This window comes from Rhodamnia argentea, chromosome 8 (assembly GCF_020921035.1).
Source record: "Rhodamnia argentea isolate NSW1041297 chromosome 8, ASM2092103v1, whole genome shotgun sequence".
Lineage (NCBI taxonomy): Eukaryota > Viridiplantae > Streptophyta > Magnoliopsida > Myrtales > Myrtaceae > Rhodamnia > Rhodamnia argentea.
The window spans coordinates 11,617,737-11,688,246 of NC_063157.1; the positions used below are offsets into that span (position 1 = coordinate 11,617,737).

The 70,510-nt window shown below is 39.9% G+C and overlaps 7 protein-coding genes and 1 long non-coding RNA gene across 12 annotated transcripts; 3 read left to right on the plus strand and 5 right to left on the minus strand.

Moving 5' to 3' along the window:
• Positions 1 to 3,555: 3,555 nt before the first annotated feature.
• Positions 3,556 to 5,028, minus strand: LOC115745420 (putative nuclease HARBI1). Its single transcript, XM_030680952.2, has 3 exons — positions 4,413 to 5,028; positions 4,098 to 4,329; positions 3,556 to 4,010 (listed from the first exon to the last, which is right to left on the minus strand). The coding sequence occupies exons 1-3, from the start codon at positions 4,674 to 4,676 to the stop codon at positions 3,733 to 3,735; spliced, it is 774 nt and encodes a 257-aa protein (XP_030536812.2). The 5' UTR covers positions 4,677 to 5,028; the 3' UTR covers positions 3,556 to 3,732.
• Positions 5,029 to 5,136: 108 nt separating this feature from the next.
• Positions 5,137 to 7,666, minus strand: LOC115745419. Its single transcript, XM_030680951.2, has 3 exons — positions 7,620 to 7,666; positions 5,849 to 6,173; positions 5,137 to 5,750 (listed from the first exon to the last, which is right to left on the minus strand). Exons 2-3 carry the CDS (start codon positions 6,170 to 6,172, stop codon positions 5,202 to 5,204), a joined length of 873 nt encoding a protein of 290 aa, XP_030536811.2. The 5' UTR covers position 6,173; positions 7,620 to 7,666; the 3' UTR covers positions 5,137 to 5,201.
• A 9,206-nt stretch (positions 7,667 to 16,872) lies between these two features.
• LOC115745387 (keratin, type II cytoskeletal 5) lies at positions 16,873 to 17,277 on the plus strand. The gene has a single exon (XM_030680909.1). It carries the CDS (start codon positions 16,873 to 16,875, stop codon positions 17,275 to 17,277), a length of 405 nt encoding a protein of 134 aa, XP_030536769.1.
• Positions 17,278 to 17,756: 479 nt separating this feature from the next.
• Positions 17,757 to 18,200, minus strand: LOC115745388 (protein AGENET DOMAIN (AGD)-CONTAINING P1-like). Its single transcript, XM_030680910.1, has one exon. It carries the CDS (start codon positions 18,198 to 18,200, stop codon positions 17,757 to 17,759), a length of 444 nt encoding a protein of 147 aa, XP_030536770.1.
• A 507-nt stretch (positions 18,201 to 18,707) lies between these two features.
• LOC115745412 (lipid phosphate phosphatase 2-like) lies at positions 18,708 to 26,579 on the minus strand. Of its 3 annotated transcripts, none has more exons than XM_030680940.2 (10): positions 26,314 to 26,579; positions 24,988 to 25,080; positions 24,506 to 24,724; positions 24,317 to 24,404; positions 24,102 to 24,211; positions 23,926 to 24,016; positions 23,603 to 23,791; positions 23,454 to 23,513; positions 22,900 to 22,979; positions 18,708 to 18,944 (listed from the first exon to the last, which is right to left on the minus strand). In XM_030680940.2, the coding sequence occupies exons 1-10, from the start codon at positions 26,377 to 26,379 to the stop codon at positions 18,723 to 18,725; spliced, it is 1,218 nt and encodes a 405-aa protein (XP_030536800.1). In that variant the 5' UTR covers positions 26,380 to 26,579; the 3' UTR covers positions 18,708 to 18,722. The 3 variants fall into 3 exon arrangements, with proteins under 3 accessions (XP_030536800.1, XP_048140467.1, XP_048140468.1); XM_048284510.1 differs by having other exon boundaries at positions 18,708 to 18,894; positions 22,850 to 22,979; XM_048284511.1 differs by lacking the exon at positions 18,708 to 18,944 and adding an exon at positions 22,069 to 22,715 and having other exon boundaries at positions 22,820 to 22,979.
• A 2,504-nt stretch (positions 26,580 to 29,083) lies between these two features.
• Positions 29,084 to 31,810, minus strand: LOC115745442 (receptor protein kinase-like protein ZAR1). Of its 2 annotated transcripts, XM_030680985.1 has the most exons (3): positions 30,332 to 31,810; positions 29,508 to 30,179; positions 29,084 to 29,477 (listed from the first exon to the last, which is right to left on the minus strand). In XM_030680985.1, exons 1-2 carry the CDS (start codon positions 31,788 to 31,790, stop codon positions 29,518 to 29,520), a joined length of 2,121 nt encoding a protein of 706 aa, XP_030536845.1. In that variant the 5' UTR covers positions 31,791 to 31,810; the 3' UTR covers positions 29,084 to 29,477; positions 29,508 to 29,517. The 2 variants fall into 2 exon arrangements, with proteins under 2 accessions (XP_030536845.1, XP_030536843.1); XM_030680983.1 differs by having other exon boundaries at positions 29,084 to 30,179.
• Positions 31,811 to 32,995: 1,185 nt separating this feature from the next.
• Positions 32,996 to 43,310, plus strand: LOC125316361. Of its 2 annotated transcripts, XR_007199600.1 has the most exons (4): positions 32,996 to 33,008; positions 35,345 to 35,346; positions 42,431 to 42,600; positions 42,632 to 43,310. It is a non-coding gene; the product is annotated as an uncharacterized LOC125316361 (long non-coding RNA). The 2 variants fall into 2 exon arrangements; XR_007199599.1 differs by having other exon boundaries at positions 42,431 to 43,310.
• A 17,444-nt stretch (positions 43,311 to 60,754) lies between these two features.
• LOC115745395 (LEAF RUST 10 DISEASE-RESISTANCE LOCUS RECEPTOR-LIKE PROTEIN KINASE-like 1.4) lies at positions 60,755 to 65,251 on the plus strand. Its single transcript, XM_030680919.2, has 4 exons — positions 60,755 to 61,687; positions 63,250 to 63,279; positions 63,359 to 63,679; positions 63,767 to 65,251. The coding sequence occupies exons 1-4, from the start codon at positions 60,874 to 60,876 to the stop codon at positions 64,762 to 64,764; spliced, it is 2,163 nt and encodes a 720-aa protein (XP_030536779.1). The 5' UTR covers positions 60,755 to 60,873; the 3' UTR covers positions 64,765 to 65,251.
• Positions 65,252 to 70,510: the final 5,259 nt, after the last annotated feature.

The window sequence follows — 70,510 nt, forward strand, 5'->3', positions numbered from 1 at the left end:
AGTCCAGCTAGTTGTCGAAGAAGGCATAAGAAGATGAACAGTAAAACAAAAAGAAAGAAAACGTAAGAAGGAAGTAGATGAACAATAAATTGCAAAATTAAAAAATTAAAAAAATTAAAAATGTTATAATATTATTAAAATTTGCCCCATCGGCGTCGGTCGAGTCCACGTCGGCACTGGTGTTGACACCTAAATTTTAATTTCCAAAAATTCATAAAATGAGAATTGATTATAGTTCTCACAAAAAAAAAAAAAAAAAGTTTCTCATACATTGCATATTTATTTTCTATTAGTCATTGCATTTAAGCTAGAGGTGAGTCGGTTGCGCTTAATTTGACAAGCGGCTGGACCAGGTTCAATATGGATTTTTTGACTTGAGAATAAGGGGTGTGCTGAATTCTAATGAGCTAACTGACTTACTTTTTTAGCACAATTCTATTCGTTCAAGCTTGTTTTAATCATTAAGGCTTTCAATTAAATGTTCATTATTTAGAAAAGCCTTAGAATTCAAGACAGGTCTATGATTGTAAAAATTGGATGGGTGATGAATGTGAAAGTGCCGAATTTTATATGGGCTTTGGACTTAAAATCAGATTTAAATGAGCCCAATTTTTGTTGTTTAAATTATACAGGGGCTTCAGCTAATTGTCAGTTAAATAATGTAGGCCCAAGGTTAATGTCTCAAACTCACGAGCAAGGCCATGTTCGGCCATCTTCACCAGCCCCATGGCCGAAAAACTGGATGGTGTCCTCGTAAAAATGGACTCTTGAATTTTCTGATTTGATTAAGGAGTTTTAAAGGTCTAATCTTGATAAATGTTTCGAGAAAATAAAACTCTATCATTTTGCAGCAAATAACGGAGAGTTTCGATAAATGTGGACTCTATTAATCTGATGGCTGCAAATTAATCCTACTTTACCTAGGATTAACAATCTGACGGTTTCCGACAACTCCTACTCCTACTAAGACTCTGGCTCGGGACTCTATATAAACAAGAGCTCGTTCATGTTCAGGGCATCCGACCATTACTAAATTTTTGGCACACATTGTGCGGAGAGAGTTGAGAGTTGTTCAAGAAGTACGAAGGGGTCCGATTGTTACCCCCACGGTCGAGACAATCCCCCTCAAAGTTTCGTCAACTCTTCGCCGAATCCTCTTTCGTCGCTCATCCACGGTCGCGCACCACCGCCGCTCCAGCAGTTCACCCAAGGTCAGATGTCCCTGCCATCACAGCTTCACGAAGTCCGCATCAGCCCGTCTTTGCTGTTCACTGCCGAAAACCATCCAAAGAAAGCTGCTAACCAGTCCAATTCGCATTGCTGTTCAGCTTTGGATTAAGGTGCCTTGGTTTTTATTTTGCTATTATTTAAGGATTTAATCCTTGTGCCACGTGTGATAGAGTAACCAGAGGCAATCTCTGGAGATTTGTACTTCAAAAAGTACAAATTTTGGGTGGATACCGTCAAGTGTGCGTTGTGGAAAATTCGTTTTGGAAAAGGTAAAAATCCTTGGTTCTTGATTACTAATCTTTCGATCTTGATTGTTAATCTATACTTGTTAGTTTAGTAACAACATGCACGTGTGTTCGTGAACATACTTCGATTTGCAATTAAAGTCGGAAAATTAAAACTCTTTTTTATCAAAGAGCGGATGAATTTTTGCCGATTGTCAAAAAAGGTACTCTTGAAATCTGGTTTTGCGGAATAAAAATTCTGACCATGGTAGGGACCGAAAATCAGATTTTGGTGGAGTGAAAATTTTGATATCATTCTCAGCAAGCATGATGGGAAAAGGTAAGTTTTCACTAATCAAAGGGAGGCATTCGGCACTTAGATTTTCATGGCTGAATTGCACTCTACGATTAATCCTAAAGCGTGGTTTTATCTTGTGATGACTTGGTCCTATCTCTCCATGTCATGAATGATCAGAGTTGTCTCTATAAAAAAAAAAAAATCAGATTTTCTTGGACAAGAGATTTTCGGTACACATGTTTACACTTGGTCGAATTTGATGTGCTTATGGATGATTTTTTTTCATAGTCAGCTGGATTGTTCTATCTTGTGATTAACTAATATTGGATAGAGATTTGTGTTTAACTAGATGACGTTTGATTTTGCTCTGGATCTTTATGTCTAAAATGCAAGTTGGTTGGATTAATTGTTTGGTTGTTATCTTATCTTATTCCTCATTTTTTCTTTCCCAAGCTTATTCATTTAGGGTGCGCATGGTAACCATTCTGATTCCGAGAACCGATTCTGATTAAAATGACTTTTTTCGATTCTGTTCCTGAATGAGTTTTAGAGAATCGGAATGTGTTTGATAAGCGCTAAAAATTTCTGTTCCTGGAATAGAAACGCGTTTGATAACCGCACAAAATTTCTGTTTCAAAAAACTGTTTCTCTTCCTAATTTTGTTCATTTAAGTCAAATGAAAAAAAAATTACTATACATTATTTTTTTTAGCATGTCATAAATGAAATACAAATTTGAATAGATGACGTTTGAAGTCGATTGAAAAGAATAATTTAATTTTTTCACTTAGATTTAATTTTTCACTAAAACTAATGAAATCAACATTATGTAAGCCAAGTCATTTGCTCAACCGTTTCAATTGTGCATACGAATGAAGAATTTGACAAGTATAATGGAAGGTGGATCCATTCTTGCACTAAGTAATATGGAGGAGGCATTTAAACCCAAACAAAAGTCAAACATGTCAAAAACTTGAAGCAAAATCATTAAATGCGGGTTCTTTGTTTAGCTTATTCGGCTTTTGGCGTCGTGTAACTACGGTATTAGCTACGCGACACACATATTGTCAATGCCCTGTATAATCAATTTGTGATCTTATAATTATTATGAACTATGTAACTAAATTTTCCACTACACGGTAAATTAACTATTTTCCGTAGCCTATGTATTTCAACTTAGAGCAGTGGAAAAAGTAATTAAAAAAAAAGTTGGACAAAGACAAACTCCATGAAAGTATCCTAAATTGACTTCATCGACTTTTTATCTCCTTCTACATTTAGGCACTCTACTCTATAACTTGATGAAACCATAATTAGTGATTTCGACATGTCTTTAGAGATTGGTTGAAGTAAATGTTTGAATACCTTATCAAGTCAAAAACCAAAGAAAAGAAAACAACCCAAATACCAACTTCACACAAAACTGTTTGGTGAGTCTTCTTAGTATCTCTATCATAATTGTTTAGTCTCTGCCACTAGTATTGTTCAGAGTGTTGCTGCCTGGCCTTACATGCACAAGGTCTCTCAAGCCAACGAGATGAGGGCAGAGAGTGTCATGATCAGAAATGGCAATGGTCCACAAGTTTATAGTGAGAATTTCTAGTAGCCCAATGAAGGCATCAAATAACAAAACTCTTGGCTCACATTAGCCAAAGAAAAATGAAACATGAGTGAATATACTTTCACTAGCAGATTGTACCTTAAATGCATCATAATAAATGTTTTGCTTGCTACAATAAACATAAATCTTGCAAAGTTCTAAAAAAATAAGATTACAAAAATCAAAAACACTAAGTCATGGAATTTCATCCATATCGTTGTCTCTTGCCATTTGATTTGCAATACTTTTCCTAAGCATGTTTATCTCGGAGGCCTTCTCATGAAAAATATCATCTGCATCCTCTTCTTGTATAGGTCCACATGGGTACTCCGGATCACCATATCGAGAAAAGTTTTTGTCCATCTTGTCTTGGTCACGAATCTAATTATGAAGAGCACAACATATAATGACAATACGTGCTTGCTTACGAACCGTAAATGGAGGCATATGTCTCAAAATGGAAAAACGATTTTTCAATGCCCCAAATGACCTCTCAATGACATTCCTTAGTGAAGAGTGCCTATGGTTAAACAGTTCTCTTGCTATTCTGGGTCGTCTCCCTCTACCCCTATAATCGTTCGGATGATACTGTTCACCTTTAAACGGAGTTAAAAATCCCGGAAGTGCAGCATAACCAGAATCTAGCACGTAGTATTTATCTATAACAAGGTATATGAACATTTGTTATGATATGCATTTGCAATATAAATGTAAAGAACATTACTCGTTATGGACAAAGCAAATACCTGTTGGTGGATGAGGAAATTGTAGCCGAGGAGTCTCTAGTGCTGCCAAGAGGACTCGACAATCGTTCGCAGATCCTTCCCACCCAGCATACACGAAAGTAAATTTCATATCAAATGAACAAACACACAGCACATTACGGGTGGTAGTCCCTTTCCCGCCTCTATACGGGATTTGCTTCGACACGGGGACACAAGCATTAATGTGAGTGCCATCAATAGCACCTATGCAGCCCTACGATTTCATGAAAGTCTACTATTATACAAGATTATCAACTATATGTATTTGATGGTGTAACAAAGTTATGAAAATCATACCTTGAAGTAGCGTCTATGGTTACGATCCATAAGAATCTCCTCCGGAATATCATCAAATGAAGGTGGTTTGATAATCTCTTTTGACAGTTTCAAAAATACTTTCAGCACATTAGTGAAATACGTGCTGATTGTTTGTCCCGAATGTTGGAATCTCTCACATAAATCTCTATTAGAGTTACCATGACCAATTAAAGATAAGAAAATCGCAGCTTGTTCATCTACCTTAATATAATGACTATCTTTCAACCAACCTCTTACCCTCATCAAATCACATAAGTTCAAAAAACATGTCTCTCCAATCTAAAGGCTTCATATACTTTATCAAAATGTCCACAAAGAATCTCTCTTACCCATTCGGCTCCCGACAATTGATTGTCTCTAATAGGTTCTTTCGTATGCATGGACATGTCCATTACAACAATACCCAACCATGCTAATATTATGTCAATATCAGTCACATCCAAGTAATGATCACCTGGTGTTACTTGGCCATTGGACTCACTATTTTGTCCCCCTTCCATAGTACCTATGCCATCACACAAATACAAGAACATTAATATAGATATCTAGGGAAAAAAACTAATAACAACCAATAACATAAATCGGAAAGTGAAAGCAAATCAAATATAACAATCACAAAAGGAAAATATCATACCCATACCACCATACAAGTAAAAGAGTCTCAACATGAATATTTTTAAAAACCAAATAACATAGTAACATAAGTCATAAAGTAAATTAAAACCAAACATAGAAATCCCATGCAATCCCTAATACATTTTCTAACATCTATCGAAGACGTTGGAGAAGTCCATTTCTCAATTCAATTGGAGTTTGGATGAAAGCCTCCCTCCATGTGGCACTATCCATTGCTCGTTCAAGTGCCTTGTGGTAAAGATCCGCATCCAACTCGGGTATGCTAAGTAGGACATTAATCACAGCAGATATGGAGAAGGGGTCTACAGGTGGTAATGTGACTTGTGAGGTGGCAGCAGATTCACTTTGTTGACTTGCCCTGGATTTAATCATTTCTTGTAAGGCTTTGCATGTGTTGGAAATTTCACATGCTTTACTCTTTCTTCTCCTCTTGGTATTTGTAGTTCTATCCAAGTTGTGTTGTCCACTTGTAAAGACTTCCTCATCGGTGGGGTGTTCACCAAAGTCGTTTGGATCATCATCTGCATGACCACCATGATCGCCACCTTCCTCTGACTTCACCAAATCTTCGGCATTTCCTAGTGCTTGCTCGCCAGTAGCATATGTATCACCAAATACAATGAACAGCGCGGAATACCGAGGAAATCCATCCTTCTTGAACTTTGCCCGATCAGCATTATCCCGCAATTTTCACAATAATGATATACTTCAGCAACACAAACAAACCTCTTAAAATACACATATATACTAGAACAACATAAACAAAAGTTAAATGATACCTTGATGTGAAGTTCCCATATACTTGGATCATCCACAACAACTGTTTTATTCACATTATCCCAGCCAAATCCGGATTGTGTCAGAAGCTTCTTAAAACTGTCAAATAATCTTCTCAATTTGTTCATCTTGTTCTTCAGTTGTGATAGCTTATATTGGCATCTTGCCCGACTATTAAATTCAGCAAGTATAGTTTTCCACCCTGCTTTGTTGAAAGTACAAGAGGTACAATTTCCCTTTTTTACCTCTTCTACCATCAAACTTATAAAAATGTTGGTCACATGGTCGGTCCACTTTGCATTATATGTATCTTTCTCGGATGCCATGACTACCACACGCAACCATAACATAGTCATAACATTGTAACATAAATACTAGAATAATTCTTTTAAGAAAAAGGAATAGAGATTCAGACTTTGGGTTTGTATCCACCCACACATGTATTCAACATTTACAAATTAAAGAAAAAAACACATTATACTTGCTGCAAAAAGGATGTCACGTAGCAAAACTAACTTTTGTAACAAATTCTTGAAAAGGGATACGAGCACAACCCACAGCAAAAAGAGACGAACACAAAATATGAGCATCATCAAGTGTTTCTTCTCTCTCTCTAACATGATTCATATCTCCTGCTAAGGTAAATATCCTCACCTGTATTCCCCTATATCGATAGGTTGTTTGGTTCAGCAAGTAAGAAGTCAAGGTACTTCCTCGCTTCTTCCACAATCAAAAAGTCATGAAAAAGTTATACACGAATTTAAACATCAAGATGTAGATTTCATAACAGATTTGATAAATTTATGTGTCAAATAAATGTCAACTTCCAGTCCTCAAGAACAGAAGTGTAATCGAAATAGAGCAAAATCCATTCTAGAATTCCAGAGGGAGAATGATGGGAGGTTTAGTGGAGGTAAAAGTCCATGAGAGTCGGGCCACTAGAAGCCCCCGTTAATAGCAGAACAAAAGCACTCCGAAAATTTCCAGACACTTATCCCAAAATTTATTCAATCGGTTCGGGTACACCCATATCTCTAATTAGCTCCATGTATAAGGATTCTGGTGTGACTTAGCTAATGCGCTTGAGATATGTAGAAGTAGACCTCATCTAGTCTATTTTCTTTTCATTTACCACAAAACTTAGCAACTAATTGGTCGCAATATAAGCACATTGCCTACTCTCCGGAATAAATCCCAGCAAAGATTCCCGCCCATATTGCAATATCTTGGAACCGACGCGATCTCATCGCTCCGATCAACATGCCACTATAACCTCACGACGAAGACTTCTTCCGTCGTCCGTGTACGCAACAAACCAACAGTTTATTTTTAAAGCCAATCTCACGCAGTAGCCACTGAAAAAAAATCAACCAGTCTATTCATCTTAACATCTAGTTGACCTCCAAAAGAAAACCTTTCGCAAAATTCCAGCTCAAGACCATCAAAGCTGGCGAGATCGAGTAAAATTGCGGAATCAAACTCCCAACAAGGAAAAAAAAGAATGAATAGATGTGGACAAGCACGAGGAAAGCGCACGAACGAAGACAAATACGACCACGCAAACAAAAATAAAAACAACACGGAATGAGGGCAACACTCGGCCGAGCTCGATTAGGGCTACCCTCGCCCGGATCGGCGAGGGCTACGCTCGGCCGAGCCCGATTAAGGCCTAATCAGGCTTGGCCGAGCGTAGCCCTCGCCGATCTGGGGGAGGGATGCCCTTATCGGGCTTGGCAAGGAGACGAAGAGAAAATAGGGTCGTGCGGAACTCACCGGAATCGTGCTACGAAGAGGTGGATAGCGGCGGTCGAGCTAAGGGGCGGCGGTCGAGCCGAGGAGCGGCGGATGCGGGAGTGAGTTGAGAGCCGCGACGGACAAGAAAGAGGGAAGTGTTGTTTTAGGTTAGAGAAGTGACGAAGAGAAAGGGGTTATGTTGTGTTTTATCCCATTTTCCTTATCGTTTTGTAAAAGTGGTTCTTTTTGAAGAACCAACTTTTTTTTGCTTCTTTTTTTGGCTTTAAAATTGATTCCGGGATCGGAACCGGAATCAATTTTTTTTGCGTTACCAAATGCGATTCTCATCCTTTTTTGTTTCCAAAATCGGAATCGGAGAATGAGAATGGTTACCATGCAAGCCCTTAGAGATAAAGTTTGAGTCGGATTGGAGGTCTATCCAATTTTTTAGAATTATTCAAAACAATTTTTCCAATCTTAAAGATAATTCTTTCAAATTAAAATTGGATCAAACTTTTAGATGAGGAAAGGTGGATCCCCAATCTCATAATTTTGGCCACCCCTCTAAATTTTCAAAAGTTCAAACTCAATTGATTCATTTTATCTTATTTTTTGTCGTGCTTGCTTGTTTTGATTTGTTATAAAATTTGTACCTAAATAAACAAGCATGCTCATAATATATGCTCCCATGTGCCTAGACCCTTCAGAAAAATTAAATCACACGCCTTAGTCATGATCTCATGGAATGGGATAGTGATTTAGTATAAAACTTCGTTTTCTTTCCCTTTAGCAAAAAGGACGTTGTTGTTTTATACCCTTATCCGCATATTGGCTCGAATCTTCGACGATGTAGAGGATAAAAATTCTTCTCTAACCCAGATATTTGGGGATGAATGAATTTTCATAAAAATCAAAAATTAAAAGGTATATTATGGGCATTTTTGTTTATTTTTGTTCAAGTTTTTTATTGCTTTTTGAGTGCTTTTATTTTCGCCGAAAATACCAAAAAAATCAAACCATTTTCGCATAATACATGGTCATGTCACATTTTCCTAAATCTTTCAAATCACATCGATCAATCAAAAAAGGATTTTTCATGAAAATTGGTACCGAAAGGGCATTAATTTTCAAATTAATGTAACCAATTTCCCGAGCTCATTTTCTCTGATTCGTAGGAATAAAATAGTTCTCCCGCTATTTTATATAGGTTTCTAATCAACCTACCGTAAATGATTAGTGGCAGCTCCAATTAAATAATTTTTCACGAATTGAACTTAAGTTGCGATTTGATAGGACTTGGGAGAGTCCGAGTTAGGTTAGTTAATTTAATTAATCTGATAATCCATTAGCCTAAATTTTAAGTCGCGACAGCCAGCTGACCAAAATTGGCCGGATAAGCTAAATTGGTATAAATACAAAAGATTTAGGAATGAATTGACACAAAAAAGGTTTATGACTGAATTAGCACAAATGCAAAAGATTTATGACTGAATTGGCAAAATTAAATGGTTTAGGACTAAATTGGTAAAAGTGCAATAGATTTAAAACTTTTTTGACAATTTTTTCCATCTTACTATGAAGGTGTTGCAACCGTGAAGTAACATTCACAATCTCAATCCAAACATTAGGAGCTCTATATGAGAGAGAGAGAGAGAGAGAGAGAGAGAGAGAGGTGAGGTTAGGGAATTGGTCGAGGCGATGGTGAGGGCCAATGTGTTAGTCGATAGCGGCCGCAATAGGTGATAGGGCTTGAGTGAGCTTATCTTATAGTATAAGCTTAGTGTCTTCTTGGATTCCTATGGAGGATAGGTAAATGGGTCCTTTTCGTTGCATGTTTCGTTTGCGACTCAAATTGTAGAAAGAACAGAGCAAATAAAGTAGTAGGGATTATTTTCTATTCTAGTAGTATTAGATTAGTTCATGTCGTCAAAGAGTTGGACAATGAAAATAGATAGCAAATGCCTAATCGAATTGATCGGGTATGTAGAAACAAGGTTCAAGTCTACAAGTCTGTTAAGATTTTTCTAGAATGACTAAAAAGAGATTCTTTAACCGGAAAGAATTCAATTCGGATGTAAGGTACTCTTTCAAATTGAAAGTGTATGTTCCCACGTTAGAAGTTGAGGATGCAAATTATCCAAAAAGGCACAAAAATTTCCCCATTTAGTAATTAATCCGAGGACACTCCTCCACCCTTTGTGTACTATGTGTTGCATCTATCCTTGGTCGAAGGGAGCTTCCACTTTGCTTTTTGATTGGTGAGTTACAAAGTTAGACACTGTTGTAATATAATGTGGAAACTAACTAGGATTTTACAACTAAGTCAATGCTAAAAGCACAGAAAAATTAACGATGAACGATAAAGGACACAAGAGATTACGTGATTCGGTCAGAATATTAGTACCTACATCCACGGAAGAGCCAGTAAGAATAATCCACTATAATCAAAGAACCAAATTTACAATTGCTCAATATGCTCATGTTTCCCGCACCTATATTATATCCAAAACCCAAAGTGTTCACAATAAACAATTGAATTGGATATAATAAAATGCACCCACAAAATTCTCGTGTTCAAACCTAAGCATCGTATGAATGTCCCGTACGTTCGTGGCTTTTTTTTTTTTAAGGTTCTAGTTGCTTCTTGGCTTCTTGGGTGGGTCTCAAAAAAAGGAAAACCCTCTCTGCTATGGCTTCTAATATCAAGGCGTAAGACGTCTTCATAGAGAAGTCCATCACTTGGTTAATCGGTCAAATTGTATGATATCTCCAAATCCAATCTTGTGATTTTTATCAAGAAAATTAAATAAAGCAAGATATTATCATCTCACCACAATATACATATAAGATCACTTGTGTATATCCATTAGGACTTTCCTTGAATGCCTTATCTATATTCTCCAATTCGGATTGGGTTCCTCAAACAACTCGAACTCGAGACATTAATTTAACAATTCTCCACCTTAGCTCGACGTTTGTAACTATGTATAGTGTTCATCATCCATGCTGCTCTCCCAATGCCCCAATGGCCGATCACTCTCTACAGCGCCAATAGTGCTCAAGTAGAGCTTGAGCTTCGTCAAAGGAATAGGCTTAGTCATCATATCCGCCGGGTTCTCCACTGTCGCTATCTTTTTTCACAACAACCTTACCCTTAGCTAAGATATCTAGGATGAAGTGGTACCTAATGTCGGTATGCTTAGTCCGCTTGTGATAAACTGGATTATATATCGGATAAATCTCACATTAGTTGTCATAGTGTATATCAACACTTTTCTATTCTAACCCAAAGTCCAAGAGCAAACCTTTTAATCATATCGCCTCCTTCGCTATAAAGGTCAGTGCAATATACTCTTCCTCAATCGATGACAAGGCAACGTGGTCCTGTAAGGACGCCTTCCAACTAATTGCACCACCTGCAAGTGTAAGTATGTACCCTACCAAAGACATGCATTCATCCAAGTCACCTGCATGATCGGAATCCACAAAACAAGTGGTTTATCTGTCATTTTTGTCCCTTCGGTATACTATACCAATGTCATTTGTCCCATTTAAATATTCGAGGATCCATTTCACAGCTTTCAAATGAGTTTTACCGGGACGCTTCATATAACGACCGATTAAACTCATTGCATGTGAAATATTGGGTCTAGTACATATCACATCATACATAATATTACTCACGGCACTAGAATAAGGAACATAAGACATATGTTCCTCCTCCTTCTCAGCCTGTGGTGATAACTTAACTAAAAGTTTAAAATGCTTTGCTAATGGAGTATTTGTAGATTTCATTGATCGCATATTAAAACATGCTACAATCTTCTCAATATATTTCTTTTGAGACAGACGTAAAACTCCCTTTGTCCTACCGGGCAAAATTTCCATACCCAAAATTTCCTTTGCAGCACCTAAATCTTTTCATTCTCAAACTCAGCACTTAATTGCCTCTTCAACACATCAATATCGGACATATTTTTCGCTGCTATTCAACATATCATCAACGTATAACAACATATATATCAAAGACCCATTCTCCAATCTCCTAAAGTAAACACAGCTATCCATCTGACTTTTCGAATAGTCCTAACTAGCCACGAAAGCATCAAAACGCTTATGCCACCGCCTAAGAGACTATTTCAACTCATACAAAGATTTTTTTAACAAGCAAACATGGGTTTCCTTACTCGGAATAGCAAATCCCTCTGGCTGCCTCATGTAAATCTATTCCTCCAACGCATAGTGAAGAAACGTCGTTTTCACATCAAGTCGCTCCAACTCGAGATCCCGTGCAGCAACTAAGACAAGTAAAATACAAATAGAAGTATGTCTTACCACGGGAGAGAACACCTCATTATAGTCAATGCCCTCTCATTGTGTATACCCCTTTGCAACAAGTCTCACCTTATACATCGTTGCCTCAATACCGGGAATGCCCTTTTTCGGTTTATAGACCCATTTACCTCCGAAAATCTTCCAGCTCTTAGGTACTTTAACTAGCTTCTATGTCTGATTTCGATGAAGTGATTATATCTCTTTACTCATAGTTCTTAACCACTGCGATGACTCGGAACCAGCCATCACTTCAGAGTGTAAGGAAGGCTCGTTTGTCTCCACCTCGTCACCCTCAATCAAAGTATTAGCAATATATGTATAAGCATAACGTATCGATGGTTTAATTTGCTTCTCTGTCTATCTGCGGCTATACTATGTTGCGGCTTTGTTGGTTGTTCAGTATCACCAACTTCGGGAATTGCGGCCTCATTTGTAGTCTCAACCTTTGTTACCTCCAAGGTCTTCGGAGTCTCCGCTTGAAGCTCCACCTCACTACCGACACCATGATCTATCTGTTCTGCTGGTTGTGTCTCAAGACTCCTTTGTTGAAGCATTACGGTCTCGTCGAAGATCACGTCTCTGCTAATTAGAAAATCGGGTGATCCGGGAGGTGCACTATAGCCGATAGCCTTTCACCCCATGTGCATAACCCAGAAATATGCACTTCTTTAACCTTGACTCAAGCTTACCATCACTCACATGAGCATACGCGGGACATCCGACTACTCGTAATCTAGAGTAATCAATAAGTTCCCCGACTATACTTCCTCTGGAGTCTTCTACTCAATAGTAGAAGATGAAGATCGATTAATCTGGTAACAAGCCATGTTCACTGCTTGAGCTCCAAATTCCTTACCTATTTCAGCATGCAAAAGCATACTCCAAGCTCACTTAAGTAAAATTCTGTTCTTACGTTTCGCCACGCCATTCTACTATGGTGTCCTAGGTACTGTGCGGTGTCTCACAATTCCTTCTCTCTCGCAGAACTCGGTAAATTTTTTACCATGGAACTCCATGTAATTATCGGTTCTTCGGCACTTGATCGGTTTATCTGACTACTTCTCAATCAATGCCTTAAATTTCTTGAACCGATCAAACACATCAGATTTGTGCTTCGGAAAATATACCCATACCTTTTTGGAATAGTCTTCGATAAAAGTTAGCAAATATCGGGCAACTCCTTTTGAAGGAACCGAAGATGGGCCCTAGACATCCGAATGAATATATTCAATGGTTACTTAGTTCGGTATTGCTTTCCAAAAATACAATGCTCACATAAGTCTAACTTACTTGTTTTTTTTACCCTTTAACAACCCCATATTACTCAGCATCGTCATACATATCTCACTTATATGCCCCAAACGTATCCGCCATAACCGAGTTAAATCGAAATCTGACTCACCCGATGAAACTGCAGCAACTCCTATCACACTCTCTTCCAGTAGATGATAAAGAGAACTTATTTTCTTTTCTTTCATTACTGCCATGGCACCTCGAGAGATTTTCGGTGCTCCATCTTCAGCGGTGTACTTACATCCGATATCATCGAGTGTCCCCGGAGAAACAAGGTTTTTCTTGAGCTTCGGTACATGCCTTACATTTTTTAATGTGCGAATTACACCATCATGCGTTTGAATCCGTACCATCCCCATCCCCATAATTTTGTAAGTCGTGTTATTCTCCAACGGAACTTTACCATCATTTACAGTCCGGTAAGTAGTAAACTAGTTCTTATGAAACGTCATATGATAAGAACACCCCGAATCTAGCACTCATTCATCTCCCGACGAACCCGATGTTACATACAAGACAACATTTGCATCACTAGTGTTCTCCTCAACAATATTTGCCACACCGCTTGTGGCTTTCTACTTATTACATCTGTTTCTCAACTTAGGACAATTTCTTCTGTTGTGCCCCTCCTCGTGACACTCAAAGTACTTCATGTGTCCCTTGGACTTTCTATGGCGTGATTTAGACATGCTTTTACCTCTATTGCTACTAGACCCCCGATGTTGCTCTCTATCTTGAGTCACTAGTCCCTGCGCTACATCCTGTGCTGGATTGTCATCTCACTACTTTCTCTGCCACTACTTAGAAAATAATACGAACTTTATCTCTTCCGAGATAATCGTAGTACGCTCTTGTAACAGTGAATCAGTAAAGTGCTCCCATGACTTTGGTAAAGAAGCCAACAACATCATGCCCCGCTCTTCATCATCAAGTGTCTTATCGACGTTCTTCAAATCCATCATGAGTTTATTAAATTCATCTAAGTGGGTTTTGATAGACGTACCTTCGATATATCCGAATTGAAACATCATCTTCAACATATATAAGCGATTGTTCAAACCCTTCGTTATATAGAGCGCCTGAAGTTTTGCCCACAACGCTACGGTATCCTTCTCATTGCCTACCTCTATTAACAGTTCATCCGATAAATTCAACATGATTAAAATTCATAGATTTCCTCATTAACACATCCTTTTCAGCATCTATCATTGTTTCGGGCAACTTAGCCATGCCCACCAATGCTTCTGATAAGCCTTGAATTGCCAATAATGCCTTCTTCTTGAGACTCAATAACCCAAAGTTATTCTTCTCATTAAACTTTTCAATTTCAGCTTTCACTCCGGACATAATTACAATCACAAGATATTCGGATAATAATCGGACAATCAAAAGCCCCAAATCACAATCTAGAAATATCTTATCCAAGCTCTAATACCAATTCTTGCAATATAACGAGGAAACTAACCAGGATCTTGCAAATAAGTCAATGCGAGAAGCACATAAAAATTAACAAGGAATAATAAAGGACACCGGAGATTATGTGGTTCGATTCGAATATCGATACTTACATCCATGGGAGAGCCAGCAAGAATAATCCTCTATAATTGAAGAATCGAATTTACAATGACTCAATATGCTCGTGTTTCCCGCACCTAGATTACATCTAAAACCCAAAATATTCACAATAAACAACTGAATTGGATATAATAAAACTCACGCACAAAATTTTCATGTTCAATCCTAAGCCTCGTATGAACGTCCTATACGTTTGTGTCTTTTTTTTTTTTTTCGGCTTCTTGTGGGGGTCTCGGAAAAAAAAAACGAAAACCCTCTCTGTTATGGCTTTTAATATCAAGATAGAAGACATCTTCATAGAGAGGTCCATCACTTGGTCAACCGGTCAGATTGCATGATATCTCCAAATCCAATCTTGCAATTTTTATCAAGAAAATTAAATAAAGCAAGCTATTATCATCTCACCGCAATATACATACAAGATCCCTTATGTCTATCCATTAGGACTTTCCTTGAACGCTTTATCTATATGCTCCAATTCGGATTGGATTCCGTAAATGATCCAAACTTGAAACATTAATTTAACGGATACCACTCACAATTTATATTTATTTAAGCTCGATCGTAATTAATGTTTACAATGTATAATCGTTTGACGGGAGGTAGGGGTGTGCAATCGGACCGGGTTTACTTGGAACCCGAATCGGCCCACCCGAAAAACAAGATCGGAGAATCGGTTCCTGCTCAAATTGGTCCGGGAATCGGTTCCAATTTTTGGGAACCAGTTGAAACCGGTCCGGTTTTCGATTCTAGGTAAAGACCCACCTGGACCGATTTTAGAACCGGTTTTTAATTACTTTTTTTAATAAAAAAAACCCTAGTGTCCAATTCAGCTTCGCTTCCCCTTTAGTTGCCCACGGCCCTCACCTCCTCTCAGGCCTCTATTTTTCGCATCTCGTTGTATTATTTATTATTATATTTTGGACTATTGCTTTTGGTGGATTGTAATTTTTATTGCTCATTTCATCGATACTCATATTATTTTGATTAAAAAAAATAAAAATAGGTTCCCGGGTAGATCTTGGAACCGGACCGAAAAACACAGTCGGCTTCAAAACAGGTTCTAAGACAAACATGGTCGATTCTCGGTTCTAAAAACCGGGAACTTGTTATAACAGGGTCGGTTTCACGGTCTAGGTCCGGACCTAGCCCACCCGGCCCATGCTCACCCCTAATGGGAGGCACGCAAAGTTACGTCTCTTCGAACAGTAGTGTTTTCGTGAAGGAAGAGGAATGGTTACATGAACTAGATTATGAAGATGTACCTCTTAAATTATGGAACAAGATGAAGGTGTTAAAGCATAATCCTAGCTCATGTTGCGGCCCGACCACGACACGATCCCAACCGGGGTTGAAACCGTTGTCCTCAACGACAGCAGCTACGCAGAGCGACAAGTGTCTCTTGAATGAATGAATTTCAATTGATGCGTCGGGAAAACTAAGATCGGACCCTCGACTTTTCCCTTTTCCTTTTTCACTTTTCGTCAAAGGAAAAATTTATTAGTTGCTTAGCAGTCTTAAACATAAGAACCCACGAAAAGGACTTGAGACCAAAGCGGACTCCAGAGGGTTTGAGGTGGATGGGCTAACCCAATTCATTAAAAGGGCAGTGGCTGCCCTGACTGCTATTCCATTGGCCTTTCTCCGCTCTAATGGATCAACCTATCGCGGCCTTTCGTGATAAGCGTTCTCTCATAACACATTATGAGAACTAAACTATCCGATTCTAATCCCAAGCATTCGTGCTTTAGGGTTTTTCATTTCAGCGTCGATTCGAAGGTCACCAATCAATTACAATATGTCGTTTTCATAACGACACTAACTATTCTCGTAACTGTTCATGCATAATTTGGAAAATGTTTACTCCTTCGAAAGAGAGTTGAAAGACTATCCATAAAGTTGGCATCTTATAATCTTAAAGCCCAAACTGTTCTTTTAGTTTCTCTATTCTCTCTCGGTCTTGTATTGTAGACTCTCTCTCTCTATCTGCCCTTGAAGAAGAGCCCAACAGTATTTCCCCTCTTTGTTTTTGGTTCTTCAGCTCTTATCCTTCGCTTCCCTTCCCTCGCTCGACTCACATCGACGCGCCATGAGCTCAAGACCCAAGAGCGGCAACATCACCCCCGAGTCTCTCTGGACATGGACGGCCACCCCGAACGGCAAGCCCAAGAGGAAGAGGAGAGGCGATAAGCGTTTCCCCGTCGCCGAGTTCCTCCAAGACAAGCACCAACAGCTCCAGGAGCTGGTCTCGGGTCCTGGGGCCGGCTTCGGAGTCGGGTGCGGAGCCGGACTGGGCCTCGGCCTGGTCGGCGGTCTCGGCTTCGACGGCTCGCCGTGGAGCCACCTCAAGCTGGTGTTCGGGGTCGGCGTGGGCTGTGGCGTCGGGGCCGGCTTCGGGTACGGGCAAGGGTTCGGATACGGGGCTAGCTTGGATTCCTTGTCCAGAGACTCCAAACGGAGCTCAAAGTCCGAGAGGAGGATTATCAATTTGTAGTCTGAGATTGAACCCTTTTATGGCGATTTTCTTTTTTGCTGGCATTCCGAATTTTGTAAGCTTGTTGAGTGTCCTGATTGGCGCATTTCATCTTTCACTCTTAACTGGGTGGTTTCTCAAGAACATCTGCAGTCACTTTGGTTGTTTCATTGTCAAAATTGCATGAGACATTTGACTTTGTTAGAAGATTAAAGTTGTTGGCAACAGAGACATGAAAAAGGTGTTGCTTTTCCTGGTAATAACGAGTGTGTGATGTTAGGGAGGCTAAGCTAGACAAAGAAGCATGTAAAAGAGAGGCCAAGAACATTTGAATTCTGGGTTGAATGCAGGTGTTAGATCTTCTATAAACCGCGATCCGATTAGCGGTCCTTCGATGCACGAGCTTCTTTGTTTTTTGTTTTTTTCCGAAAGGCAAAGTTTTTGTGGATTGATATCGAAAAGTTAAAGTGAGACGGGAGAGAAAGAGATCCATGGAACTTCTAAGAGTCTTTTTGAGGGAGAAGGATCCTTCTCCTGGTGGTGGCAATCCAATTGCGATTGATCCACTCCAGGTGCATCCTCATTTCAGAATCTGAGAAAGCAAGCTCCTCTCCGCTGTCCTCGAAATGCACGACGAACCTCGACCCTTCTTTGCCGGTTATCATCCCTGTCCACCACCCGTCGTTGTAAAGCGCATCGACCCTGTCGAGCACCGTGAATCCGGCAGCCATCGGGAACGACTTCGCAGGCGGGGTGGGGCGGATATCCACGCCTTGGACGACCTCTCTCAGAGGACCCGACTCGTCTTCCTTCAACAGCTCCTTGTACTGAACTAGGTAGAACTCGTTCTCAATGTAAGTCACTATAATCGCCGCGTAGTAAGAGCCCAAGAACCCCTCTTCTTTGCTGGCGATCTCGACTTCCTGCCCCGGAAGAAACCTCATTCTCGCTCCAGGTAGCAAATTGCAGAGAGAGGGGATACAGAATCCACATACGTTGATCGTTTGTGGTGCATTTTGGGCCCTGGTAAGAAGTAAGAGGAGAGGTTCTGCAGAAAAAGATACCTTCTTTTTGCCCGGAAAGGGCATGCAAGGTACGTGTTGATTCTAGTACAATTTGTAACAGAGGGACCTTCCTTCCTTCCTTTGACCGGACAAGATTTTACCACATAAATGTTTGGTTGCAAGAATTATGCTTTAGAGATGCTCCCACCTGGAGCAATAGATGAAGGACATTGTCCGTGATTATCAAACAGAAGACCATCGGATGGAGCAACTTGGAGATATCAGTATTGCGAATCCTCACTCTTTTCGCTTTTGCACTCTCTTTAGCCTCGCCAAAATGACTGTAGAAGCTACAAGAACTGGATCCGACAGGGGATCAGTAAAAGTGAAAAAGAATTAATGACATCCTGATCGTGAGATCAAGGGTGGAAAAAGGACCAAATGCGCTAATTTGATGTTCATTCAGAGCACGCTGCATTCACCCACGAACATAAAAAAATAGCAGCATATACCAAAAATCTGCTCTGTACAATAGGCTCCACAGATTAGGGAGCTCAGTAGCCCAACAGAATCACCTTCCCCTGGTTCCATGTCTTGCCGTGATCGACCGGCAGTAGGCGATATGCATCCAATGCCGCTCCTCTCATGCAGACGGCTCTCGTTTTGAGTCTCCGCGGCCTGCATCTCGCAAACATCCTCTGCGATCCCGGCCTGTGCATTCGTACCCGACTCCAATTCTTCAAACGAAACGTAAGGCCCCCAACCTGCAAACATACAGATTCGTGAAACTTCCTTCGAGGGAATGGTTATTCCTTGCCCATGTTCTCATACACCGGGTCTAAAGAAACATTACGTAATTAACTTTCAATGATCTTGCTCTCTCTTATCTTGTTCCTTTAGGAGGCACGACTATAGCCCTGCAAGTAATCTTATTATCGGAATAAGACAACTGCAAGATAAGGTCGACGAATTTTTATGATCACTGGGAGGTCATAACGAATTGCCTTGAAACATACCTTGAGCGGGATATGGAGGTGGAAAGAACTGCGACCTGCAAAATTTTTCGGCACGTTAAAGCCAAAGAATCAAACTCGCCACCGCTATGACTTCCGCAACTTGCAGAAACAACGGCACAAACCTAGGAGGCCTCCAGCAAAGACATCCCGCTGGTGATGTCTGTGGTCGTCTAAGTCTTGAAATGCCGACAAGAGATGCGACCAGAAGCGGGAGAAAGATGATGCACAATTTTGCAACATGAGCTTTGTGATCAAATGCATATATCAAATGATAAGAAACCAAGACCTGCAAAGGACCCTGCACAACAAAATCCAAGCCATTCACATACTCACAAGACTTGCCCATATAATAGTCTGATACAGAAGATCATTCATTTTCTCTTTCGCCATGAGCACTTGGATAATACTTTCTAAGATAACAGAGGGCAATGCTTATATGAAGTATGCCCGCTAGGAAAAACTCTCGTGCCCTTCATCTATGACACTTCTTTTACCGTGATAAAAGACATTTCCCAATCAATCATACCCCTGTGAGTCAGTCCAAGAATTAGGTGCTGCAATCAGACTTGTCTGAGGATAGTCCGTACATTCTGCTCGATTTACATTCACCTACAGCTTTCCCTTCTTGAAAACAAATCCAAAAGAAGTCTGGCCAAGGCCGGCCAACTGCAAGTTTTATGCCATCTGGTGTCACTGCAGTGAATGTAGCAGAACACGAGCAGAAGAGCCCTGCCTAAACAGCTTCCATTTAGCATATTCTCAAGAAAGAAAGAAAAAACTACCACCATTGAACAATGAACGCTGGATACATGATAATGGCACAAGAAGATACTTTCACCGAGTAGAGTAAAGCTTAATAAAGTCATAGACATCTTTCCTCCGAAGATACCCGACCACGAATATCACCATTGGCAACAGAAGGTCATACGTCTAATTTTTGTTGGGAGGAAACAAAAGAAAAATGAAAACCACCACCAGTCAAAATTCTTAAGACTTACAGACTGACTATTAACGGGATAAAAGTAGTGCAAAGAATGCCTACCGGAACAGCCCAGAAAGGCACTGTGTTGCTCTTCAGTGGACACTTGAGATTAGTCATCATACCCTTCCCGACTAAGCAATGAAATGGATGTACGAGATGGAGGAGGGATCCAATGACCACAAGAAGCCTAAGGATCAGCCTAATCACATATGTATGTCCTTGCCGACCGTCATTTCATTAGACCTCGTCATATTTGAAGGAATCTGGCTCAGCGTACAATGACTGCACATGCCTGATATCAAAATTTATTATTATAATCTCATCAAAATTGATATGTTCTAAAAAATGAAACACGAAAACGAAAATATCAATGCCATCACATAAGCGCTTTGGTTGATGAACTCATTTCAGTTCCCTCTGCCAGAAAGAATAGTACTGTCATTGAAGATTTCCCCAGTATGCAGGAACGTGTACCAGAAGCTTGTGTCCTCTGTCAGATATAAATAAAATCAAACAGAAAAAGTACTATCGAAGAAACCAATATACCTGCTGGCTTTTCTGTTCTACCAAAGGAATCTTGATTATTGGAAAAGAACTGCTGCTTATTCCAAAAGAGTCCAATCTTGAGCTTTGCAACTCCTCCTAGAAAACCACACAAAAAATTACTTCCAAATCCAATAAAATTAGCCAAGTAACTTCTATTGTTTGTGATGATAAAAGAGTCATCCAACCAGAACTTCCATCTCCTACTTATAAGCCATGATGGTGCTTATGCACCATCATTCACTTTGTGATATACGAGGAGGAAATTGGATCTGCCAACCATTTAATGCAAACCATGCTATCGAATATCTATGCAGACTGCAGTTACTGCAAGCTCCAAGGACACAAGACCTTAGACAAGCACAAAAAGAGCGGTTTTCCAGGATCTTGATGAAAGAGAAGGCTTGCAAATTTACAAGGTGTATTAATGGACTTCGATACGTGTATACTACTCTCGGAGTTCCTCTACAAGTGTGAAAAATAACAGGCAGGACGCTTATTGTAATTGCACAATGATCAAAGTGAATTCCTCTTGTTGCTCTTTCAGTATGATAATGAATGCAAAACGCTATTTAAGTTGGAACAGAGTTTGAACATCTTTCGATGTAATAGCCAACAGCCAGAAGCTTTCCAGGGAAGGGGGGAATATTAACGTTTGTTCCACTTATTTCAACTGATACATTTGGTTGAAGGGAATGGGCAAGGACATGGCTATTCCCTTTCTGTTGTTTGGTTCAGCAGAGCAAAGCAATGCCCCTTCATTTCTCATGCAGATGCAATTTCTCTCCTGATACAATTCAGGATGAATTTTCCACATTTATTCCTACGTCCTTTACCTTTCAACTCAGCATGAAGCCACCAGAATTTGATGATGAAACAATCCATTTATTCTCTTCTCAATGAAAAGTTTCTCTCTGTTTCCTAATGTATGCCAAAACCGATTCGCGAATTGTCTACACCAAATCGCTGAAGCTAAATACATCAAGGACACCAATGACTCGAGGCCATATAATGCCCGTCTTCTCACCATTGCAACGACCTCGCAAGCAACTTCAATAGCAAGAGAATCTTAAATCAAGAGAAGACCCACCAACCTGAGAAACCCGCAAAAAAGAAGATGCCCCTTCAGAAAAGAGAGACCCAAAATTCCTCCAATGCATGGTTTCGATTCAATGTGAGGCAACCACACAACCAAGGGTCAACCGCTAATGGTGTTTCAATTGCCCATCAAGCATTTATGCGAGCAAGAGAATGATGCGTCCATTTCCTTAATGCTACTCTCTTTCAGTGGCATCCCACAGATGATGGAGTAGGATTCTGACAGGAAGCTTCCCATTTTGTTGGGATATACATAGAGAATTGGAGAGAGCGACTAAATGGAATCTACATGTGTTGGTTGTTTCTGGTGTCCTTTTGACGTGTTAAGAAACAAGAGGAGTTCTGCAGAAAAAAAAAATATACTTTCTTTATGATCAGAAAGGGCATGCAAAGTACGTGTTGATTCTAGTACGATTTGGGACAGAGGACCTTCCTTCCTCGACTGGGTTTACCACATAAATACTTGGTTGCAAGACTAACGCTTTAGAGATGTTCACATCTGGAGTAATAGATGAAGAACATTGTCTGTGATTATCAAACAGATAATCAGAAGCAGCTATTCAGAGATATCAGTTTTGCAACTGGCAATGATATTTGTATAGCGTTTGCATTCTCTTCAGTCCAACCAAAATGACTGTAGAAGCTACATAAACACAGGATTAGTATAGAAAAAGAGTTAATGACATCCTGATTTTGAGATCAAGGGTGGGAACGGACCAAATCTGCTATTTGATGTTCCATCCAGAGCACGCTACATTCACTCAAACCCGAAAAAGAAAAAAAAAATTTCCTGGATAATACTTGTCAGGGGCTTGCCCGAAAAAAAAAACCAAAACAAAAAAAAAAAAATGGAGGTACTAAAACTCTACTCTGTACAATAGGCTTTACAGGCTAAAGGGCCAGTAGACAAACAGAATCACCTTCCCCCTGATTCCATGTCTTGCGGTGATCCGCTACGCTCATCCAGACAGCTCTCGTTTTGAGTCTCCGCGGCCTGTGCATCAGGCATATCGGCTGCATTCGCAGCCTGTGCATTCCTGCGCAACTCCAGTTCTTCAAAATAAGCATAAGGCCCCCAACCTGCAAACAAATAGATTGTGAAACTTCTTCTGAGAAAATGGTTATTGCTATGCCCATATTCTCATCCGTCAATGTCTAAGGAAAGATTACATAATCAACTTTCAACAATCTCGCTCTCTTTAATTATCTCGCTACATTATGGCAGCACTACTATAGCCATGCCAAAGTAGGGAGTCGCAGCACAAGTAATCTTACAATCATGATAGGACAACTACAAGACAATGTAGAGAAAATGGTTATTGCTATCCCAATGTTCTCTCATCCATCAATGTCCAGAGAAAGATTACGTATTTAACTTTCAATTATCATGCGCTCTTCCATCATCTTCTTACAGAACGAGGCAGCGTGACTATAGCCCTGCCAATTTAGGAGCTTTAGGGCAAGCACTCTTATGATGACAATAAGATAACTACAAGATAGTGTCGAGGGATTTTATGACTTCTGGAGGCCATAACAAATTGCTTTGAAACATACCTTGAGCATGATATGGAGGTGGAAAGAACTGCAGATAGCAAAACCCTGCTACTGTAAGCCCTGCAAAAAAAAAAAAAACTGCACGTTAAGCCAAAGAATCAAGCTCACCACTGCTCTGACTCTTCACAAATTGCAGAAAACAGACAAACCTAGGAGGCCTCCAGTGAAGACATCCTGCCAGTGATGCCAGTAGTCATCTACTCTTGAAATGCCAACAAGAGATGCGACAAGAAGCGGGAGACAGATGATGCATAATTTTGCGACATGACCTTTGCGATCAAATGCTTTAATCTTCCCAGCTAAGTAAAGCGATAAGAAACCAAGACCCGCAAAGGACCCTGAACAATAAAATCCAATCTATTCACCTAACAAGGCTTGCCTGTGTAATAGTCTAATACATTATATAATTCTTTTTTCTTTCGCATTGACCATTTGGATAATTCTTTTTAAGATGACAAAGAGAAATGCTTACAGGAAGTATGCCCGCTAGGAAAACTCTTGTGCCCTTCATCTATGACACTTCTTTTACCGTGACAAATGACATTTCCCAATCGATCATACACCTAGGAATCAATTCAAGTATTAAGTGCTGCAAGAGGACTTGTGTGCGAATAGTTAGTTTATTCTGCACAATTTATATGCACCTACATCTTTCCCATCTGGAAAACAACGCCAAAAGAAGTCTGGCCTAGGGCGGCCAACTGCAAGTTTTAGGGCATTTGTTATAACTGCAGTGGCTGAAGCAGAATACAAGAGCCCTGCCTACACAGTTTCCATTTAGTATATTCTCGGGAAAAATAAAACAACCACCATTGAATGATGAGCAAATAATACATGAGAATAGGACAAAAAGATACTTTCACCTAGTACAGCGTGGTGAAGATCATAGATATCTCTTCTCCGAAGATACAAAACCACAAATATCACCATTGGCAACAGAAGGGCATACGTCTAATTTTTGTTGGGAAGAAACAAAAGAAAAAACAAGTCAAAATACTTAACCTTACAGACTGACTATTAAGTGGAAAAGAGTAGTGCAAAGAATGCATTACTGGAACAGTCCAGAAAGGCACTGTGTTGCCCTTCAGTGGATACTTGAGACTAGTCATCATATCCTTCCCGACGAAGCGATGAAATGGATGTATGAGAAGGAGAAGAGACCCAATAACCACAAGAGCCATAAGGATCAGCCAATCATATATGTATGTCCTTGCGACCATCACTCCACTGGACCTCATCATATTTGAAGCAATCTGGCTCCTTATTCTATGCTGTAGAATGAATGCACATGCCGGATGACAAACTGTTAATATTAGCTCCGTCAAAATTGACGTTCCCTAAAAATACCAAAAAACGAAAACATCAATGGCATTGTGGTTGACGAGAACTCATTTCAGTTTCCCACTTCCAGAAACAAAAGTAACAACTATTGAAGGTTTACCCAGTATGCAGGCACATTAACTAGAAACATGTGTCCTCTGTCAGATATGAATAAAATCAAACAGAAAAGGTACTATCAAAGAAAGGAATCAACCTGTTGGTTTTTCTGTTCTATTAAAGGAATGTTGATTAGCGGAAAAGAACTGCTGCTTATTGCAGAAGAGTCCAATCTTGAGCTTTGCACCTCCTAGAAAACCAAAAAAAAAAATTATTTCCAAATCTGATAAAAGAAGTCAAACAACTTTTATTTCTGAATACAAGGGTCATCCAACCAAAACTTCCATTTCCTACGGAAAATTCAAGATGGCGCATAAATTAAGTAACCCATAGAACATCCCATATCGTTCATCTGTGATAAACTAGCAAGAAGTTGAATCTGCAAACCATCTAATGCAAACCATGCTGTCTTAGCACACTGCAAATATTGCAAGCTCCAAGGACCCAAATCCTTAGACAAGCACAAAAGGGCAGTTTTCCAGGATCCTGATGAAAAAAAAGGCTTGCGATTCTACAAGGTGTATTAGTGCACTTAGATATGTGTGCATTCAACTTTTGGAGTTCCTCAACAAGTGTGAAAGATGACAGGCAGGACTCTGATAGTAATTGCATAATGATCAAAGTGAATTTCTCTTATTGCTCTATGAGTATGATAATAAATGCAAAAAATTAACTACGTAGGAACAGAGTTTGAGGATCTCTTGGAAATAATCCTATTGCAATATCTCAAAGTAACAGCCAATAGCAAGCAGCTTTCCAAGGAAAGAGGAAAGATTCACACTTCTGCCACTATTTCAACTAATGCAGTTGATTGAAGGGAATGGGCATTGACATGGCTATCCCGTTTCTGTTGTTTGGCTCAGCAAAGGAAAGGAATACCCCTTCGTTTCTTATGCAGGTATGATTTCTCTCATGATACACGTGAGGAAGTACTTTCAATATTTTATTCCTACTTCCTTTACCTTTCCATGTTGTTTCTTCATCACCACTGCTAAAAAAAATCGAGAATCCAACCCCATTCCTTTGCATTTTATTCCCTCTTCAATCCCATACTCGCACTGATTCCCCTTATTGCAAAGCAAGGAATTTCAAATCACCATCAGTAGTACATCTCACTCTTACTTCCAGTTTCCAACTTCAACCAATTCCACTTTCCCTTCCATTAAATTCAGCATGAAGCCACAAAACTCTGATGCTGAAACCCTCCATTTTATTATTTTTCTCCTTTTCTCGATGAAAAGCTTCTCTCTGCTTGCTAATGTAAGCTAAAACAGATTCGCGAATTGTCTACACCGAATCACTGATGCTAACAAGAACATCAATGACCCAAGGACGTATAATTCCCCTCTTTTGCACCATTACAACGACCTCACAAGCAACTTCAATGGCAAGAGAATCAAAAGCGAAGAGAAAAGCCACCAACCTGAGAAACCCCCAAGAAGAAGATGCCCTTAAGAAAAGAAAGGAACCCAAAATTCCTCCGACGCATGGTTACAATTCAATGTGAAGCAACCACCCAACGAAGGGCGCAAGCGCGAATGGGGGTCAATTGCTCATCAAGCATTCCTGCGAATGACAGATTGATGCTTCCATTTTCGCAATTCTACTCTCTCACTGGTGTCCCACAAATTAATTGAGTAGGAGTCGGACAGGAAGCTTCCCATTTTCTTGTCGTGATCAGCACATAGATAGAGACTTTTCCCTCAGTTGAACCCTGTGGGTCCCCATGTCTGCATTGTCTGCTTGTTGATTATATTAGAGCAGTATTTGCTGTGCCTAGATAGTCACAGAAAGAGGATAGAAGAAATCTGTTGGTGTCACGGTGCAACCATATCTGGTGGTGTCCCGGTGCGACAAGGTCGCACCACGGTCTTTCCCCAACAAAGTGGTACCAGAGCACTGGTTGCACTGCGAGCTGGTAGATGTCTTGAGTGAAAATGGAGAGCATGAACACAATGATTTGTTTGAGTGGGCACAGACTATCACATAAGGAAGAGTAAAATGAAAGATCTAACGTTTGTGAAATCCTTGTATCTTCCGGTGTTTGCTACTGAGAAACCGGGATCTAAGTCATAAGGACTGGGCGTGCGAGCATGAGAAGGGTCGTGGATTTATTCGGCAATTTGTAGAGGATAGTGTATGTAATCTCATCTGCCGTGAGACACATGCACGGACGGACGTTGTGATCAAAACTGGAGCAGTTGTTCGCCGAAAATATAGAGAGGGAACCACTGTCGCCGATTACTTGATTATTGAGAGTTTTAAGTTCTTGGGGTTGTGGTTGCTTGCTGCTCTCCCAGTCTTAGGGAGCTTTTAGAGTCACCACTTGCAAATCCTGCTCCCGGCAGGCTTGTTTCCATAAAACTTGCTAAGACTGGTGTCTTGAATGAGGAGATCGGAAGGAATATCTCGGGGCTCGTCATCCCAAAGAGAGGCGCTGGTTACAGAACGGCAACGGAGGAACAGATTTTGAAACCCCCGATATAATAGTGGCCGTAGTAAATCGAAGGGGAGATCCAACTAGAGAAAAGGAGTTAAAACTTTTACCATTGTGGCAAGAGCCAGGTCACATGAAAAGAGATTTGCAGATCGCTGGGAGAAAAAGTAGGTTGGAGAGGAGAAGACAGAAGCAAAAGATACTTCAGCAGTTGCATCTGGTGGTGAAGAAACCGTTATATGTGGTGATGGTTATGTTAATCTCACAAGCTATGATGCTACAAGGACAGTTGATTCGACTACCTCATTCCACCTTTCGTCTCGACGAGATTTCTTGACATCCTACACTCAGGGATTAAGGTAATATTAGGATGAGCAAGGACAGGGGAGTCAAGATCGTTGGCATTGGCGACATCTTTATGGGTTACCATACCAAATGCAAGCTGGTACTTAGAAATGTCAGACATGTTGCACACACTGGTCTTCAGTTGATCTTCACTAGTTTACTTGACGATGAAGGCTATCTCGTAGGCAATTCAATGGGGGTAAATGGAAGCTCACCAAAGGTTCTCTGGTGTTAGTGAGAGGTGTCAAGTCAAGCTCTTGTACATGACAGAAGCTCAACTATGCCCTGGACAGGTGAAAGCAGTTGAGGATATGCCTCAGCATAGCTGTCGCACAGGCAGCGGTTTTGTCACAAGAGTGAGAAGGGACTGGAAATTCTCACTAGAAAGATATTCCTGGCTTCTAAAGGAACCCCTTTCGAAACTTGTGCTCATTGTCTCGCTGGCAAACAACTTAGAGCTGCATTTCGTAGTCATCATCCCTCTAGAAGACCCCATCTTTAGAGTTTGTTCATGCTGATGCATGTATGATGGATGCTAGAACTTTTGGCGGGGCAATGTATTTTGTTACATCTATGATCATTGCTCTTGAAAAGTCTGGGCATTTGCTTTGAAATTCAATGATGCAGAGAAGATTCAAATATTCAAAGGAGAGTTTAGAAAGTCCTTTGCTACGAAGGACTTGGGACCAACGAAGCAGATGCTTGGCATGAGAATCACTCCACTTGTAGGCCACTCATGACAGGAAGAACGGAAAACTGTGATTATCGGGGGAGAGATATGTCAAGAAGGTGCTAGAAAGATTCAACATGAGCAAGTCAAAGCCAGTTAGCACTCCACTTGCAGGCCACTTTCAGCTGAGTTCAGACAGAGTCCTCCTAGTGAGGAGGACAGAGAACTGAAGAAAGTGCCATAGCATCAGTGGTTGGTAGCTTGATGTACTCCGAGCAATGTATCGCTCATACATTGCTCGTGCAGTTGGTGTCGTTCCTCTCCAATCCCAGTGGCGAACATTGGGCAGTTGTAACATGGATTCTCTGATATCTCACAGGCAGCTCTAAGTCATGTCTGTGCTTTGACAATGGCAAACCAACGTTGGAAGGATGCACGAAGGCAAAATGGGTAGGTGACATTAACTACAGAAAATCAATGTCGGGATACACCATGGTCTTTCACCAACAGCCTTCTTATCAATCTAAGCTAGATTATTAAGAGTTCTATTGTTAGCTCCATCTTATTCTCTGAATGGAGATTTGGAGGATACGCGTTCCGTACATCAATGTTTATGCAAACATGTAGTTGGGACTAGGATTGATGAAAAGATAAAAGAGTGCCATAAATATCCTAGTTAAGGTCCTGTTAATTCTTGTTGCCATTAATATCCTAGTTAAGGTCCTGTTAATTCTTGTTGCGTGTCCACTACTGCCATTAGGATCGTTGCATTGCTTAATAGGTTGAAAAAAGAACATTGTCATCGATTCCACTTGGAACAATGGCCTTTACAGAAACTATAAGGAGGTACAGCAGTATCATGATATAAATGTCGAATCCAATGAACGGTGTTTATCATAGAACTGTATAAGCAAGGATGGGAGGTGTGAGAAAATTGCCATCAGGCAACCTGAAGAGTGAAGAAAATTTTGCCATGGGAGATAAAGAGAGCAAGACGATCCTCGGTTGATTGTCTGAGCCTTATTTGATTGTATCAGCCCAGGCCTTTCTACCCCTAGACCTGTTTCTGCAGTAGTAAACTCTGAAGAGGCACAACTTGTGTAACAACCGACTTCCAATTAAAGGATGATGAATGCTTGTCGCCGCTGTATTGACAACTGTAATGTCTGTCTCAATTAAGGATTGGTGAAGATGTCCAATTTGTCCATATTGTTCAAGACATGCCTCATGGAAGGTCTCCTTTCAGGGCTCTTGTTAACACAAGCAAGAGCCATCTGAAGCACCGTGGCCATCTCTTCTTTCTTGTCGAGATCAGGAAGCAAGATGGGATCTATAATGTTGGAAATCGGATTTCTCTCATCGACGCTCATCTGCACCCATCGGACTAGATCGAATCTAAGAGGCCCCACTTCAACTATGGGCATCTTCCCTGTGATCATCTCGAGTAAAATCATCCCGAACGAGTAGACATCCCACTTCTGTGATGGCTTCGTAGGTTTGGATGCTTCAGGCGCTTGATAATAGGATCTCAAATTCTCGGTGGAGTTTATTGCCGTGAACTCATAGGGAGAGCTCTGCTCCGGCGTCCCCACCACTACTTGTTCAAGGTGAAACTTTGAAGATTCTCCGGTGAAATTAGCGAGTCGACTGATGCCAAAATCAGAGATGAAGGGCTCCATATTCTTCCCGAGCAGTACATTGCTCGGCTTCAAGTCTCCATGGACGTACCTTTTTGGACTGAACTCATGAAGATAGGCTATGCCTTTTGCTACTCCTTTCATGATCCTGAGGCGCGCGCTCCATGAAAGCGGCATTAGATTTGTCGTCCCAGCCTTCCCTGCCAAACAAAAGAAATTTGTCGTGCGCAGATAAGATCGACTTGCATAATCACTGTTCAACATTTTGGTGAATTCCGTTCCAAGGACTAGAGAACACACCACCTGATTCCAAAATTCTTTCATTCATAATGAAAGGGAAATGCAAATTTACCGTGTACCGCAGCAGAAAGGTCACCATTGGGTATGAAGTCGTATATGAGTAGCTTCTCATCGCCAGACCAGCAATAAGCTCGGAGAGGCACAATATTCGAGTGCTTGATCTTCGCTATTGCTTCGACCTCGGTTTGGAATTCCTTCAGCCTCTGAGAATCTCCACCCAGTCTCCTGACTGCTAAGGTCGACCCGTCCTCAAGAACAACTTTGTAAACTATTCCAGTCCCTGTCTTGCCCAAAAGGAAAGCAGATGCCTTCAGGAGTTTGTCGAGATCGAAATTTATCCGCGAATCCAGCACCACGAAGTTGTACTGCTCCATCTTTTGCGAGACAGTGTCGACGGCCTCCTTTCCAAAGCAGAAGAGCTCCTTCCTACAAATCACTTTCTCTTCATTAACGCTGTTACTACTAGCGTTACATACCTTGCAATCATGGTACTTTCGACATATGTGGGACAATAACCACCCCAGAAAGCAGCTTCCGACCATGAAGCTCGCAATTATCGAGATCAAGACCCCTTTACTCATGGCACTTCCTCTTTTAGGCCCATCAGGCGAAGCCTGGGATGGAAAATGAGGAGTTGTAGAGGAATTTGGTTCGGGAATGTCGGGAGGACACGGCAATTTGAGTGGTGCTCCGCAGAGCAGAGGATTATTGATGAAAGCGGTCGGCCCTGCATCGAGTAGAGCGCCATTTTGCGGTATTGGTCCGCTGAGATTGTTGTGGCTAAGATCAATGTAGACAGCCTCAGGGAGGTTTCCTAGGTTTGCCGGGATAGGGCCACTGAACAAGTTATTTGACAAATCTAGCGTTCCTCGCAAGCTCGATAAATTTCCCATATCACAGGGGATGGAACCAGTGAACTTGTTAAATGAAAGATTGAGAAGTTCGAGCCAAGTTAAGCTAGTCCCGAACCCATCAGGCAGGGATCCTGAGAATCCATTCCGACTCAAATCGACCACTTTAAGTCGCCCACACCGAAGTAACGACAATGGGATTGAACTGTTGAATGAATTCCTGGAAAAATCCAAGGTCTGAAGTGAACCGAGCTTTCCAAGTTCCTCAGGAACCACCCCGGAGAACGAGTTCCCCGAGAGCATCAGGCTTTGTAACCCATTCGCATCGAAGAGCGTGACAGGCAAGCTTCCAGAGAGGTGGTTGTTCCTGAGATTGATATGCCGGAGTGCCGATAGGTTTCCAAAGATAGGAGGAAGGAAGCCAGTGAGATTCTTATTTGAAAGGCTGAGAGAAACGACTCGGTCTCCTACGCATTTGACTCCACTCCACACGCACGGAGTTCCATCGGACGAGCTCCAGTTATCGAGGAACCTGCTGGGGTCTTCACGGATGGACTGTTTCAAGGACAGGAGGGCGACGCCTTCGTCATTCAGAGATTGCACAGGCATGTGAAAGAGGTTGGCCATGAGAAGAATGACCAGGTTACAGAGGAGCACCATCTTGTGCAGGAGGACTCTGAGAGATGGATGTTTCGTTACCAAGAAGCTGGAAAAGACGATGAAACTTATGAATCGGGACTTTTGCCGAACTTTAAAGTCTTCGAACTTGTCCAAAGACTGGAGAACTAAGAAACTCGCAAACTGGTGGGGACAGATTGACCTTTATGAAAGTTAACTACATGAATCCATGAAACACCCTTTCAATGGACGCAAACTCGAGTGCTCAAGCTCAATCACAACTTGAGAACTGACAAGTAGAGGCATCCTATGCTTCCACTTTTAGGTCCTGAAGGTCAATCTGTCCCCACCAGTTAATCCTTAGATTCCTCTCTAACAAAGGAACTGAACTCTCTAGCCATGACTTTGCCATTCACACTCATCTTCATTGGGTTTCCAATCGTACACAGTCAATGTAAAGACAAAGAAGATCATATAGGTAAGTCTATTGAGAACTTTACCTTCTAAGTCTTAAAACTTATCGCGAAAGTCTAATTGAGTCCAAAAACTTGTGAGAAAGTGCAATTGAGTCTTAAAACTGATTAAAAAGTAGGTTTTTATCATACGCTGGGTCATACCATCACTCGAGAGGCTTAAGTATACTACAAGTGCTAAAACTTATGTACGGCGCTCACTTTAGTGCCAAAACTTTCAAAACGATCACTTAATTACCAATTTTTTTTTTAAAAAACGATCACTTAAGTGCTAACTTTTTTCAAAAACGATCATTTAAGTGCCAAACTTTTTTAAAAACACTCACTTTAGTGCCAACTCCGGCAAACCACGCCAGCTCAAATATTAATAAAAAAATAGGCCATGTCGGATTTCCGGCGAGCCACGTCGACTCAAATCGGAGTTGGCACTAAAGTGATTGTATTTAAAAAAAATTAACACTTAAGTGATTGTTTTGAAAGTTTTGGCACTAAAGTGTGCGCCGTACATAAGTTTTGGCACTTGTAATGTACTTTAATATAGAAGAATCTGTAATTCAAAACTTTAGGGACAGTGGTCAAGATTCCATATGATGGTCTGTCTTCAATCTGTTAGGCGTGATTGGAGGCGTGATTTGTGGCCAAGTAGGTGAAGTGGGGCTATTCAAAAAGAGGTTGGCAAGGGCTATTTGACTATCCTTTGGCCGCCGCTTGCAATCGGACAAGTTTGCCCTTTATGATTCTTGCATGAAAGTCCGAAATGAAATTGACACGTGGATCATTTTGCAAAGTCATCTTTCATGCGACGACTTTGAGTCAGCGAAAGTCTTGAGACTGGGCAAACGATAGGGTTTTCTCACTCGGACTAACTAGAGGTAGCAACAAGTCATTTGGCCAAAAAAAGGAAAATTCGACCTTTGTCTTGAGAGAAATGCACGTAAATTATAGAGATACCACATAAATGGTTCCTGAACTTTAGTCCAATATACAATACGGTCCCTAAACTTTAAATTTGTTTAATATGGTTCATGAATTTTAACCCAATATGTAATATTGTTTCTAAGGTTTTAGTTTGCACAATTTTTGGTACATGTTCAATTTAGTCTCTAGACTGTATGAAAATATTTAATGCAGTCCTTCCATTAACTCAAGTTTAGGGACAACATTGAAAAAAAATCAGAAAGTTCAAAACAATGCAAAAAGTGTTTATGTAAACACTGGTCGTGCTACATAGAATGGTCGATATCCATGTCAGAAATCTTCAACACCAAAATTGGCTAGAAGAACTATTTGAAAATTTGTCAAAAGATTTAAGACTAAAATGGCCAAATGAAAAGTTTAGGCCTGAAGTGGTCGTCGCATAAATAGTTTATGACTTTTTGGATGCTTGTCCCACTTTTTGGAAGACGTAACATACCACATAAATGACAGTTGATCAAATATGCTTCATAGAAAACATAATTATGGGGAGAAGAAGTATACTATATGTGTCATAAGTTGTGTATAGTACTCACTTTAGTACCAAAACTTTCAAAATGATCATTTAAATGCCAATTTTTCTAAGAAAATGATTACTTAAGTGCTAACTCGGATTTTCTTGCCGCAAATTCTCGAGAAAATCTGGCAAATTGTTACCTGATAACATCAACACTTGCAGAGAAGCCATGCTTCCAAGAAAACCTAGCAACCGGCCGACCAAATTGCACTCATTACAGGTGAGATTCATTAGCTGCACCGAGTTCTGCAACTCCTTCGGGAACATCCATCCTGTGCTGGCGTTCGTATCGTTGCCGTCCAATGCCAAAACCTGTTCCAAATCAAAGAAACCGAGCAACCATCAACTAAAATCAAGTGACATGTTCTGCAAAATCCTACTTATATCACGTCGGTGAAGTGATGCGAAAACGCTCAAGCAACCTACAAGTTGTTTTTGACTCAATACGTAAGAATCCAAAGAAAAGGCAAATCCCTTATGATACATCAGATCCGGCTCGCTTATTGAGGCCGACACAGAAATCCGAAGGAATGGAATCGAACTTGTTGAAATCCAAATACACATACTGCAGATTCGAAAGCCCGCTTAGCGACGAAATCGCTCTGCTGAAGTTGTTGTTCTGGAGGCCCAAGTGAGTGAGCGAGGTGAGCTAGTTGAGGTTCAGATTGAGAGGGCCATTAAAGTCCACTCGACCTTGGCCAAATCGGCAAGGGCGAGGCCTCGTTGTGGCTAGCCTTGCCTAGATCTGTGAGGTCGAGCCTCACCGAGGCTAGGTGAGACTCCGCTTGCTACCGGCGGGGGTTGTCGGCCACGGGCCGGAGCTCGATGAGACCTGTCAGCCAGCCCACACCCTTGCTAGCCTTTGTCGGCAATGATGGGGCGGTGGCAGTGAGGGCTACACAACCCTCGCTGCCTAAACGAAACCCACCGTTTTTTTTTTTTTTTTCAAGTTATTTTTATTCTATTTAATTTAATTTTTTCAAATCTTTTATCTTAGAAATCTACGTGGAAGTCTACGTGGCTAGAATTTTGTCAAAATTATGCCACATCAGATAAGAAATCTAAACATAAAAGTCACGTATTTTATTTGGATGGAATTTCTCTAATTTGGCACTTAAGTGATCATTTTTTTCGAGTTTGGCACTTAAATGATCGTTTTGAAAACTTTGGCAATAAATTGAGCGCTACACAACTTATGGCACTTATAGTGTACTTCTCAGTTCTCCCCATAATTATATACTATTTGAGTAACCTTATGGTTGCCATAATAAAGATCTATCCCACGATGTTGAAAAACTCTCATGTCTTGTAGTAACCATCACAACCACAACAATTCAAAGTCATTGGCTAAGTCCGACCAACAAAACAAAAAAATATCATTTGGCTAAGGGCATGAGTCTCCACATCTGTACTAATCAAGCACCGCGGTTTGCTTCTTCCTCCGTTGAGAGATAAGTGAGTTGACTAAAAAGAAATAATATAGCCTGTAGTGGGGCGACAATTAAGATCACGAGCACACTCATCAAAATAAGCTTGGAGCTCCCCGGTAGATTGAGAAAAAAAAAAGTGAGGATCATGAAACAAGGTACCCTTAATGTAGCGAAGAATATGGAGGCTTGCCACAAAGCGAGTCGTGCGTGGCGTGGACATGAACTGGCTAAAAGTGTGAACAGCATAGGCAATATCCGAACACGAATGACAGTATTATATATGAGGCTCCCGACTAGTTGTCAATGCAGTCCAAGTTTCTCAATATGAGCCTCATTCATATCATTAAATTGGGCACCTGTCTCAGTTGAAGTGGTAGCAATCTTGCTATTAATAACTCTTACTCGTGAAAGAACATCAGTGTCGTACCTGGCTTGACAAAAATAATAACCATATAAATAAGAAGAACTTTCAAGCCTAGAAAATAGTTAAATTTCTCGAGATCCTTCATTTAAAATGATAGGTCAAGATGCTACTTCCGATCATCATCAGTAATGATCTTTGCAACGAAATAAATCCACGAGATGTTCTCTAACAAAGGGAGCATTGACATGGGGACTGGATGTGAATTGAAGGCACGCGACGCTAGAAACTAAACTTGGCATACCACACAAGGGGAGCCTGCCTAAGCTCATATAATGCTCGATGTAAATGGCACACTTTGTTAGACCTTTGCTTGTGGCATGTCTTATCTCTGTTTGGAGTATTTGTGCTATTGTAGTTCTTAAACGTGGGACTCTATTTTAGATGGACGCCAGAATTGAGTTCCTCAGGTAAGACATGCCACAAACGATTTAGTCCTAAATTTTTTGTAATTATATCAATTCAGTCCACCTAGCCAATTTTGACCAGCCAGCGCTTACGTGGATGCCGGCCGTTCGGCAACATAGTATTTTTTTATTTTTATTTTATTATTTTTTTGAATTTTCATATTTCTTTTTTCATATTTTCTTTTTCTTTTTCTTTCTTCTGTTTTTTTCTTCCCTCTTCTTCCTCTAGCCGTCCTTTGGTAGCAGCTGGCCAGAGGCAATGGTTGGCCATTGGAGAGATCAGCCTAGCTAGGGGCCTTCGAGGGTGACCTCGCCGATGCGGGGCTAGGCTTACCTCGCCATGGCTACAAGGCATGGTTTTGCCATGGCTAGAAGAGGTCACTCCGGTGGCAGGTCACCACCGGTGATCAACTGGAGGAAGAAGAGGGGAGAAAAAAAAAAGAAGAAAGAAAAAGGAAAAAGAAAATAAAAAAATTCAAATAGATATTAAAATGTTATGTTGCCGGATAGTCGACACCGGCCGGCGTCTACGTTAGCACTGGCCAATCAAAATTGGTCGGATAGAATGAATTGACATAATTGCAAAAATTTTAGGACTAAATTAGCAACAAAAAAAAACAATTAGAATTGAAATAGAACAATTATAATAAATCTAGGACTTTTTTTTTATATAATTCTCTTGATCGTGCTTTGTAGGGGTCCACGACACCAACTCTTGATAAGGTATACCCATTTGCAACCAACATCATATGTACAAGGGGTAAATCACCAAATCTCATGCATAATTTCTCTCAAAAGCCTCTAACACGTCTGCCACAATTTACAAAGAGGCTTGGTACAGATGTCTTTATATGTGCGAGGATCATGGAGATGCGAAAGAAGAGATGGAAATTGACTTGCACAGGTGGAACAACGAACAATGGAAGGAGGGGCAAGCTGTGAGAAATCCTCAGATGGTCTTGATAGCTTAGTAGCATTTTGAGTGGAATCACCAGATCTATCAACATCATGGTTAGTACAAGACAACTCTGAAGATAGACACATAGCAATGATGGTAGGATGAGCGGCACCAGATTCCGTGCGGATTTCACCCGGACTTGAAACCCACCCGTCAAAACAGGTTCTTCACTTTTTGAAATCCGAAACCTATCCCGCATACCCTAAAGCCTAGAACCTACTTATCACGGGTTCCAGGGTCGGTTCCAGATTCCACATGTACTCTTAATTGGATAGTTGCAGTGAATCATCACATTTAATTACCACCATATGCTGCTATAATCCACAACCAAAAATCATATTTAAATACATGAAAAATATAAAATATTAACAAAGTAAAAGTCTCGATGATAAAGTGGCTCCAGATTACACATTTATCATAGGATACCATGGAATACCGTAGCATGGCATGAAGACATATACCAAGAAAATATAAAAACTTGCTTCAGGTTCCAGATTCCAAATTCCACCTATTTGGAACCTAAAGCCTACCGTTTGAACAGATTCCTCAATTTTTGGAACTTAGAACATACCCTGCTGACCTTGAAATCTAAAACCGATCGATTCCCACCGGCCGGTTCTTCAAGTTCCAGGTTCTACTCTAGAACCATGCTCATCCCTAAGTGGTAGTGTCAAATGTATCATTTTCAAGAAGAAGATCCAAAGAAGGATTTGTGACTCGAAAATGGCTAAAAGGGAAAAAAAATTTGGTGCTTTGAGAATAAACATCACAAATCACGCAAAGACGTATGGAGACAGGATCCTAATAGCTATACCATCTCCATTTGTGCTCAACACCATACCACCCCCCCCAAAAGATAGTTTAGTCCATTTAAAACGGTCCTGTAACACCTTGAATCTTGGAAATTGGAGGACGCCGGATCGCACTGCCCCGGTACCGAAGACCCTCCCAAATCCTAGGTTCAAGCTGGCTACTATATGAAGTACGTAATTTAGAGTGCCTTTGCAATTATTGGAAAAGTAACTTAACATATGTGGAATGTGCCAGGCTAAGTAGCTTGATGGACGGATACTAATCCGGCAACGCCCATCCGGTATCACAACCTTTCAATTCATCGTGCATTTTCCTTAAAAGAGTTTGAAAAACTTCGGGCGACACGCAATCAGACAGAAAGATCATATCATTTCGTGGATTGAGTAACTCTATTATGTATGATTTTGTATAAATGGAAATGTGCTATGCATGACGTATAACCTAGAAAGAGACATTGAATGAAACGCGACTGTGTATCACTTTTTTGAAAAATGAACTCTTTGAATGATGCGTGCCATGCAAATTTTAGACAATTTCAGTACAGCCAGCAGCCTAACCGTCTAATTCAAATCTCGAATTCAGAACACCCAATTATGACAGCCTAGAAATATGCATCACTTTTTAAAAGTATTTCGGCAACACGACGCATTTCAAAAGTAAAAATTTTGTTCAATCAAGCAGCGTGACAATGTACTTTCGATTCCACGATTCCAAACCAACATTACAATGTTCTAACATGCAATCCTAGTCGAGATGATTCAAGTCAAGGTGGGGTTGGGACTTATCTCCAAAGCGCGAGACGTTATCAAGAAAGAATTTGACGACTCGTTCATAGTTCGGGCATGGAACGTAACTTCGTCCTTTTCCAAGGACAACACATGTCTCGCGCCTCCCCCTCATTGATTACTCCTTCGCCGAACCACACATGACCCACGCACTCCCTCTTGGACTTCTGGTGTGACTCGGAGGCTCCTTTGCGTGACCCTTCAATCCCCAATCCCTCTACATATATCTTCCCCTCGCTTCTGATTCCCAATGCGCCATCTTCCTGCTCTTCATCTCAATCTCAACTCCCTCAATGACCATGACAAGGAAGGGACCTTCTCCTTTTGTCGCCTCGTTTCTCGTGACGGCCCTCGTCGTGTCGAGCCAGTTAGTGCTGGTAGCGGAGGCAGAGTGCGATGTGACCCAGCTCGCCCCCTGCATGCCCTCGTTCATGCCCCCGTACCCGCCGCCAGCGGACGAGTGCTGCGGCAAGCTGAAAGAGCAGCAGTCGTGCTTCTGCGACTACATCAAGGACCCGCGCTACGGGGACTACGTGAAGTCTCCGAGGGCCAAGAAAGTTTTGCAATTATGTAATATTCCCTACCCTCAATGTTAACTGGATAGGCCCCAAAGAAAGAAGAAGTGCTCTTGCGTAGCACAGGAGCACTGAAAAATGGGATTGCATTTGGGGTGAAGAATTGGAGATGAATAAGATATAAATGCTACAACTTGGTGCTTCAGCTTGTGTTATTATGTGCATGAGAACTTTGACGTCCATGCTTATTTTGAATTGGGCTATACAAGGCCGAGAAATTTTCAGATGCTCGTCGAGCCGCACTAACCGTCCGCCCAAATGATTGTGGACCATTAAGGAAAAATAAGCTAGATTTGTGCTAAATAAGTGGCAAATACGAGACTAGGTTCGATCGGTGTGATATACATTCATAGGGAGAGTAACTGAGTAAGTACCAAGCCCTCGACTCGACGACTACCTAGCCATACTAGACCGAGATTCTGTGCACATCGCGAGATTTTACGGCATGGTCGAGCGTCAAATGATTGCTACCATGCAGTCATCTGGCGTAGATTGGTTCTTGGAACGCTCCATATCGAACTCAGACTGTTCCAAATCAATTTCCTTGCTCTACTCTGCACCTCAAGCCATTTTGAGTCGTGTGTTGATCAATTTGGCCCAAACTAGGACACATTGTCCAAATTTTTATCCGAGCACTTCTGGACACCAAAACACTTCCAACCTTAGGCTACGTTCGTTTTGGGAAAAAAAATGAGCAATTCTGAAAAATATTTTTCGAAAATTCATTTTGCAGAAAAATGACAAAATTTTCCAATGTTTGGCTAAAACCTTGAAAATGCATAGAAAAATACTTTTAGCATTTTGGTATGGAAAATCTGCCTAGAGAAATTACCAAAAAATTCAAAATTTTAATTATTTTTCTTTTTCTTTTCTTTTTCTTCCTCTACAGGTCGTCGCCGTGGGCTCAACCTCGCCATATTTAGGCGAGGTTGAGCCTCGCTTGAGGCCAACGAAATCGAGGCTCGCCGGCCTTGGGCAAGCTCGCCCCTCGCCTTTAGCCGATCGTCGTCCATTGCCATGGTTTGCAATTGGCCGAGGAAGAAGAAGGAAAGTAAAGAAAGAAAATAAATAAGAAAATAAAAAATAATTGAAAAGAAAAGGAAGGTGAAAGAGGAGGGAAAATGTTTTTTTTTCGTTGATCGAAAATGTTTTCCTTCACTAGTTTATTTTCTATTAACCAAACGCCGTAAAATCCGAAAAACTTTTTCCTGAAATTTTTTCCATGAAACTTTTTAGAGTTGCCATTGATCTATCTTTCTTAGGTCATTCAAGAACCTCGATCTTTGTCATTGTATGTTAGGAGCATTATTATCAAGATCGGTGTCACTTTAGGGCGGACCTTTCAAGATTGCGCAAAAGCAAGCGATCGAATAATAAAATAGATAGAACAAAAAAATAAATCGGGCACTAGATGTACGTGATTTGATCGTAGAGACCTACGTCCACGGGAAGAGCAGCAACGAATTTCACTATAGAACAAGTAATCCGACGGAAATTACAAACCACACTCGAGTCACTCAAACACTCCTAGTGTTTTCCAGTCCTAATTGCAATCAATAACGCACATAGGATTTAGCTCTCAATTCTGCACGAAATAATCTCTCAAGTTCACAAAGAAATTAATACAAATCTTAAACACAAGATTTTAATCGGCTATCAAAACACTTGACGAAACTTCAAAAAACACGAGGAAGCCACCTCTGCTCGTCAACCGAAGGGATTTATCGGAACCGAATTAGACGATCACACAGAGAATCAAGAAAAATTGGAATAACGCACGAGATTACCCAAATTCACCCCAAGATTAGGGCTACGTCCTGCAAAGAGATTTCACTATATTTTTTCGGTTTACAGCCAATTCAACTAATACAATGATAAAACCGAGCAAAATATATATATGCCCCAAAAAAGGGCTAAAAAACCTAAAACCTCTTAATTCCAATTATACGGGCCAGCTTAAATAAAAGCTCAAACCCGTAGAGGTTTCGGGGGCGCTGCCCACGAACCCCCGCATCCCGCGCGCATAGGTCACATGTCGTTGGGTAATACTTCGGTTTCCCTAAGCTCACGTGAGCGTACCCGGTGTGAGAAACAAGGGTCCCCGAAGTATTCGCCAACTCCAACATCAACTACCCAAGTCGGATAAGACAATCCTTAAAGAATATATATATTCATCAAAAGCCAGAAGAAGCTCAAACTCAGATTCAGTCAATGAAGACCACGCCAAGTAGAATTAGGAAACAAATCACATGACTTGTTCTCTTTTTTCTTCTTGTTTTTTTTTTTTTATTTGCTTGTTTTATGGACCAACTCCCATGCGGGAATCTATCTCCGTAATCTTCAAATTCTAGACTTTTGTTGGACTCATCAAATCGGCAACTTAGGACGCGCATGACAACCATCCTGTTTCTGAAATCAATTTCTAACCAGAAATATATTTTTCTTTTTCTATTTCTGAATGAGTTTCTGAGCAGAAAAATGTATTTGATAACGACAAAAAATTTCTGTTCCTGAAATAGAAATTCGTTTGCTAACAACGTAAAATTTCTACTTTTGGAACAAAAATTTGTTTGTTTTCTATTTCCAAAATTTTACTTCCAAGGACCTTTCTTTGAAAAATTCACAATCTCCCAATTTGCATAAACAACATTACGCCTCCGTATACTTGCAAGTGGAAGTACAATAGTAGGCGGCTGGAATCGCAAGTAACGTGTTTTACATTGACTTAAAACATACCAGACCCTGTAGGTGTTTTTATCAAACTATACTCACAGTACACAATGCCATTATTTTCCTGCATAAAATCTGGATTTATACTATATGAAGGTCTACCCATGGCAAAAGAGGAATTCGCTCACCTCATCTTAGAACCGAAAATCAACAACCAGATGCATGTCAATGTATTTTTTTTTTTTTTTTTTGGGTCACATGTCAATGTAGTTAAAGATGGTATGAATCGGGGATGTAAAAAAAAATTGCATATGTAATCGTGTGCACCTATAAGATGCAAAATGCTAAGGCATACTTCCATGGCTTTCATCCCGACTCTCTGCAAACCAATCCAAAATAGACCATCTCGTACCAGTCAAAGAAGGGAGAACACGAGAGGAAAACGAGCTATGAAATGACAAAGCAAAATGCGCCAGATAACCTCAGACACATGACACTAGTACAATGCAGGACCTCATGGAGTCCATCGACATTCAGGAGAAACAACATGGAAATCCCAAAAAAACAACATGACATACACTGGGTTTGTTTTTCTCAGCTCCTCAAAATACAAGTGGAAATACCATAATATCTAGTTCCAACTACAGAATGGTCTGAGACCATAATATCAGCTCCAACTCCAAAAAATAGCACATTTCAAAATTCCTATCTTAATATCAGCTAGTTCCAACTACAGAATGGACGCAATTTCAAATTCCTCGTCCGAGACCATAATCTCAACTCCAACTCCAGTTTTGCTTGCAAAAGACGTGCTCCCACAATTTCGAAGTTCTCCGCAAACTCCCTATCTTCTGTGGAGAAAGAAAATCAGCTCCAACTCCAAAAAAGTAGCTCCTACGGAAGTTTCACAAGCTGTCTTAATAAAAGCATCTTCCAACAAAATAGAAGGATTAAGGGATGAATTGCAATCGATCTAGTAAAGAAATATATGAATACCTGGGAGCTGGATGAAAATGCGTTACAAAAGTTAAGAACAATTTCAAGAAATCTCAGCCATATTATAATCTCTTGCCATTTGATTGGCAATATCGATCTCAAGCATGTCCATCTTGGTTCCCTCCGCAGTCGATGCATCAGATATAACCTCATCTTCTATAGGTCCAAACAAGCACCCTGGATTTCCATATAATGAAAAGTTCTTATCCCTCTTGTCTTGATCACGAATGTAATTATGAATAGCACAGCATGCAATTACAACACATGCTTGCTTTTGAACCGCAAATGAAGGCATGTGTCTCAAAATGAAGAAGCGGTTTTTTAATGCTGCAAATGATCTCTTAATGACATTCCTTAATGAAGAATGCCTATAGTTGAACAATTTTCTTGTTTTTGTTGGCCGTCTTGATGTACCCCTATAATCATTTAGGTGATACCGTTCACCTTTAAAAGGAGTTAAAAATCCCGGAGCTGTTGCATAACTGGAATCTACCACGTAGTATTTGCCTATAATAAGATATTCATAAATTGGTCATGATATACAACGGCAATACAATCACATAAATCAAATTACTCCATATAGAACAAGCAAATACCTAGTGGTGGTCGAGGAAATTCTAAGTGATGAGTCTTGAGTGCCGCCGAGAGCACCCGACAATCGTTGGCTGATCCTTACCAATCAGTATACACAAAAGTAAATTTCATATCAAACAAACAAGCACACATCACATTCTAAGTGGTAATTCCTTTTTCGCCTCTAAATGGGATCTGCTTAGCCACATGTACAAAAGCATGCACATGGGTGCCATCAATAGTGCCTATGCAATCCTATCATTTTATCAAAGTCTAGCATTATACAAGATTATCAACAAATTAAAATTGATGGTGTAAAGAAATGTATGAAAATCGTACCTTGAATTAAGGCGCATGTTAAGGATTCATCAAAATCTCCTCCGGGACGACATCAAAGGAAGGTGGTACGATAATCTCTTTTGTCAGGTTGAGAACCGCATTTGACACTTTAGTGAAGTATTTGCTGGCAATTTGTCCCGAACGTTGAAATCTGTAGCATAAATCTCTATTGGACTTCTTGTGACAAATCATAGATAAGAAGATTTCAACTTGTTCATCTACTTTAATATATCGGCTATCTTCCAACCAACCTCTTTTTATCACCAAACCACAAAGGTTGAGAAAGATATGTCTCTCCATTCTAAAAGCTTCATATACTCTATCCGAATGTCCACAAAGAACCTTCCTTACCCATTTGGGTCCCGACAATACGTTGTCCCTTATTGGTTCTCTTGTGTGCATGGATATAGTTGCCACAACAATGCACAACCATGTTATCACTATATCTATATCAACATCATCAAACTCCTCTTGAACCGATTGAACGGATGTTACCCGATCATTATTCACGCTACTTCCTTCTCCCTCCATATTACCTATGCCATCACACGAATGAAGAACATAAATACAACACATAAGTAAGGAATTCGATAACATTCAACAATAGCCACAACGTCATGGTAATTGCATCATAAAGAAAAACCACAACATCTCAAATACATAAGTCATAGAGTGAAATTAAGCCAAACACAAATCCACAACATCTCGAGTACTTAAGTCGTAGTGTGAAATTAAGCCAAATACAAGTCCATAGCATATTTTGCAACATCTACTTAAAGGGATTCAATAAGCCCATGTCTCCTTTCAGGTAGAGCTATCATGAAAGTCTCTCTCCAATTGGCACTAAGGCATGCTTGGTTCACGGCTTTATTGTAAAGATTTTGGTCCAAGTCGGACATGCCATTTAAGACGTCAACCACTACTCCAATGGAGTAGGGTTCTACAGGTGGTGGGGCCTATGAGGTGCTGGAGCCACTTGTTGATTGACCCATCCTTGCTTTGATCATTTCTTGAAGGGCTTTGCAAGTGCTAGAAACATCAAATGTATTACTCTTTCTCCTCCTATTAGAATTTGGAGTCCTATCTAACTTGTGATTCCCACGAAGTGGGATGGAAGATATACCAGGTGTAAAGGCTTCCTCATGAATATGTTACTCATTAAGTTCTTCCGAATTACCTCCTGCATCACTACTACCATTGCCACTACCACCACCACCATTATCATCTCCCTCCGACAGCACCAGGCCTTCTGTATTTCCGGATGCATAATCCCCAATAGCATAGGTATCACCAAATAGAATACATAGCTCCGGATACCGAGAAAACCCATCGTACCTGAATCTAGCCCAATCTTTATTTTCCTGCAATTTTCACAATAATGACATATGTCAACAACATAATCAAAGCTAGCATCCACAATATGAACAAAATGACGCAAGCAAAGAGATACATTGATGTGAGACTCCCATATAGTTGGATCATCCGCGACGACCGTGTTGTTTACATAATCCCATCCAAATCTAGATTGTGAGAGAAGCTTCTTAAAACTACTACATAGTGTCCTCAATTTGTTTGCCCTATTCTTCAACTAAACTAAAGTCAAGTTGAGTCTTGTCCGTTTATTAAATTCAAAATGTATGTTATTCCACCCCGCTTTGTTGTAGGTAGTGGTGGTGCAATTTCCATTTTTCATCTCTTCTACCAATAGACTTACAAAAATATTGGTCAAAGGCTCTGTCCACTTTACCATAACAGTCTCTTTTTGGGATTCCATCTAACGTTAAGCGATTGAGCATCAAAAGTAGACAACATCAAAATTGGTTGAGCATTGCTTCGTCAAAAGTTAGGGGAAAGGCCACAAAAGCATTAAATCAATAGATTTGTACTTGAAAGAAAACTAATAGGATCATGAGTCCTTAAGCAACAAAAAGAAACTAATAGGATATCCACTTATTTTAGCCTTATCGGTTGAAAGATTCCCTTAAGAATTGAAGAAGAAAACCATTTGGGACTATTTGGCAACATAATGGTCAGCCATAAATCACGAACGGTGGGCAAAAATTCTTGCTATTGAGCAAATCCACAAATAGCTAAGCATAGGAAAAAAAATAAAAGCATCTCCCGATGAGGATGCGCAAATAACAAAACCGGGTGGTGCGAAGAATCTGTAAATTACAATGACAAACTCCGGCAAATTTTGCGATCAATAGAATCTAGCACCGTCAACACCGAACTATGCAAATGAACAATCATACAAGATTTCCTTTCCAATCCACCCACATCCCCAACAGACAAAAAGAGCCCAAACCACACTAATTCAGCCGATGATTCCGACAATAAATCAAAGAATCAACAGAAACAACACGGTATTGAGAGGTGGGAAAAGCGATTACCTTCTGCGAGCTGAGATGCGAAGAGAGGCACGAGATCAGACAGAGAAGAACCCAAACAAGCCCGAGGCGAGAAATGCATCCAGCCGATAATTCCAACAATAAATCAAAGAATCAATAGAAACGACATAGTACTAAGAGGTGGGAAAAGCGATTACCTTTTGCGAGCTAAGATGCGAAGAGAGACACGAGATCGGAGAGAGAAGAACACAAACAAGCCTAAGGTGAGAAGTGCATTCAGCCGATGATTCCGACGATAAAGCAAAGAATCAATAGAAATGACACGCTCCTGAGAAGTGGGAAAAGTGATTACCTTCCCCGAGCTAAGATGCGAGGAGAGGCATAAGATCGGAGAGAAACCCGAACGGCTTGAGCCGAGAAGTGCATTTAGCTGATGATACCGACCATAAAACAAAGAATCAGTAAAAATGACATGTTACCGAGAGGTGGGGAAAGCGATTACCTTCCGTGAGATGAGATGCCAAGAGAGGCGCGAGATCGGAGAAAGAAGAACCCAAACGAGCCGGAGGTTAGAAGCTCTAATTGAGTCCACTTTGAATCGGAGCCAAAACCCTAGAAATCGCGATTACCTTCTGCGAGGAGGACTTCCCGAATTTGTTATAAAACCCTAGAAATTGCGAGCTACATCAAATTGAAGCCAACACGTGAACTGAAAAACAAAAATGGAGAGAAGATAGGGAGGCGAGAGAGGATTCATCGGTCCCCGAACTTGAATCAGAAGGTATAGATCTGCAGGGAGAGTGAGACCTTGATGTTGAAGCTCGAAATATCCATTTCTCTTCGAAGAGAGAGAGAGAGAGAGAGAGAGAGAGAGAGAGAGAGAGAGACGAGGTATGAGGAGAAGAGGACTTGAGACACGATACTTATTTCTGCTTCATCGAAAAACAAAAAATTTCTATCTCTAATTTGTGTTGCAAATCTATTCTGAAATAACTTTTTGTTTCAAAAATAGAAAAATAGAATTACATTGTCAAACGAGTTTTTGTTCCGTAAATAGGTTTAGAACAGAAACTAAGAGATGGAATGGTTTTTATGCATGCCCTTAACATCCAAATATTCACTTTGGACTCTAACACCAAATAGGAAACTTAGATTTCCACGCGGCTTCCGCAATTACTCAGTTTCGCTCGATGTCAAACTTTCCTTTTATTTATTTATTTTCATAATTTAGATTTTCACTTCAGGCTCAAACTCGAGAGATATTCTAACAATCTCTACCTTGAATTGATGTTTGAGCCAAGTCACAATTGCTTCGCTAGAATCCGAACTTCGCTACTACTTTCCCAAAGCCCTAAAGGGCTCAACCACCACAGACATTTTCCAAGTTCAAGCCGTGCTTGAACTTCGCTATAACCATGGACCTCATCAAAACACCAACTGCAAATGCACCTTTAATTGCTCCACAAGGACTTTCTAATAGAAGTTCCTTAACCACGGATAAAGCAAAATCATCATTGCATACATATCTATTGTTAATATCAGCAATTACAACAATCATTGGCTCTACGGGCTCCACATCGCTACAAGCACTATTTGTGTCGATTACTTCGCTAGTAATCTGCTACATCGAAGTTTCTAGTTGAAACTCCACCTCAAGCTGAACACCGTACGGATCCATGTGAACACTGCTATAATCACTTCTAGCCGTAAATACTCAAAACTCGTCAAATGTAACTTCTCTACCGAGAACAGGTGAATTTAATTCCGGGCACCACAACCTATAACTACGTTCACCTTATGCATAGCCTAGGAACATGTACTTTATTACCCTTCCATTGAGCTTACCATCACTAACTCGAACATAGCATGGGCAACCAAATATTCTAATAACAGAATAATCAGCAACGTTACTTGACCACACTTCTTTGGGAGTCCGACATCCAATCACAGTTTATAAGGGTCGTTCATCGGGTAGCTCGCCATATTAATTGCCTTTGCCAGGAATTTCCTAGCCATACCAACACTAATGAGTATTTTATGGGCCATCTCTAGTAATGTTCTGCTCATCAATTTCGCAATATGTTGTGGTTCACTAGCATTAGTGCAATGTCTCACTACGCCTTCCTTCATGCAGAATTCGTTTAACAACTTCGACCAAAACTCCATGGTTTTGTCGGCCCGCACATGCTTGATTGTTTTATCGGTCTCCTTTTCAATCAAAGCTCTTAATAGTTTGATCTGGACAATAGCATTAAACTTGTGCCTAAGGACAAGCACTCGGGTCTTCCTCGAGTAGTCATCCACAACCTGTTAGCATAAATCGACATTCTTCCTTGAAGGAAACCGTGACAACTTGCGAGCATGCAAGTGAAGTAATTTTACAGTTTCTATGGTTTCTCTAACAGTCGCACTAAACCGCACTTTCAGCAGTTGATCTAAATCACAACACCCGCATACAATTGGCTCATTGGTCACATAACCACACAATAAATTCCTTTCACTTAGAACCTTCAGGCTTCTCTCGCTAATGTGCCCCAAACGCATATGCCACAATTTAGACTCTCAAATAAATGCATCTGACGTCTCCACAGTGAATTTCATCACTGTCTCACCTTGAAGTTCATATAAGCCATTGTGCTTTATTCCTTTCATTATCACCAAGGCACCTTGAATAATTTTCAGAACACTACATTCTAAAGAATACCAACACCCAAGTGAATTCAAGGCACACAAGGAAATCAGATTTTTCTTCAACTCCGGAACATGCCTCACTCCAGTTAATGTCATACAATACCATCATGCATTCTGATTCTAACATTACTAATACCTACAACATCGCATTCAGCATTGTTCGCCATTGCCAACTGCACTTTACTTGCATTTAGTGGTAAATCACATTTTTAGAATTAGTTGAATATCATGTTATTACACGTTTCACCATCATTGTTTAGTTTTAGGATGTATGCATCCTTTAACTCAAGGTGTTTAGATGTTCAATTTTAAAAAATATAAAAATCGAACTCGCATTTAATGGTAAAGTGCATGTTTAAGGTTACTTTAATGATCATCACTTGGTTTATGAGAGCATGCATCATTTAATCTAAAGTAAATGTAGGTTTAATTTTGAGTATACCTCACGGGGTTCAGTCCCGGGACTTCTTAATAAGGCATTGTAATGTTCTTTACCCAACTTGTGGGTTTAATTTATCGCATTTTATTTCGATATTATTATATCATGCCTGCCATGGTTTTATCATGTTTATTTGGATGTTGGAATAAATATGATTGTTTAGTGTATTAGCGTGCCATGTGTGATCACCTTGATGTGCATGCCCACAAATTATAAATGAAAATGATCGCATCAACAAACATTAAAAGACGGGGAAAAAAAAGTATCGAAGAGGCATTAAACATCTAGCATAATCAAATCCCCGTGCTCAAATCTCTGGTTCATAATGATAAAATGCACTGCCGCATTTTACTTGGCTTCTAACCGGCCTCTAATAGGTTAGTGGTCGTTGTGTAAAATAATAACAAATTATCATAATTAATCGAGCCAAACTCAACCGAGATCAGTAGTGTTTGGGAGAACTCACGCCGGGATCGCTAGAATCACAAAAACCACTAAACTATGCTCATTATGTGATATAAATACCCAAAATTTTGCCTTACTAGTGCAAATATGAGGTATTGGTGACACGAAAAAAAGTTTGGTGAATTGGTTTCGTAGTAAGCAAAGTTTAGGGTTCTTAGTGGTAGACGAAGCATATTTTTGTCACATTGATATAAATTTGGGAATTTTGATAATAAAAAAGAACGGAAGTTGTTACCCTAATAGTCTAATAGTACTGCCATTGTTTCTGACCCCACAATTTTTCAACTAATGAGTGCTTTATGCAAAATACGCAATGGTGATGTATGAATCTACGGTCAGAAATAACTGATAATACTGTCAAACTATCATAAAAGCATTTCCCAAATTGATTGGTTGTCATAATAGATGTAGTTTAAAGCTTTTGGTGGTGTATTTCCAATAAATAAGATGTATGGTCAATAATGGGGTTTCACCAGCCTCGAATAGCCTCACATGTGCTTTGGATTAACGGATATTTGGGAATTATTCCCAAACTCAAGATAGTAATTTGATGTCTCGTTAAGACAACAAGTGTAAGCTATAACTATTTAACGTGCACTTTTGGGCTTGTAATTCTACTTGGAAAAATATCGTAATAATACTCCGTCTGCTTCTTCTTCTTGCTTCTCGGCCAACGACGGATGTTTTTGCAGCTCGGCGAGAAGGCTTCTAGTTGTAGAAGTTGCATAAAACTTGTGATTAGTTTCCTTAAAAATGAAAATATTTTTTGGTACTTGACTGAAGAGGTAACTTATATTTGTGGAGTGTGCCAGGTTAAGTAGCTTGATGGACGGATACTAATTCGGCAACACCCATCCGGTATCACAACCTCCCAATTCATCGTGCATTTTCCTTAAAAGAGTTTGAAAATCATCGCGCGATATGCAATCAGATAGAAAGATCACATCATTCTGTGGATCGAGTAACCTCATTATGTATGAGTTTGTATAATGTAAATATGCTATGGAAGACATAGACCTAGAAAGAGACACTGAATAAAACGCAATTGTGTATCACTTTTTTGGAAAATGAATTCTTTGAATGATGCGTATCATGCGAATTTTAGGCAATTTCAATATAGCTAGTAGCCTAACCTCCTAATTCGAATCTCAAATTCAGAATAGCCAATTTACGACAGCCTAGAAATATGCATCACTTTTCATAGTATTGCGGCAACATAGCGACGTATTTCAAGAGTAGAAATTTCATTCAAGCAAGCAGCGTAACAACGTACTTTCGATTCCACGATTCCAAACCAACATTACAAATTTCTAACATGCAATCCTCCTCGAGATGATTCGAGTCAAGGGGGGTTGGGACTTATCTCCGAAGCGCGAGACGCTATCAAGACGCAATTTGACGACTCGTTCATAGTTTGGGTATGGACCGTAACTTCGTCTTTTTCCAAGGACAACACATGTCTCGCGCCTCCCACTCGTTGGTTACTCCTTCGCCGAACCACACATGACCCACGCACTCTCTCTTGGACTTCTGGTGTGACTCGGAGGCTCCTTTGCGTGACCCTTCAATCTCTAATCCCTCTACATATATCTCCCCCTCGCTTTTGATTCCCAATGCGCCATCTTCCTACTCTTCATCTCAATCTCAACTCCCTCAAATGACCATGACGAGGAAGGGACCGTCTCCTTTTGTCGCCTCGTTTCTCATGACCGCACGGGTCGTGTCGAGCCAGCTGCCGCCTGGGGCGGAGGCGGAGTGTGACGCGACCCGGCTGCCCTCTCGCGTGCCCTCATTCGAGCCCCCTTACCCGCCGCCGACGGACACTTGCTGCGGCAAGCCGAAAGAGCAGCAGTCGTGCTTCTGCGACTACATCAAGGACCCGCGCTTCGGCCAAGACGTGAAGTCTAAAAGGGCCAAGAAAATTTTGCAATTATGTAAAATTCCATACCCTAAATGTTAATTGGATGGACCCCAAAGAAAGAAGAAGTGCTCTTGCATAGCCCAGGAGTACCAAAAAAATGGGATTGCATTTAAGGTGAAGAATGAGTGATTGTAACGACTCATTTGGAGATGAATAAGATATATATGCTACAACTTGGTGCTTTAGCTTGTGCTATTGTGTGCATGAGAACTTTGACGTCGATTTGGGCTATACAATGCCGAGAAATTTTTAGATGCTCGTCGAGCCGCACCGACCGTCCGCCCAAATAACTATGGAGGGGGAAAAAATAGTCATAAATTTATTGCGGTTGTGCAAATTTAGTTCTAAACATTTTTTTGCCGATTCAATCCTAAATATTTTTACAATTGTGTCAATTCAGTCTATCCGGCGAATTTTGGCCGACCGACCCTAGTCCAAATCTAGCGAGAGTCGGGACCCTCACGCATGGGCCGCCCGGGCAATGGCCCCGACCCTTGCCCGCAAGGGTTGGCAGCCCTCACCCGCAACCGGTGAGGGTTGGCCGGTGACCCTCACTGGATTTCGTAGGGAAAGAAAAATAAATAAAAAATATGAAAGTTTTGAAATTTTTATTAAAGTCGTTCAATAAATTTGTATTGCATGAAAATATTTTAGTAATATGATTTTTAAATATATATATAAAGTTTTCCTAGATTGTGTTAAATATGGAAGTACTTAAGTAATATCGGTTAGTCGAGTATGGGTCTAACCGTTAGATTTGTATTGCAAAAAAATGGGTCAAAACAGATTAAATGAGCTAATTTGGGTTGGACCAAACCTGAACAGACCAAAACTCGACCCCATTCGACCCACCCGTTTGACTAGTCTATCAAGAACCAATAGTTGATGCCCTAGGATTGCTTGGTAGCTACTGTGGCAATCAATCATCTAGTGCTCGACCATGTCATAGAATCTCGCTGAGTGCACAGAACCTCGGTCTGGTATGGCCAGTCAGTCGGCAAGTCGAGCGCCCAAAGGCGCCATATTTTTTGGGTTTGACAGAGATTAGTGCAATTTTGTAGGGTTTTGTTGTGTTCCATACCTCATATCTTTTGAGACAGGCCCTTCGCCCAGATCTAGTGAGGGCCACGAAGTCTGGGCAAGGGCCCCGACCCTCACTCGCTATTGGCAAGGGTCTGGTGGCCCTTGCTATGGCCGGCGACCCTCGTCGAACTTCGCTAGAAAAAAAAAAAGTGAAAGAAAGTGAAAAAGGAAATTAATAATTAAAAAATTAGAAAAAAGAAAAAAGAAAAAATTGTTCAAGACGATGACATCTCATGAATGGATTGACTTGACTAATAATCTTGATAAACTAAATGGATTACAGATGGGTTTAAAGGCAAATCCATTTAGTCATTTACAACCGAATATAATTAGACTTACAAGTTACAACTCAAATCCATTAGCTACCCCTTTAATTATTCGAACGCTCGGTATCCAACTTGGACTACTCCAAATCAGTTTACTTGCTCTGGTCTGCACCTCACATCAGTTTGAGCCGCGTCTTTGTCAAAACATTAGTGTAGTAGCTGGATAATTCCAACCTGAGCGTTCAGTCTGTAACACCTAAGGATCGTTCACTTCCCAATTTATGGTTATGATGATCTGCTAAAAATGATCAGCTTCTTAAATGTTAGTTTTATATTCGCCACTAGTCTACCTTTCGTGCGTCGGTCGAAAACTTCGATCTATTTTATCCAAGGGAAGTCATGTGACGACCGAGATCAAGTGAAACAACCAGCTGTTTTTATCTGATAACTAATTATCTTAGCTTAGATTCAGAGCACTACTCTTGGCATCCTAGCCCTTCTAATAGTTAAGGCCTAAACTAATTTGACATTAAATTTCCTAAATGTGAGATGCATCACTACTTTTGTTTTGGGACGAAGACCACATACTTTCTTCGAGATGTCTAGAAATCAAATATGATATGTTATTCGATTTCTGGGTGTTATAAAACAAACGATATCTATTATAAACAAAGAAAACTAAGGCTCCGATCGTCTCGAGTAAAACAACTTTCAAGAAAATGTTTTTCGGATTTTCCAGCATTCGGTTCATGGAAAATAAAGGAGTCAAGGAAAATATTAGCCGTGAATGGAAAAAATATCTTCAAAAGTAAAAGAGGAAATCATTTTCCCTCCTTTTTCCTCCATGGACTCACTTACATTCCTTTTTTTATTTATTTTTCTTATTTTTATTTTATTTTTTCTTCTTTATTTTATTTTATTTTCTTTCTCTTTGTTTCTTCTTCTTCCTCCTTCAGCCTCGCACCTCGGCAACGACCTGCAGTCCGGTGACCAACCATGACACGAGCCGGCGTGCTTGAGGCTAGGCCAAGGCCGCCGAGCTCAAGCTTGGTCGAGGCTAACGAGCTCGGGCTTGTGGCCGGTTGTTGGTTGTCGAGTGACCGACCAAAAAAGAAGGAAAAAAAATAAAAGCTAAAAAAATGATTGGACAATTGATTTTTTTCAAAAAATAAAATAAAAAAGCTAAAAACAAGAATTTATAAAAAGAAGCGCACGGAGGAAAATCAAATCTGATTTTCCATGCGAAATGATGGAAATATTTTCTATGTCTTTTTTAGATTTCAGCTGAACATAAAAAAAAATATTATTATTTTCCTGAAAAATATTTTTCACAAACGTTAATTTTCCACGAAAACGAATGGAGCCTAAAAAGTAAACTGCCATTGTCTTTTTGATAATAATACAAAAAGCGGCCACTGGTTATTTAGCAATCTTTCTTAAAGCCAATGCCTTTTTGTGAGCATGGAATGAAAAACACTTGTTAAAATAAGTGTCTTTTCACTCATTATCCTAAAATAAAGAGATTTCTATGAAAGAAGTCAGTATTGCACATTAAAATCGGATGTTTGTATGGTCGCATTCAACTGCATGGAGAGATGGATCCATTAATTTAGAGGGAGCATTCAGATATAAAGAAACCTAAAAATGGTTTTATAGAAATAAGTATAAGTTCACTCAGCGTAATTAAATAAAGACATTTTCATCAAGGAAACAAGTAAGTGTCTGCACTTTAAAAGTGAAGTAGTATCTTTAGTTTAAATTGATTTAAATGTGAGAGTGTCTTAGATCGAATGGAAAGTCATATTGCGAGTATATGCCTGTTTGTAACCCCAAAGAGTTTTTGTTTTAACAAAAGAAAATTAAAATAATGTTGTCTTTAGTAAATTTAGCATTATAAACCAACTTGAATAAATAAATCAAATACTAGTTTGAACGTCAAACATCTTCGCATAAAATTTGTCAAATTGCTACAATCAAGTCCCTATGTTAACTCTATCTAGTTCGGCTAAAAAGAAAAACGCCGACATGGTTTTTCAAGACAGATAACACTGAGGGGGGCTTTTTTTATATTATTTTCATTATATTTCGGTAGTTCGTCTAGAATGGGGTGTATTTGAGAGGCAAAGGGGTGTGTTATAGAGGCACTGTTTGAGATGTGAGAACGGTTATCTTTTGATAATTTCTCATTGTCTCCTTATATATAGAGGAAGTTAATAATTTTTAACAGATTGATTCATGAAAACAGAAACACATAGAGAAGAAGGCGATCGGCATTTGCGCTGTAGAGCGATAATATTTTCCTTGTGATTATATTCAGATCATTATGGAGCTATAGATTTCTCCATTGCGTGCTGGTGATTCAACAAGTATGTCTCAATAACTCTCTTGCATCAAAAGATTAGACGTTTTCTCTTTGATATCTTCCAACAATTTTTTGAGAGAGATGCGCTGATGTGGCACTTCTTCTGCCTTCCAGCTCGAGCTCTTCCATGGCGCGAGCTTTAAGGTCAAAAAGCCATGTTGGCTGCGAGCTTCAAGCTTGAACTTGATTGGCCATGGTGTCCATGAACTTCAGAACCAAATCTAGTCATGGCATCCACAAGCTTCGAGTTTGAACAGCCGGTCATGGCCGCGAGCTTTGAAGCCAGATCTGGCCACGGCCACGAGTTTCGAAACCAAATCTGGAATTAAAATAAACTAGAATGTTGTGCACGAAATTTCTAAAAACAACTAAAGAGCAAACACTGGAAATGGAAAATAAACATAAATGAAGTTGAAATAACTTGAAAATCGCAAGCACACTAACGCCAAAATGGAAACATTGAAACGAATTACAAGATCAAATCTAAAATTAAAATTGATATGCGAAGAAATTGCTCTAAAAGGAAAATGTTTGAAAGGATGACTGAGGTATTCAGCAATACACTCATATTACATAAGTTTCAGGTCAAAGTTAAGACCATATTAGCCCCAAATCTAGGTGAGACCACCTTGCCTGCAGCCCTCGCCCAATGGCGGGCGAGCTCTAGCGACCCTTGTCGGCCCCGGTTCGTCGGCCAATGGAAGAAAAAAATTAAAAGAAATAAAAAAAATAAAAATTTTAAAAAATATGAAAAAATTATTAAAAATTATCCACATCAACATCGGCAATGCCGCATCAGCGTCGATCAACCAAATGGATTGAATTAGCATAAATGTAAAAGGTTAAGGACTCAAATGGCCAAAATAAAGGTTTAGGGCTAATTGGCACAATTACAATAAGTTCATGAATTTTTCGGTAATTTTTCCTAATAAAAACTGCCTTTATTCGATGACGAGTCCATTGGCTATTTGTACCTGAGCTTTATGTGATTTCCCAGGGAAAAACTTAATTCCAATTTCTTTATATTTATACTCATAATTCTTCATCAACAACCTTACTCAACCACATTGAATTTTGGGATTGTGAACAGTATTAATGACTTTCTGGATGGTCAAACTGTAAGAAAGTTTAGCCTTGATCTTTCCTTGTGCCTTTCCGTTTCTTTATTCTAGTTTAGTCCTTTATGATTTTAAGATTGGAAGGAACAAACGAAATAAACCCCAAGTTGAATTTCTACTTAAAGCACGTTTCATGGGGGTTTTATTGCCTTTCCGAAGGAGGAATTACATTATTCTCTTCAAAAAGAAAATTTCTGATGTGGACCAAGATAAGAAAGTAGCTATCCATGGATCATAATTGCAAATAAAATGTGTCATTAAAGGGCTTTGCTAATATAACAGTTTTTGGGTGACCGTAAGAATAACAGTATGTTGTGAGCCACAATTATTAAAAGAGTAGACTGCACCATAACTTTTAATAATTTTAACCGACGGTTAGTCTTAAGGTCACCCCAAAAATGTTACATTATAAATTCTCGTCTTTAAATAGCAATTCATGCTTAACTGAAGTTGACGAATAATGTTGATCAATTTTTAAAAAATGTCAAAATACCCTCGTCCATTTTCATATTGCAAAACATATATGTAGTAGACAAAACCCAAAATCAAAATCCTCAAAAAAAAAAAAAAGGGAAGGAATGAGAAAAAGAGAAAGAAGAAACGGAAAAAAGTTACAAAGCTTTCTCCCAACTAAGTTGGCTAGCTATAGCAGTGGCATTGGGAGGCATCCTCATACTTGTGACATTAATTGATGATGAAGAAGCAGTTGAATATCAACAGGCCGTTGAATTGAGGGCTGAGCAAATTGGAATGGGCTTTGCCCGAACTAGATCGGGACTGGATCGGACTGGCCGGGTTGGTCTGGTCCTTGAGGAGGGCAGCCCGATCCCTAGTTTCATGGTGGATGGGACCGAATCGAACCGCTTGGACCGAATCATCCAGAATATAAATAATTATATATATACAGAAAAAAAAATTAAAGTCATGGAATGTAATATGTATTTGTATGAAACGCACTAGATTGCTATGTAGGACATGCTTTGCTTATTGTATCCGACGGAAGAAAGTTTCAACAAATTCACTTCTCTTGTGACGACGGGGCTCTAAACCGATGATCAAGGCCGAAAGGTGACCTCAACTTTGCACCAATTACTGATTTGGGATGCAAGTGAACTTTTTAGGAACAACCGCATACTTAGCCAAAACAACCATAAAGAGTAAAAAGGGATGCTGAATGCTAATTCTTTTCGACCAAATAAAAAAATTGCTGATTCTTCTATGGCAAACACAGCTGCATGTTGATTTGGGAACACTAGAAACGTGCAGCATTTGACTCTTTTTCTCATTTTCTTGAACTTTTGTTCTGAGATTTTGCAATTCTAATGTATGAACTGACACCAAATGTTTGGTCTGTGCTTTTCTTTCTAATTAGTCTTTTTTCATAAGCACTCATGTGATAGTTGTATGACGGTCATGTGTATGTTTTATTAGGTTGGATGGTCGTGATTGGTAGTGATTTGTTTAGATCCAAGGGTTAGATTTCTATAAGCAACTGGTGTTAGCGATCCGACTAGGATCGGATCAGACCATTATTTAGATTGACTTCCATCCTAATTAGCAATTTTGCCAACTCACAAATTGGTTCAATCTCAAACCCATTTCTAAAACTTAGGATGCACATGGCAGAAGTTGATTTTTATACTTTTGGAGAGAAGTAAATTCCTTTTTACTTCTTCAAGTGTCTCCAAAATTACATTCTAAAGAAAAAAATGCTCCAATAATAGAAAAATAAAGTTACGTAACTAAACGAATTCTGCTCCAAAAGTTGCGTTATCAAACGAATTTCTGATATAAAAATGTTGTTAGGTGCGGTCTAATATATTTCGATGTATATATACCCATCATTTTTTTGTCGATCGGGTACTAATATCTTCGCTGAATGGCAATTCATCTTACCATCACGCCACTAATATCTAGCAATTGAATGAGCGCTTACATCAATGTGATCTCCAATGACTTCAAGATACTACGTCAAAATTTGTCCATCTTACATTTTCAACGAGAAAAACAAACACGCAAATCGCTTAAACAATGTTTGGAGCATTCCCCTGAGACTTGATAATTCGCAAGATTCCGATGGTTGGCAAGTAGCGATCCAAACATGTATGGCGCATATGGCAAAACTTATGCTTCAGAAATTAACTTTTGGGTAGAAGTTGATTTTTCTACTTCAACTTAGAAACATAAGTTGATTTTTCTACTTCTACTCCAAAAGTTGATTTTTTATCGGAGAAATTCGTTTGGTAATGATTGAAAATTTCTACTTTTGGAACATTATTAACACAAAATTTTCTATGAAAAATTATTGACTAGGACCGAAAAATTTCTACTTCATTTTTAATTTTTTTATTTTAAAAAATAAAAAATTATTATTTATTTTTTACTCGCGCGTCCAGAGACGATGACTTGGCTTTGGCGGTGGGTGACAGTGCGGCGGTGGTCGGTGGCTAGAGGTGGCAGTGGTCAATAGGGGGCGGCCGCGCGCCGGCTAAGGTTAGCAGTGGTCGGTGGTTAGCCGCCAAGGGTAGCGATGGGCAACGACGGTGATTCCGATGATGGTGCGGCAGTAGTCGTTGCCCGGTGGTGGTCGGCGGGGGATGGCGAGCGACAACTACCGACGAAGGTCGGCGATGGGCAAGGGCGGGCAACAGCGGTCGACGGCAATCGGCCGAGGGGCGGTGGGCAACCGAAAGGCAGCGGCGGCGCAGGTCGACGAGGGGCGGCAAGCAGGTGAAGGTTGGCGACGGTGGTTAGCGATGGTCAACGACGATGGCAACCGACAAAGGTCGAGGATGGGTGGTGGGCGGTGACAGCGGAGGCTATGTTGGAATAGAAGTGTTGAAAATAAAAAGAGATCGAAGGGAGAGAGAAATTAATGTTGAGAGATTTTTACTTGTGCAAGAGAAGTAACTTTTTTTTAACTTCTGGAATTCGCTCAAAAACAACTTGAGAAGTAGAAATTTGGTTCAAAAATAGAAATGTAATGTTGCATAACCAAACAGATTTCTGCTTTAGAAATTATATTAACAAACAGATTTTCGCTCCGGAAACACTTTTGAAGTCGGAATTTATTTTCAGAAGTGTTACCATGCTACCCATTTCATGGGGGTGTTTTTGCATTTCCAAAAGAGGAATTACATTATTCTCTTTAACAAGAAAATTTCTGAAGTAGATCGAGATAAGAAAGTAGCTATCCATCGATCATAATTGCATATAAAATGTGTCATTAAAGAGCTTTACTTGTATAACAATCTTTGGGTAACCGTAAGAATAACAGTATGTTATGAGGCACAAATTCTTAAAAGAATGGATCCCACAATAATTTTTAATAATTTTTAACACACTCAAAAAATCATTACATTATAAATTATAAATTCACTCAAAAATTGTTACATTATAAATTCTCGTCATTAAATAGCAATTCATGCTTAACCGAAGTTGACGGCTAGTGTGGTTGATCAATTTTTTTTAAAAAAATGTGAAAATACCCTCATCCATTTTCGTATTGCAAATCACATATGTGGCAAACAAAACCCAAAATCAAAATCCTAAAAGAAAAAGAAACAAAAAGGAAAGAAAGGGGTAGAATGAGACAAGAAGTTCCGAAGCTTTCGTCGCCCAACTAACTTGGCTAGCAATAGCAGTAGCACCGGGAGGCATCTTCATAATTACGACATTAATTGATGATGCAGCAGCAGTTGAATATTAACAGGCCGTTGAATTGATATTCAACTACCTCCTTAATTTCACCATGTAATGACTCTATATGCTACTAGAAACTAGAAAGAAAAACGCAGCCTCACCGTATTCCTTTTTCTTAATGCCGAATCGCATCATTATTTAGTTTGACTTCCATCCTGATTAGCAATTATGCCAACTCACAAATCGGTTTAATCTCAAACCTCATTGCTAAAACTTATATTTCGACGCATACACACCCGTCATTTTTTTCAATTGGGTACTAATATCTTCGCTGAATTTTTTTCCTTTTTGGTCGAAAAATCTTCATTAATCAGCGCTTACATAAATGTGATCTCCAATGACTTCAAGATACCATGTCAAAATCCGACCATCTTACATCTCGAACGAGAAAAATGAACACGTGGATTGCTTAAACGACGTTCGGAGCGGTCCCCGGTTGGCAGGTAGCGATCCAGACATGAAATGTAGTGTCCGAACGTGGAAGAGGGCGGAACGGTTCGATTAGGTGGGCAGTTGGGTGGTGAACGAATGGTCCTCGTCCTTAGTTTAATGAGGCCGGTCGATCATGATCGCTTCAACCAGACTCAGGACAGAGATTCCACTAGACGTCCGAGGTCTTGTTCAGCATACGCCGCCAGCGCCAAGAGTTCACACCAAGTCAGCGGGACGTGCAATTTTCTAGTCTCCTCTTTCTCTTTCTTAGACTATTCACGAAAACCCAAGTGATGTTACCCCTCAACTCGCCTTCCATTTCCTCTCTTCAGCGTCCGTATTCCGATTCCTTGGTAAGCCACGATGTCTCTTCCTCGGGCTCCGCCTCCATCTTGGTCTCTGGTTCTGCACTTGCTGTTCCCGCTGTTCTTGATCTTGATCAAGACTCCTCGCTCCCTGGGCGACAATTACTACTCCGACTGCACCGACACGTTCAGCTGCGGGGCCGTTAATGGCGTCGGCTACCCTTTCTGGGGCGGCAACAGAGCGAGCTTCTGTGGGTATCCGGAGCTGGAGCTCAGGTGCGAGAACGGAAGCACCGCGACCATCGCCATAGAGCGAGTAAAGTACCGCGTTCTGAAAGTGTATCCTTATCCTGCTCAGATTCTGAGAATCGCCAGGGACGACTATATGCAGGGGATGTGCCCAACGAATTTCCTAAACACGACTCTCGACTCCTCGCTGTTCCAAATCACCGAGGGCTACACCAACTTCACTTTGCTCTACGGTTGCCGATCGGTTTTCCCACCTGTCTCGGGCCTATTCTCGTGCCCTGTTCAGGGGGTTCCGTACACGGATGGCTATGTGTTTCCAGGGTTGAGTGTCGACATTGGAGCGTGCTTCAAGAGCGTGGTAGTCCCGGTTTCTTTGTTCTTTTCGAGTAGCTGGGGGAAGAGCTCGTCCATAAGCGACGTGCTGCAGCATGGTTTTGAGGTTCAGCTGAAGGTGGATGGTGAAGCTTGTGGTGAGTGCACTCGATCGAACGGAGTGTGTGGCTACGATCTCGCTGCGAATCAGACCACTTGCTATTGTCCCGACCAGTTCTTTGGTTCCAAAACTTGTGGGTCATCAGCATCTGCTGAGACCCCACAGGCAACAACTGCTACATCTTCTCAAGGTGGTTCATCTTAACTTTTCAATTGGATCCCACGAAAAAAAATATTTACTTTACTTGTAAATTTAGATGTTTCTGTTCACTTCCGTTCCTCCACTTTCCTCTCCATCCAAACGAGGTCAAGAGAAGATATGTTTGCTCTGCTTCCAATCTCAGTTTCTTCTTATTCCCCCGTCATCATTTTCTTTCCTTCCTTGCTCTTTCTTCCAAACATAGGGTTAGCTGCTCTCAAAAATAGGAGTGAAAAAGAGACCCTTTTGTACTTCCTGGCCAGAGTTTGGCTGGCCCTGTTAACTGCTAAGCTTCCATAAGATTTCTTTGGACTAAAGCAAAGATTGGTTGTTGGAAGGCCCACCCACGCTGGAGTGATTTTAATGAACCATCACTTTCCCCATTGACTTTAACAAGTGATGTTTCATCTGCCAGCCACATCTAAAATAATGCTCTGATAGATGTCCCTTAGAGTCTGCCAATCAATGCTCAATACAGCATTATAGTTTTTTTTTCCCTCCTCATTTAGATATAGGAGTATTGTTGTCTGGAGGGGATGTGGGAGAACATGGAGAGTTGGTAAAGGTTGATAGCTCTGTACTTGGTCAAACCCATCTATCACATCCAGCCTTTTTAAAACAAGAACCTTGTAGGTTATGAGTCACAATACTGAGTAGATGACATCGAGTAATTTATTGATTTTCCCTTAAATTCTGTCCAAGAAAGAATCAGATTTGGGAGAAGATATGTAAATGTTGCATTGTGGATGCAAGGGGAGGCAATTTGTGTTTTGACCTGATTAAATTTAGAGAGAGCATTTACCATCATATTGTATACTATCATGCTGAATGAAGATTGACGTGTTCTTTAAATTGTGCTTGGATTTTCTGCTAAGACTGAGCATTGCTTCAGATGAGACTGGCTCTTTCTAATGATTATCACTGTTATTTCTCTTGAATAAACTTGAAAATCTAGGAAAAGTTGGATTTTGTGAGATAATAACCATAGAAACATTGCAATTTGTTTGGCTGGAGACCTACTTAAAGACAGATACATGACTAATTGTTTTTTGTCCCTTGTCCTGTCGGATCGCTCTCATTTTTAAGTATAGTTCACGTGTCCTTTCTTATTGTCTAGAATGATTATCAGAACATGTTTAGGGCGACAAAGCCACTTTTTTTTTTTTTTTTGAAGAACAGAAGGATTTGGCACACTCCAGTTTCAAAATAATGTTCACCAATTGATGCCATTATAACTTTTTTGTATTAGTTTGGTCAATTCAGTAAACAGTTCGTTCTCGTGGTTGATTTTCCAAACATAGGTTCTTGAGATTTGGAGGTAACATTAATTTTAGAACACTTCAAATTGGACTTAAAGTATTTGCCTGATTCTGAAGTTACCGCTTTTCACTATGGACTGTTGTTGTGGACATGGATAGAAATTTGCCTTGAAAAATAATTCCATTTTCAAATACTTAGACTAGGATTAGGGAACTCACATTTTACTTGTCTGTTTTCTCGCTTTTTTAGTAATTATGATTCAATTATTAATTTTCTGTCTTATTTCTGGCACAGGGAAGAAGGATTCTAAATCACTCGTTATAGGTAATATACTCCCTCACCATGAGCAAATTAATGATGTCCAGTAAGTGATGAAAAGTGAATGCTCATTCATATTGTGCAGGCCTTGGCATTGGCGGAGCTGGTTTTGTGGGGATTCTGCTAGCTTTCTTGTTCGTCTGTTTAGTGTGGAGGAAGAAAAAGAAAGCTGCTTTCCAAATTCAAACCAAAGATCTTCACCATACTCCTTCAAGCAAAAGCCTTCTCATATCAAGCAATTTCAATAGAAGCATACCGTCTAATCCTTCTTTGAAGTCCGACCTTGAGAAGGGAAGCATCTATTTTGGAGTTAAAGTCTTCGAGTACGTAGAACTTGAAGAGGCAACTAAAAATTTCGATCCTTCTCGAGAACTTGGAGATGGAGGCTTTGGGACGGTTTATTATGGTAGGGGGATGCCCTGTTAGTCATTTAATGTAATGAACCATGGGAACTACTAGCCCATTAATCAAAGTAGTAATGATTGTGTTTCAGGTGAGCTCCGTGATGGGCGAGTAGTTGCGGTCAAGCGCCTGTACGAGAACAATTTGAGACGTGTTGAGCAGTTCATGAATGAAGTAGAGATCCTAACACGCCTGCACCACCAGAACCTAGTGAAGCTGTATGGATGCACCTCAAGACGGAGCCGGGAGCTGCTTCTTGTCTATGAGTATATTCCAAATGGAACAGTGGCTGATCATCTCTATGGAAAGCAAGCGACTTCTAATTTGCTTCCTTGGCGTGTTAGGTTGAACATAGCCGTTGAAACTGCAGATGCACTCACTTACCTTCACGCGTCCGATGTCATTCACCGTGATGTTAAGACTAATAACATTCTCCTAGAGAACAATTTCCGTGTAAAGGTAGCCGATTTTGGTCTCTCACGGTTATTCCCCACAGATGTCAGCCATATATCTACTGCTCCCCAAGGAACTCCTGGTTATGTGGATCCAGAGTATTATCAGTGCTACCAACTTACGGACAAGAGTGACGTATATAGTTTCGGTGTTGTCTTATGTGAACTCTTATCATCAAAACCTGCAGTAGACACTAATAGGCATCGTCACGACATTAATTTGGCCAACATGGCTGTCAGCAGAATTCAAAATCGTACACTGCATGAACTGATTGATCCTTCTTTGGGGTTTGAAACAGATTATGCAGTTAGACGGATGATGACCTTGGTGGCAGAGTTAGCTTTTCGGTGTTTGCAGGAGGAAAGGGATATGAGGCCGACCATGGAAGAAGTCTTGGACACTCTGAAAAGAATTGGGACTGAGCAGATAAATGAGCAGAAAGCCGAGGTTATGGACGAAGTTCTAGACACCTTGAGAGGATTTCAGTATGACAATGCAAGAGTGAAGAAAACCGAGGTGATTGACATCAGGTCAGATGATGTTGGGCTTCTAAAGAATATGCCTCCCCTGCTTTCCCCTGACTCAGTGGTCTCACCTATTTGGGGAAGCAGCTCTACGACACCTAATTCCGTTTAGCGATTGAGATTTCCTATTCTGGTTATTCCGTAAATCTTGAAGCAGGAAAAGTGATTTCATGTATGATGACCATAAGCTCTCTGGCCTTCTAGTCTGATGGTGATTAAGCAGGTGGACAGGAGCCACTGAGAGCAATGTACATTGTAAAGGCGACCCGCAGCATTTATTTCTATTATATTTTCTGCTGAATATACTTGCTGTCTGTTCTGTCTTGGAAATGTTAAGGGAACCAGCCCATGCAGCGCACTTATCTCGAGTGGTAATCATCTGGTCCACAGGAGAGATTCATTCCAAGATTGTCCAAAACAATGTTATTGTACCAGTTACTACCCAAGTTAATGGATTTACCATGCAAGTATTTGGTGTTGCTGATGTATTAGGAAAAGTGTGATGGCGGAGTCTCCAAATGCGGAAGGCAAAACATCCTCCTTTGTTCAGTTTTCCAGTTGTTCATGTATTTTAGATTGATAAAGCAGAAGTAGCAGGAGAAAAAAGTTTTGCGCATCAACTTCAGTTGATACTCTTTGGCAGGGCACATCTCGAACTTGCTGATCCCTGCTGATCCTCTCGATCTGGTAAAAATAGGATTGGTCATCAACCAGCATATAGTGCTTGCCAAATTGTGACTTGGTCGCTGGAAGTGACTGTTGACATTTAAATTTTGATTTTTTTCAGTCATTTATTCATAAAAAATGAGAATTAAGCTTTAGTTCTCGCTAAAAATAATTAATTTAAATTTTTCATGCATAACATATCTAATATAGTTGAACATGTAAATTTATCAAATCGGTGGTGGGGGGCTTATTTCGAGGTTTCAAACTTGTCGACAAATTAGACCAAAGCCTGTAGTTAGAGGCTGAGCCCATGATTATGATTTGGCCAATATTTGCAAGATAAATGGCTGATTTAATGAAAACTTGGAGGACAATTCAGTTTTTTTAATTATCATAATATCTCCTATTTCAAGATAGGAAATAATAGATTACGGAATTGCTGGCAAAAACCCTAAGCCTACTTTGTAAATAGATCCTCATGTTCACTAGGGGAGGAAGGGGGGCCACAATTCTGAATACACGGCCAAAACAATTCTCACAACAGAATACTCAGAAAATAAGAGAGGAAGAGTGGAAGGCTCGGCTAAAAGAAGGAGAGTAAGGGCTTCCTGGCTTTTTATGAAAAGAAGAAGAAGAAAGGGTCAAGAACCTTGAAGAACCGTCCACAGAGATCCAGGCCCTTGGGTAATTTCCAGGTGAAGGTTTCTTGGCAAGTCCCTGCAACAAGTCTAGCGATCTCAACGAAACTACTTCCATGGTGCTCCCGAACACACCGTAATCAGTGGCCAAATTCCAAACAAGATCCTTGCATTCAAATCTTCACCATCGTGATCCCGTGAAACACTACAGATTCATGCCTCTACTTTGAATTCTTTATTGTTTTCTCATGTTTGCTCACTAATCATGAAGAAAACTTGCTGGGAAGAAACGGAGTGCATATAAAAATACATGACAGAAAATTCACAGTGAAAAAAGAGCTAGCAAAAAGAGAAGAGAACAGTTTCTTTCTTTTCTTTGCAGGTAAAACCCAAATCCCAGGCAATGTTCAAGATAGCTTCTGAATGGAAGTTTGATCTGAATTGAGGAACGTTCAACACAGACTCGGAGAAGATTCCATCGGGAGGTATTCTTTTGGAGAGACGATCACTGACATAAGTTGAGGTTCTCATTCGATCTCACCTAGTCGTGGACGAGTCGTCCTCAAGTAAAACCCATCAGAGACATTCCAGTCCTTGTCGCATCGATGTTTTCTTGCGTTCATTGGGAGCGAGGACAACACCTTCATCATGCCTAAGCGTTTGTCATCCACTTAATTGTTTATTTAATTCTCGGTGGAGTCCTCTGACTTGGGACCACATTCAAGGAGTCCACTAACTCGATTATTGGCTTTGGCTTAAGTTTGGTTTAAGCTATTAAATCTGCAGGTATTGTTGTACTTGCCAAAGTGTCCCATCGAAAGTCCTTCCGCCATGATCATCCGTGTGCGTATGAGCTCCGCCAGTCCAATCCATAAGTGATCTCAAGCAATTAGATCTGATTCGAATTAGTAAGGATATCCGCAAGATAGGTAAAATTCTGATTTTAAATATTTTTATTGCCTATCTTGAATATATTTGCATATCTTACGTTTGCATATTTGAGCATATCTTGCATAGCATCAAAGTGGATATTTTTTCAAAATACAGGTTGATTAGGAAATTTTCTTTCCTAGTCCACAACTTGTCACACAATCGAGAACATCCATCTTTAAGATTATTGATGGAATACTCGATTAGGCAGGGATTTGGGTTCAATAGTTAATCGTAGGATTACGAATTAAATATTGACTCAAATATTCGCGAAATATTTCAAAACTTGATTGATATATCCACTTTCTTGAATGACATTAATTGGCATATTCATTTTCCTCATTTGATTTGAATTGTTTGATCGTCATATTTTTTAGAATATATATCTGCCGTATGATGTAATCTTGAAAATTCTAAAAAAATTGCATTCATTCACTTTGCATATCTGAAAATTGCATCTTTTCAAAAATAACATCATGTAGATATTGCATGTCTAATTTTTTTTTTATTTAGGTCAGATTGCATACTAGAGTAGAAATTGCATGTTTAAATAGAATCTTATGTTTAAAATAATATATCTTCAATATATTAGGGTCTAGGTCAATGTAAACTCTAAAATATGCAAGATAAAAATTATTTTGGCATAGTTCTATTTTAGGAAATAAATTCATCTGAAAATAAAAAATTCATCTTTGCCACGTCATCTTGCCATGTCATCTTGGCCACGTCATCCATGCCATGTCATTCATCTTTGCTATGTCATCTCATATCATGTCGTATAGGTTGCATCTTAGTTTGCATTGCATATAGAATTGTATGCTTAGGTTAATTTCATTGATTCCAACATCACGTAATCAATTTAATTAAACTATAAGCATATCTTTATACATTAGTTTAAAATTGCATATTTAAAATTTTAATTCATACGTCACGAAGTTGATTTTCATTTGCATGTCATCTTTTGCACGTCATTTAGCTTAGTCTTGCATTTGCATCACGACATTGCATCATATATAGTATAGTCTTTCGTGCATTCATATAAAAATCGAAAAAAAAAAATTGTGTGGCGCATACTCTCTTGATTATATTGACTTTCGGATGTCCATTAATTGATTGTGCATCCGCATGATAACCTTTGTTAGTGACTTAGGTTAAAATCAATTAATGTTACCTTCTCAAATGATTTTTCATGAAATAAAATGGTACCGAAAAGGCATTAGAGTAATCTAGCGTAATCAAGTCCCCGAACTCTTAATCTCCGGTTCATAGGAATAAAATAGTTCTGCCATTATTTTATTTAGGTTTCTAATCAACTTACCATAAATGATTAGTGGCGGCTCCAAAATTAAAATACATTGCATGTTAATCAATTGAATCTTAAGTTGCGATTTGGTATGGACTTGGGAGAGTCTGAGTTAGGTTAGTTAAATAATTAACCCGATAATCCATTAGCTTGGAAATTTTCGAATTTTTAGGTCGCGACAGTGACTCAACTAAATTTGAATGTGGCGGCGGTAGAACGGCATATGTACAGGGCATCTTGTTTCGCTTTAATCGAAGTTTTATCCTTCGAAATCTCATCTAGGAAGGTAGCTGCATTTGAAAAATTGCATTATTTTGCAAGGGAACCGATGTCGGATTCTCAGAAGAGGTCATAACTTCTATGTATGCTCTAAAGTGTCATCAATCATGCATTAATTTTCTTGAATCTCAAGTTAGTGTTAGTGCTAGCGTTATCACTTAGAGGGGGTGAATAGGTAATTTTAAAAGATTTTAGAATTTAATGCAAAAATTCAAACGAATAAACTTAAGAGCTTCGTTCGTAAGATGATTGCTTAACAAATTTTGAGGTGTCCTCGGATGCACTAACGTGCACAATACTACAATCACATAATAATAAAGAGTTTAAGGGATAGAGAATTTGCATAGACAGTTTATAGTAGTTCGCTTTATTCAAGCCTATGTCCACTTTTTCACGCTAACAACCAAGCGACTAGATTCCACTAGTAAATAGCCCAGAGGTTGTAACTCAATGATAGCTCTTGAGTCGAAGACTTCCCGCCTAACACTCAACACACTCGAATATTCTCCTCTAAGTTTTTACAGTGTTTGGATCAAAGGTATGTAAAGAATGTGAAACTTTCTTAATCTTGGAATTTAGAATTCTGTTCTCTTACATGTCTCTACTCTTTTTGACTTTGAGATATCCTTTTATATTCATCCACCTTCAACTACCCGTTGCAAGGCGTCCAAGGATCACTCTCCAAACTTTTCCCGTTTGGACGAGACCGTATCAAAAAGATCTCGTAGTCGTTGAGGTCGACAAAGGAAAGAATCCCCATTGGATCAAATCACTCATACAATCGTGATCTTGGGTTTCTATAGATAGAGTTTTTCATTGGGTGAGTCATGTTCGTCTCATTTAAACCACGTCCTTAATTGATATTCAGGTTTGAGATCTTCAAAAATGATTTAGCTTGATTTACTAGCCATTGTGGTGATGTAATAATCCAATTATATCATCTCATAGATATCTCTTGATATTATAATCATAGCACAGGAAATACTTTCTCCGGCATTTAGCTTTATTCTAACGTCCGAGCTCCATAGAGCGTCTAAGTCCCTCAGAGCATCGACCGAGCCTATTCCGCCAAATTCAATCATGTGTCACTTACACCTTTTGACAATCTGCAAAACAGCATTTCATTGCATGAACTCAAATATTATAGATCAAGGATTGTTTTGTCAACTTCAAAATCAAGTAGGGATTTTTCTCCACATACTCTATATGGCTATTCGGATGCTAATCTTGCAGGTTGCAAATTAGAAAGGAAAAGCATCTCAAGAACATGTCAACTTCCGGGATCCATGTTAGTGTCTTGGTTCTCCAAGAAACAAAACACTATAGTACTATCAACCGCAGAAGCTGAATATATTGTGTTAGGAAGCTGTTGTGCTCGGATCTTGTGGATGAAGCAAACAACTGCGGGATTTCGGTGTTGAAGATTCAAACGTGGAAATCAAGTGTGACAATACCAGTACAATCAACCTCACAAGGAATTCAATTCTGCACTATCGAGCTAAGCATATTGAAATTAAGCATAATTTCATTCGTAGCCATGTGCATAATGGTGATGTTAATATTCAATTTGTTGATTCAAAGCATCAACTAGCTGATATATTCACTAAGCCTTTAGAAAAGAATTCCTTTGAATATATTAGACAAAAATTGGGTATTACTAATATACATGTTTGAGTTGTCTTCAAAGCAAGTTAAAGTCGCTTCAAAGCTAAAAGCAACAATGAGAAAGCTTAGTGCTAAACCTCTAAACATGCTCAACATCCGAGAATAACACTTGCTTCTGAGAACAAATGCATCTAAAAGAACTAACGCATCATTTGAGGAGGTCATCATCATCCGAGCAACACTTACACCATGTTTGATCATTCAAATTTTTGGCGCATAAGTAGTTATATTTGGCAAAAATAAGGTACACACGACTTCAATTTGTTTAATATTCTGTGAAATATAAGGAACATACGATCTCAATCTTTTTAATATTCTGTGAAATATTTTAATTGATGTGATTGTCCAGGAGTAAACTTCTATACGACCCCTTACCC

Coding starts and splice junctions, on each gene's coding strand:
- LOC115745388 (XM_030680910.1), bottom strand. CDS start 18,200: ATGAGGTTTCTTCCGGGGCAGGAAGTCGAGATCGCCAGCAAAGAAGAG.
- LOC115745419 (XM_030680951.2), bottom strand. CDS start 6,172: ATGGCATCCGAGAAAGATACATATAATGCAAAGTGGACCGACCATGTG. Junction 5,751..5,848: donor TATGGGAACTTCACATCAAG/GTATCATTTAAC, acceptor TGAAAATTGCGG/GATAATGCTGATCGGGCAAA.
- LOC115745395 (XM_030680919.2), top strand. CDS start 60,874: ATGTCTCTTCCTCGGGCTCCGCCTCCATCTTGGTCTCTGGTTCTGCAC. Junction 61,688..63,249: donor AACTGCTACATCTTCTCAAG/GTGGTTCATCTT, acceptor TTTCTGGCACAG/GGAAGAAGGATTCTAAATCA. Junction 63,680..63,766: donor CTTTGGGACGGTTTATTATG/GTAGGGGGATGC, acceptor ATTGTGTTTCAG/GTGAGCTCCGTGATGGGCGA.
- LOC115745412 (XM_030680940.2), bottom strand. CDS start 26,379: ATGCGTCGGAGGAATTTTGGGTTCCTTTCTTTTCTTAAGGGCATCTTC. Junction 24,017..24,101: donor GTTTTCCAGATGGGAAAGAT/GTAGGTGCATAT, acceptor ATTGATTCCTAG/GTGTATGATCGATTGGGAAA. Junction 18,945..22,899: donor ATGCAGCCGATATGCCTGAT/GCACAGGCCGCG, acceptor GATGTTTGCGAG/ATGCAGGCCGCGGAGACTCA.
- LOC115745442 (XM_030680985.1), bottom strand. CDS start 31,790: ATGGTGCTCCTCTGTAACCTGGTCATTCTTCTCATGGCCAACCTCTTT. Junction 30,180..30,331: donor CCTTTCTGCTGCGGTACACG/GTAAATTTGCAT, acceptor TTTGTTTGGCAG/GGAAGGCTGGGACGACAAAT.
- LOC115745387 (XM_030680909.1), top strand. CDS start 16,873: ATGAGCTCAAGACCCAAGAGCGGCAACATCACCCCCGAGTCTCTCTGG.
- LOC115745420 (XM_030680952.2), bottom strand. CDS start 4,676: ATGAGGGTAAGAGGTTGGTTGAAAGATAGTCATTATATTAAGGTAGAT. Junction 4,330..4,412: donor ACCATAGACGCTACTTCAAG/GTATGATTTTCA, acceptor ATGAAATCGTAG/GGCTGCATAGGTGCTATTGA. Junction 4,011..4,097: donor ATTTCCTCATCCACCAACAG/GTATTTGCTTTG, acceptor ACCTTGTTATAG/ATAAATACTACGTGCTAGAT.